Source organism: Triticum aestivum, chromosome 6B (genome assembly GCF_018294505.1).
Source record: "Triticum aestivum cultivar Chinese Spring chromosome 6B, IWGSC CS RefSeq v2.1, whole genome shotgun sequence".
Taxonomy (NCBI): Eukaryota; Viridiplantae; Streptophyta; class Magnoliopsida; order Poales; family Poaceae; genus Triticum; species Triticum aestivum.
In genome coordinates, this window is record NC_057810.1 from 295,028,228 (window position 1) to 295,100,316 (window position 72,089).

Sequence of the window (72,089 nt, forward strand, 5' to 3'; positions counted from 1 at the left end):
CAGCTTGTATGCTCTACCCATGGATTTTTACATAGGGATAGCCATACACATGAGTTTGGGGATATTTGACATGTATATTTTGTCAGACCTCCTCTAGGGAGTCATGTGGATATGAATAGCATGAGTAATGATTAGAGTTGGTATATATGAAAGGAAACTTTCGATGGTATAAGGTGATTTGTTTGGAGGCTAGATGGAACAATTGGCATCTCAAAAATCGTGCTTAAAGATAAGATGATAAATGTTCACTCCCACACTAGAATCCTTGAAACCCTTAAGCCCTACCAAGCCACAACATGTTCGGATCATGACCATCGGCTTTAGGTCTAGGTCGAGAAGACCCTGACCAATACTCAACTGTGACCACCACCGATACCCCAACCTATACCCTATGTACCCCGTGGGCAACTCTTCACGGAGTACTCAAACAAGCTGGTTGTCATCATTATTTGATGACATACTTGTCTACCCGAAGATGGAAGAAGAATCGTTCAGCTGGTTAAGGAACATCTGAGGACCACCATGTCAAGGAGGAAAAACTATATCAACCGCCATCGCCAAGAAGTGAACTTTCTCGTCGAAGACCAGGTGTATCTACAAGCCACTTCTCTCAAAGGAACCAAGCATTTCCATGTCCAAGGGAAGCTCACACCAAGATTTATCGCCCCTCTCCAAGATCACTGCAAGACGAGAAATAGACGGCTACCAGCTAGAGTTACCACCCGAGTTACCAACGATGCACAACATCTTCCATGCGTCACAACTCCGGAAGTGTTTCCAACTTCCTAACTAGCCCGACCTCTGCAAGAACATCGATTGTCAAGCCACCGACCTCCAGCCCAACCTGGCATATGCGAGAAACCCCTTAGCGACCTGGATCAAGTCGCGTCATGCACGAAGCCACACCATCAAGTACTTCAAGGATCAAAGGAGCACTGCTCGGAAGCAGGAACAGTATGAGGATGTGAAGACCACCCCACATGAAAGCTTTCGTATCCCTTTCTGCGCCTAGTTTGGAAATCTCGGGGACGAGATTCTTGTAAGGGGGGTAGGTCTGTCACACCCTGATTTTCATGGCACAACACTTAAAGTGATAAATAATGATAAAATGTGGTTTGACAAAAACTTTTGTGTGTTTTGGACTTTGCCTTGATTGGATTTTGTCTGTTCTTTGCAAGTGCTCTAAAAATCAAAATAAATCCTCCAACTCCTTGATCCAAAACCTTGCCCAATGATCATTCCATGTGTGTAGGACATAAAAACAATTTCTTGCAAAAATATTTGGCCAAAACATATTTTCTAAATTTAGTTTCCCAAAAACCCCTGAATTGAGGTTTGCACTACAAGTACTTGATTTGGGGTATGAAAAATCTTTCAAAGAATATTTTTGACTCCTATTAGGTAGAGGACTCCCAAAAACCACAAACATATAATTTTAAAAGTTATTTTCCTATTTTATTTAAAGGCTTTTTCTTTAGGCCAGAAATGGTCTTTAATATGTTAAAATTATTTTAATGTTTTAAAAATATTTGTGAAAATTTAGGGAAACTCAGTGGACATATATTGTCCATATATAAGAGTTTCAACACATGATCATGTTCAAAATATTGGTCAAATCCCTCAAAAACCCTTTCTGGATATTTCAAGCTTTCGAAATATTTACAAAGAAAATATTCTACAAAAAATCCAAGAAAATTCTATCATGTCACATATGACATGTTTGATGATCTTGACAAGTCTCATGTCATGGAGAATAGTATAACCCCATGAAACCCTCTCAAAACCATTTCTGCCCTTTTTCAAGTTTGAACAACTTTGCATTAGCACATTTGTCCAAATACTCTCAATCTTGGTACACATGCTACAATAGTCTAATAAATCATCTAGACCAAGTAGAACAAGTTGGAGAACAAGTTAACTTGATCAAAGTGCCCCAAAACCATTCCTGTCCAGAACCAAATTTGAACAACTCTACATTGGAAACTATCTCCTTTTGATCTCAACTTTTGTGGACATGTTCAGAATCTCAAATTATGACACTACACCAAGTGGTGCACCAAGGAGAAGAGTTTAGCTTAGCTAGATCTAATCAAGTCCATTTCTGTTGATTTCTAGGGTTTACAAAAGTTGCATTGGCAACTTTGCCCAAATGGACTCAACCTTGGTGGAACCTATTATTATCTCATGCCATTTGACCCTGTCAATCCTCATGACAAGAGGAGTTCATCTTCTTTCCCAAACCAGCAACAAACACCTTCTCCCATTTTACTAAAACCCCTGTTTTGACCACTTCCACTCTTCTCCATGGCCTCAACTTTTTACCACAGCCCCACCTAGAACTCTTCCACCTCCAGCAACTCTCCCATGGCCATTGCTCAATGATTAAGGGGTACAACACCCCCATTTTACTTCTCTGGACAGCCATGGCACCTCTCTCTATCATCTATGTTCTCTCACCAGAGCCTCTCCAGAGCATCCAAGGCTCTTTCCCCTTTCTTTACTACCCCCTAGCACTTCTGGACACAAGTTGCTGAGCCCACTTCCCATTTCTTTATGCCATGGCATGCCAAAGGCGTGCTCTAGAGCGTGCTACAGTGCCCCCACGCACTGTAGCTGCTCCCTGCCCGAGCCACCCGACCACCTCGGGCCTCCCCAGCGCGCCCGACGAGGTGCCTCGGCGTCCGCGACACGCCACGGCCTGGTCCCCCTCCTCTCTCTCCCTCCAGCTGCCTCCTCTCGCACGCGCACCGGCCGCCCGAGGGCTCCAATGGGCAGCCTCACACGCGCGATGCCTCTAACTCGTCCTCGCTCCCTCTTTTCTCTCCCTTGACCTGGACCACGCCCACGAGCACCTCAGACACGCCCCAAAGCCGTCGTTTGGCCCCTGGCGTTGCCCTGGGCCGTGGCCGTGAGCTCCGCCCATGGTGCTCCTAGTCGCGCCCATATGAGGCCGTTACGAGCCATCCTCTCCACTCCATTTGTCCCCTCTACCTCCTAGAAGCATCCTCGACCCAGCCAACACTCTCGCCGAGCCCTCCGTCGCTCACAATGGCTGGAGCCAAGCCGCGGGACTCCGCCTAAATTCGCGCCCACCACTCCTACTCCTCCCCTCTAGACCACACCAGAGAACCTCCACCATCACCGCGGACCCCTCCCGTGCTTCTCCCTCTCCTCCCCGTGGCTGTTCCCGCGAGTTCCATCACCACCGCTGGCCTCGCCCGCCGCGGCCGATGATGCTCTCGCGTCTAGCCACCCCTGCGGACGTAGCACACCTCGGAGGATGCGACACGCTCTCCTGAGCACATTGGTATGCCGGGCGTCGCCGTAGGTGGCCGGTACCGCCGGGGAGAACGCTGGCGCCCGCTCGACCTCGCCTCCCCTGCCTTGCTCTGTTCGAGCGGGAGGTAGGAGACGGCCTGAGCACCGGGCCCCGCTTGTCAGCGACCCGGCGGGCGGGCCCCGCCCGTTTAAGTGGAGACGGCTTCGGCCGGATCCGCTTTCCTCGCGCGTTACCGCACTTCGCGAACCTGCCTCCGACGTCGCCTCCTCCGCCCGTCTAGCCGAGCCACTGGGCCGGCCCACTGCTAAACTGCACCCAGTGCACTGGATAAGGGTAATACCCTTTCCCTTTCCTCTTTCTTTTTCTGTAAATTTGTAAAATCCACAAATAAATCAAATGAACTCCAGATTTGATGATTCAAATTTCCAGAGACTCCATAAATCAAGTTCTATTTCATAGGCCACAGTGGACATTTTTGTTGTCCTTGGTTTTCACTGAACCTTTTAGAAAGGTCATTTATCCACACAAGTTCACTCCAAAAACCCATATTATATTCATTTGAACTCCAAATCCAGTGAAACCAATTTCTAAATGTTTCTAAAATCATGCCTGATTTAATGGGTACTTTCACTCATTTTTATAAAGAGGCATTCTGTAGACAAATTACAGATCCATTAAATCCCTTGTTTCCATCATATTGAAATGTTCAGAAATATTCACTTATCCAATCCTAATGAAACCACTCTGGTTATTTTTCATATAACTAGAGAAGTCCTAGAAAAGTCAACTTCATATTTTTAGAGCACTTTTATTTTTGCCTGGTCGTGTTGCTTATTATGGTTGTTTTCGACGATAGTTGATGAAGTAGACGAAATGCTCGGAGTTGGACCAGAGATATTTGAAGACCTCGAAGACTTTGTTAAAATAGGCAAGCAGCCATTTGATCATGTCTAAGAAACCCTTTTTATGCATGTCATATGGCACTTTTATTACTTGCATCGAAGTCATGATAAAATGGTGACCACTTGAGGTGGTCTGCCTCCGTTTCTTTTCTCGTTGACACTTGCATGATGCATGACCCTACCTTTCTATGAGGGTTATGCCGGTGGGAGTAGATAGGATGCTAAAGTAGTCGCTACGCAAAAGGGGATGGGTATATGCATGGTGATGGAAGCAAGATTGTTTTCAAAAACTTTTCGAAAACCCCATCGGGTGCCACTTATGCCCGAGGGAGATAATGAGTTGGGTAACCACTTGATGATGAAGTGGTGTACTGAGGCAAGTGTGTGTGTTGTTTTCAAAACAGATTGGTTTAAGTTGCGACCGTTATTCCAACCTTACATGCGCAACCACTCTACCCTTATATGGGAAAGGGCATTATTGATTACCTAGGCCGATACTAGCTTGGAGCCCGCATTACTAGTGACGGGGGAGAGTTGGTGCTCTCTCTCGGGACGGGGTCATGCCAGGTAGGGCGGCCATGACTGTTTTTACAGGGCACCGGATACACCGTTGCATCCCCTCTCGGATGTTACGATCTCGAGTGAGTCTCGTATGATGTACATCGTGAGGATACGGAACAACGAATGGACTCCTTGTTAGTGTCGTCTAGGGAAAGATAGTGATCGGGTGCTTACCCCGGGTACTTGAGGTACCGCGGGTCGTGGATGACACGGAAGTTCCCCGGATCTTGTGGGTAAAGTGTGCGACCTCTGCAGAGTGTAAAACTATTCGAATAGCCATGTCCACGGTCAAGGACAGTTGGGTAAACGCTCTTGGGCTACATCCACTTGTTTACAACCAGTATGTGTGTGTGGGAAGAACTACTTGGGTCAAGTCAAAGGACTTGACATGACTGAGTTGGGTTGGAGCCCACTCCCTTTATGTTGATATCTGTAACCAATCCCTATGGTTACTTGAATTCATACGATGCATGATTTACCAGTTATTGAACATGTCATAGCACAACAAAAAGCTTTTCGCAAAAATTTACCTATGTCATGCATTGTTGTACCTTGAGCCAAAATATGGGCTGCTTGCGAGTACATTCAAAGTACTCATTGGCTTGCCATTGGTTATTTTATTCGCCAGGCATGAAAGAACAGGATATAATGAAGAGTACCTTGGTGATGAACATGCGAGCTAGGACGCTTCCCAGTCAGAATGCCTGTAGGGTTAAGGCAGATGGCATGGGTCCAAGTTGTTATTGAAGATTTCCGCTGCGATGATACACTCAAGACTTGACCATAATGGTCCTACTTGTGTAAAACGGTATGTATGGATGTAAGACTCTTGTTATTCAGCTTCTGTGTGTTCAGTGAGCATTGATCTCTGGGATCACTATACACGTGCATTCGGTGATCTCGACTTATGGGTCGGGGTCCCCACAATACACTAGATGCATTCTGGATAGCGCTCGATGTGTGGAGTAATAGTAGTAGATGCAGGCAGGAGTCGGTATACTAATCTTGGACATGATGACTATGTAATGATCATTGCCTGGATATCGTCATAATTATTTGAAGTTCTATCAATTTCCCGACAGTAATTTGTTCACCCACCGTTTGTTGTTTTTCTCGAGAGAAGCCACTAGTGAAACCTACGACCCCCAGGTCTTCTTTCTCATATATTTGCCTTGCGATCTACTTTTTCCTTGTGTTTAGTTTTAGATCTATTAAACCAAAAAATACAAAAATACCTTGCTGCAATTTATTTGTTCCGCGATCTATTTATCCCATCTACAAATTTACCTCACGTCCTTTGCCTATCTTGAGGCGCCGTACCCCGAAAGGGATTGACAACCCCTTTAACACGCCGGGTTGTGAGGTGTTGTTATTTGTGTGCAAGGGCTGTTTATGTTGTGTTGCTTGGTTCTCCTACTGGTTCGATAACCTTGGTTTCATATTTGAGGGAAATACCTACCACCGATGTGCTGCATCATCCCTTTCTCTTTGAGGAAATACCAACGTAGCTTCAAGCGACATCAGGGTCGGACGCCCGGTGGCTCGGGACGGTCCAAACGTCCGACGCGTGTCGGAAGTCCGCCGATTCTTCTCGGGACATGTGGTGCCGGACGACCGGTCGGCATTGGGCATCCGGTCGCTGGGACTCGTCAGATGTTCGGTGTCGCGTCGGTTGTTTGGCCGATGTAGGCTTAGTCTGCTACTGGTCGAGGCTGCATCGAACATCCGGTGGACGTCGATCGTCCGAGCGCTGTAGAGTGTCGGACGTCAAGTGGCACGTCGGACGTTCGGCTGTTGTAGGCTCCGCAACTCCGTCTTCTTCCGTCTTCTCTTCCATGCTTCCCTCGCAGATGGTGTAGGCGTTCCTTGGCGCCTGCACTCCTCCTCGTCATCCGTGAAGCTCCGGCAATATCTATGCTTGCACACAAGTGGAGTGTCAAGTAGTATGCCATCCTCGAAGGGCTCAAGTGAACACGTGTAAAGGAGAAGATTCACCTTTATGTATGAGAAGTAGAGGTCGCACGTGTCACTTGCCAAGCGGACTCTTGACATGGTGATGCCCGTAGGATGCTCCGCATCATCCCATCCCCCTTGGAAAAGATCCGACCTCAGATGGAAAACCAAATCACCATGGGAAAGAGATGGCGGTGGCGTGTCGAAGTGGTCGATCACCAAGCACTCATCATCTTCAAGCTCGCAATGGGCACTCTCCAATGTCACACTGTCTCATGATTCCTGCAAAAGGAGCAAGGACAACAAACACTTGGAAAAACAAATGTGGTTAGCATTAGTGCAAAACCAAGCATTCAAGAGGTGATTCACCAGACAAGTGTCGTCATCATGCAAAGCATATGGTTTGACAAATGATTGTGATATGGCATGTAAGCACATAAATTGAGCGCGAGCAAAGATGTCATGGGGACAAGCATGTAAATGTGAGGTAGTGATGCAAATATGTGTGACAAGAGAGGAAGCATCTACCTCAAGTTCATAGCAAGCATTCACAAATTGCTCAATGAAAGGTATATGGTAGGCATAAGAATCATTCACAACACCAAATAAAATGAAGTGTCTAAACACATGGGTCAAGTGCAAGACAATCCAAGCATAATGTGCATAGGGTGTAGTGAATATAGTCTGGAACTCAACACATTAGAAAGAGAAATTGTTCATCATGTGTGCGGCAATCAAGTCAAGCATGTGACAAGCGATGGGACATGGCATATGTGAAGAAATGATATTGGTGCAACCAACCATATGATCGTAGCAAGTAGTCCAAGAATTGTATGCAACACACAAGGTATATATGTCATGAAGCATGGAAATGTGGAAATCATGGGTGAAAGCAATATCTCGAACATGCTTGTAAATGGTGCAAGCAACACATGAAGTATGATCCACAATATCCAAGCTCAAGAAGGATGTCACCTTGAAAGCGTGTCCTTGTGCATTCTTCACATTGCCGAAGTGGTAGGGAATGTGGTGTAGAAGCGAGTCGTGGTAGAATATATGAGGCTCGCTCTCAAGATCTCGAATGGTAAACTCACGTGAAGTGGAAGTCGACACGAAGTCCAAGTATCCTATACATGCACACAACAAAACAAAGAACGTATGCGCATGGTAGATAAACACATCATCCATCATGATGGTTCTCTTCTCTTGCACATAACCATTAGGAGCACAACTGCATGAACAATATGATGCAACAATGTGTATATTCATGTCACTAGGCATATGGTGCAAAGAGGTAAGACAAGCATGCTTCACAAGAAATATGTCAAAATCTCCAAATATACGCGAGAATGCTATGGGGGCAATCTCATTAGTAAGACTAAAAGCATTATTGCACTCAACTCAATACATGTCAAATCATCTAGCATGAGAGAGGCAACACATGGAGAGATATGACAAGAAGCAATAACAGTCATGTGCAAATCATGTAGATGGTTGTCATCAACTGCATGAAATGAGCAAGTATGAATCATTGGTGATGCAACATAAGCAAGCATATCAATCAAGTCATGAAAACTAGTGGAGCAAAGATGCAACACACTAGAGTAAATCATGGCAATCATGTCATGTGAACAAATAATAGGCATAGACAATGCACATGACATATCGCAAGCACGAACACAAAGCAAGATCATAGTATCATCATAGGGGTGGGTGACAAATGGAACATGGCCACAACAAGAAATATCTCCACCAAGCTTGCAAATACACATACGAGTACTAGAATAAATCATCCTGTGTAATGCAAAGCATGTTGGAAATATGCCCTAGAGGCAATAATAAAAGCATTATTATTATATTTCCTTGTTCATGATAATTGTCTTTTATTCATGCTATAATTGTATTATCCGGAAATTGTAATACACGTGTGAATACATAGACCACAATACGTCCCTAGTAAGCCTCTAGTTGACTAGCTCGTTGGTCAACAGATAGTCATGGTTTCCTGACTATGGACATTAGATGTCATTGACAACGGGATCACGTTATTAGGAGAATGACGTGATGGACAAGACCCAATCCTAAGCATAGCACAAGATCGTGTAGTTCGTTTTGCTAGAGCTTTTTCAATGTCAAGTATCTCTTCCTTAGACCATGAGATCGTGTAACTCCCGGATACCGTAGGAGTGCTTTGGGTGTACCAAACGTCACAACGTAACTGGGTGACTATAAAGGTGCACTACAGGTATCTCCGAAAGTGTCTGTTGGGTTGACACGGATCGAGACTGGGATTTGTCACTCCGTATGACGGAGAGGTATCTCTGGGCCCACTCGGTAATGCATCATCATAATGAGCTCAAAGTGACCAAGTGTTTGGTCACGGGATCATGCATTACGGTACGAGTAAAGTGACTTGCCGGTAACGAGACTGAACGAGGTATTGGGATACCGATGATCGAGTCTCGGGCATGTAACGTACCGATTGACAAAGGGAATAGTATACGGGGTTGCTTGAATCCTCGACATCGTGGTTCATCCGATGACATCATCGAGGAGCATGTGGGAGCCAACATGGGTATCCAGATCCCGCTGTTGGTTATTGACCTGAGAGCCGTCTCAGTCATGTCTGCATGTCTCCCTAACCCGTAGGGTCTACACACTTAAGGTTCGGTGACGCTAGGGTTATTAGGAAGACTTGTATGTGAATACCGAATGTTGTTCGGAGTCCCGGATGAGATCCCGGACGTCACGAGGAGTTCCGGAATGGTCCGGAGGTAAAGATTTTTATATGGGAAGCTGTCATATGGACACCGGAAGGTTTCGGGGGCATATCGGTATTGTACCGGGGCCACCGGAAGGGTTCCGGGGGTCCACCGGGAGGGGCCACCCCTCCCGGGGGGCTACATGGGCTGCGTGGGGCAGGAGCCAGCACCTGGAGGGCTGGGCGCGCCCCCCTTGGGCCCATGCGCCTAGGGTTGGGGGGGAACCCTAGAGGGGGCGCCCCCCTTGCTTGGGGGGCAAGTCCCCCCTCCCTGGCCGCCGCCCCCCCTCTAGATCCCATCTAGAGGGGCCGACCCCCCCTGCCCCTTCCCCTATAAATAGAGGGGTGAGGGGAGGGCTGCACACACAAGCCAAGGCGCAGCCCCTCCCCTCCCCAACACCTCTCCTCCTCCGTACGTGCTTGGCGAAGCTCTGTCGGAGTACTGCTGCACCAACAACACCACGCCGTCGTGCTGCCGTTGGAGCTGTCTTCCTCAACCTCTCCTTCCTCCTTGCTAGATCAAGACGGAGGAGACATCGTCCGTACCGTACGTGTGTTGAACGCGGAGGTGCTGTCCGTTCACCACTTGGTCATCGGTGATCCGAATCACGACGAGTACAACTCCATCATCACCATCCCCTTGAACGCTCCCGCACTCGATCTACAAGTGGTATGTAGATGCAAACTCACTCCCTTGACTCGTTGCTTAGATGAACTCATAGATGGATCTTGGTGAAACCGTAGGAAAAAATTTAATTTTCTGCAATGTTCCCCAATAGTGGCATCAGAGCTAGGTCTATGCGTAGTTCTCTATTGCACGAGTAGAACACAATTTTGTTGTGGGCGTAGATCTTGTCAACTTGCTTGCCGCTACTAGTCTTATCTTGCTTCAGCGGTATTGTGGGATGAAGCGGCCCGGACCAACCTTACACGTACGCTTACGTGAGACCTGTTCCACCGACTAACATGCACTAGTTGCATAAGGTGGCTGGCGGGTGTCTGTCTCTCCCACTTTAGTTGAAGCGGATTCGATGAAAAGGGTCCGTATGAAGGGTAAATAGAAGTTGACAAGATCACGTTGTGGTTATTCGTAGGTAAGAAAACGTTCTTGCTAGAACCCAATTGCAGCCACGTAAAAGATGCAACAACAATTAGAGGACGTCTAACTTGTTTTTGCAGCAATTGTCTTGTGATGTGATATGGCCAGAAGTTGTGATGAATGATGAATGATATATTGTGATGTATGAGATCATGTTCTTGTAATAGGAATCACGACTTGCATGTCGATGAGTATGACAACCGGCAGGAGCCATAGGAGTTGTCTTTATTTTTGTATGACCTGCGTGTCATTGAAGAACGCCATGTAAATTACTTTACTTTGTTGCTAAACGCGTTAGCCATAGAAGTAGAAGTAGTCGTTGGCGTGACAACTTCATGAAGACACGATGATGGAGATCATGATGATGGAGATCATGATGATGGAGATCATAGTGTCATGCCGGTGACGAAGATGATCATGGAGCCCCGAAGATGGAGATCGAAGGAGCTATATGATATTGGCCATATCATGTCACTATTATATAATTGCATGTGATGTTTATTATGTTTATGCATCTTGTTTACTTAGAACGACGGTAGTAAATAAGATGATCCCTTACAAAAATTTCAAGAAGTGTTCTCCCCTAACTGTGCACCGTTGCTAAAGTTCATCATTTCGAAGCACCACGTGATGATCGGGTGTGATAGATCCTTACGTTCACATACAACGGGTGTAAGACAGTTTTACACATGCAAAAACACTTAGGGTTAACTTGACGAGCCTAGCATGTACAGACATGGCCTCGGAACACGGAGACCGAAAGGTCGAACACGAGTCATATGGAAGATACGATCAACATGAGAATGTTCACCGACCATGACTAGTCCGTCTCACGTGATGATCGGACACGGCCTAGTCGACTCGGATCGTGTAACACTTAGATGACTAGAGGGATGTCTAATCAGAGTGGGAGTTCATTATATTAATTTGATTAGATGAACTTAATTATCATGAACTTAGTATTAAACCTTTGCAAAATATGTCTTGTAGATCAAATGGCCAACGCTCATGTCAACATGAACTTCAACGCATTCCTAGAGAAAACCAAGCTGAAAGATGATGGCAGCAACTATACGGACTGGGTCCGGAACCTGAGGATCATCCTCATAGCTGCCAGGAAACAATATGTCCTAGAAGGACCGCTAGGTGACGCTCCTGACCCAGAGAACCAAGACATTATGAATGCTTGGCAGTCTCGTGCTGATGATTACTCCCTTGTTCAGTGCGGCATGCTTTACAGCTTAGAACCGGGGCTCCAAAAGCGTTTTGAGCAACACGGAGCATATGAGATGTTCGAGGAGCTGAAACTAGTTTTCCAAGCTCATGCCCGTGTCGAGAGATATGAAGTCTCCGACAAGTTCTATAGTTGCAAGATGGAGGAAAATAGTTCTGTCAGTGGGCACATACTCAAAATGTCTGGGTTGCACAACCGCCTGTCCCAGCTGGACATTAACCTCCCGGATGAGGCGGTCATTGACAGAATCCTTTAGTCGCTCCCACCAAGCTACAAGAGCTTTGTGATGAACTACAATATGCAGGGGATGGTGAAGACCATTCCTGAAGTATTCTCGATGCTGAAATCAGCAGAGGTTGAAACCAAGAAAGAACATCAAGTGTTGATGGTCAATAAGACCACTAAGTTCAAGAAGGGCAAGAGTAAGAAGAACTTCAAGAAGGACGGCAAAGATGTTGCCGCGCCCGGTAAGTCAGTTGCCGGGAAGAAGTCAAAGAATGGACCCAAGCCTGAAACTAAGTGCTTTTATTGCAAGGGGAAGGGTCACTGGAAGCGGAACTGCCCCAAATACTTAGCGGATAAGAAGGCCGGCAACACCAAAGGTATATTTGATATACATGTAATTGATGTGTACCTTACCAGTACTCGTAGTAACTCCTGGGTATTTGATACCGGTGCCGTTGCTCATATTTGTAACTCACAGCAGGAGCTGCGGAATAAGCGGAGACTGGCGAAGGACGAGGTGACGATGCGCGTCGGGAATGGTTCCAGAGTCGATGTGATCGCCGTCGGCACGCTACCTCTACATTTACCTACAGGATTAGTTTTGAACCTTAATAATTGTTATTTGGTGCCAAGTTTGAGCATGAACATTGTATCTGGATCTCGTTTGATACGAGATGGCTACTCATTTAAATCCGAGAATAATGGTTGTTCTATTTATATGAGAGATATGTTTTATGGTCATGCTCCGATGGTCAACGGTTTATTCTTAATGAATCTCGAACGTAATGTTACACATATTCATAGCGTGAATACCAAAAGATGTAAAGTTGATAACGATAGTCCCACATACTTGTGGCACTGCCGCCTTGGTCATATTGGTGTCAAGCGCATGAAGAAGCTCCATGCTGATGGACTTTTAGAGTCTCTCGATTATGAATCATTTGACACATGTGAACCATGCCTCATGGGCAAAATGACCAAGAATCCGTTCTCCGGAACAATGGAGCGAGCAACCAACTTGTTGGAAATCATACATACCAATGTGTGCGGTCCAATGAGTGTTGAGGCTCGCGAAGGATATTGTTATGTTCTCACTCTCACAGATGACTTGAGTAGATATGGGTATGTCTACTTGATGAAACACAAGTCTGAGACCTTTGAAAAGTTCAAGGAATTTCATAATGAAGTAGAGAATCAACGTGACCGAAAGATAAAATTCTTATGATCGGATCGTGGAGGAGAATATTTAAGTCACGAATTTGGTACACACTTAAGAAAATGTGGAATCGTTTCACAACTCACGCCGCCTAGAACACCTCAGCGAAACGGTGTGTCCGAACATCGTAATCGCACTCTATTGGATATGGTGCGATCTATGATGTCTCTTACCGATTTACCGCTATCATTTTGGGGATACGCTCTAGAGACAGCTACATTCACTTTAAATAGGGCACCGTCTAAATCCGTTGAGACGACACCGTATGAATTATGGTTTGGGAAGAAACCTAAGCTGTCGTTTCTAAAAGTTTGGGGATGCGATGCTTATGTCAAGAAACTTCAACCTGAAAAGCTCGAACCCAAGTCGGAAAAATGCGTCTTCATAGGATACCCTAAAGAAACCATTGGGTATACCTTCTACTTAAGATCCGAGGGCAAGATCTTTGTTGCCAAGAACGGATCCTTTCTGGAAAAAGAGTTTCTCTCGAAAGAAGTAAGTGGGAGGAAAGTAGAACTCGATGAAGTACTACCTCTTGAACGGGAAAGTAGTGCAGCTCAGGAAAATGTTCTTGTGATGCCTACACCAACTAAAGAGGAAAATAATGATGATGATCAAGGTACTTCGGATCAAGTTGCTGCTGAACTTCGTAGGTCCACAAGGACACGTTCCGCACCAGAGTGGTACGGCAATCCTGTCCTGGAAGTCATGTTGTTAGACAACGGTGAACCTTCAAACTATGAAGAAGCGATGGCGGGCCCAGATTCCAACAAATGGCTACAAGCCATGAAATCCGAGATAGAATCCATGTATGAAAACAAAGTATGGACTTTGACTGACTTGCCCGATGGTCGGCGAGCGATAGAAAACAAATGGATCTTTAAGAAGAAGACGGACGCGGATGGTAATGTCACCATCTATAAAGCTCGACTTGTCGCTAAAGGTTATCGGCAAGTTCAAGGGATTGACTACGATGAGACTTTCTCTCCCGTAGCGAAGCTTAAGTCCGTCCGAATCATGTTAGCAATTGCCGCATACTATGATTATGAGATATGGCAGATGGACGTCAAAACGGCATTCCTTAACGGGCATCTTAAGGAAGAACTGTATATGATGAAGCCGGAGGATTTTGTCGATCCTAAGAATGCTAACAAAGTATGCAAGCTCCAGCGATCCATTTATGGGCTGGTGCAAGCATCTCGGAGTTGGAACATTCGCTTTGATGAAATGATCAAAGCGTTTGGGTTTATGCAGACTTATGGAGAAGCCTGCGTTTATAAGAAAGTGAGTGGGAGCTCTGTAGCATTTCTCATATTATATGTAGACGACATACTTTTGATGGGAAATGATATAGAATTCTTGGACAGCATTAAGGCCTACTTGAATAAGTATTTTTCAATGAAGGACCTTGGAGAAGCTGCTTATATATTAGGCATCAAGATGTATAGAGATAGATCGAGACGCCTCATAGGTCTTTCACAGAGCACATACCTTGATAAGATTTTGAAGAAGTTCAAAATGGATCAGTCCAAGAAGGGGTTCTTGCCTGTATTGCAAGGTGTGAGATTGAGCTCGGCTCAATGCCCGACCACGGCAAAAGATAAAGAAGAGATGAGCGTCATCCCCTATGCCTCAGCCATAGGATCTATTATGTATGCCATGCTGTGTACCAGACCTGATGTAAACCTTGCCGTAAGTTTGGTAGGAAGGTACCAAAGTAATCCCGGCAAGGAACACTGGACAGCGGTCAAGAATATCCTAAAGTACCTGAAAAGGACGAAGGACATGTTTCTCGTTTATGGAGGTGACGAAGAGCTCGTCGTAAAGGGTTACGTCGACGCTAGCTTCGACACAGATCTGGATGACTCTAAGTCACAAACTAGATACGTGTATATGCTGAATGGTGGAGCAGTAAGCTGGTGCAGCTGCAAGCAGAGCGTCGTGGCGGGATCTACATGTGAAGCGGAGTACATGGCAGCCTCAGAGGCAGCGCATAAAGCAATTTGGGTGAAGGAGTTCATCACCGACCTAGGAGTCATACCCAATGCGTCGGGGCCGATCAAACTCTTCTATGACAACACTGGAGCTATTGCCCTTGCCAAGGAGCCCAGGTTTCACAAGAAGACCAGGCACATCAAGCGTTGTTTCAACTCCATCCGTGAAAATGTTCAAGATGGAGACATAGATATTTGCAAAGTACATACGGATCTGAATGTCGCAGATCCGTTGACTAAACCTCTCTCGCGAGCAAAACATGATCAACACCAGAACTCTATGGGTGTTCGATTCATCACAATGTAACTAGATTATTGACTCTAGTGCGAGTGGGAGACTGTTGGAAATATGCCCTAGAGGCAATAATAAAAGCATTATTATTATATTTCCTTGTTCATGATAATTGTCTTTTATTCATGCTATAATTGTATTATCCGGAAATCGTAATACACGTGTGAATACATAGACCACAATACGTCCCTAGTAAGCCTCTAGTTGACTAGCTCGTTGGTCAACAGATAGTCATGGTTTCCTGACTATGGACATTAGATGTCATTGACAACGGGATCACGTTATTAGGAGAATGACATGATGGACAAGACCCAATCCTAAGCATAGCACAAGATCGTGTAGTTCGTTTTGCTAGAGCTTTTTCAATGTTAAGTATCTCTTCCTTAGACCATGAGATCGTGTAACTCCCGGATACCGTAGGAGTGCTTTGGGTGTACCAAACGTCACAACGTAACTGGGTGACTATAAAGGTGCACTACAGGTATCTCCGAAAGTGTCTGTTGGGTTGACACGGATCGAGACTGGGATTTGTCACTCCGTATGACGGAGAGGTATCTCTGGGCCCACTCGGTAATGCATCATCATAATAAGCTCAAAGTGACCAAGTGTTTGGTCACGGGATCATGCATTACGGTATGAGTAAAGTGACTTGCCGGTAACGAGACTGAACGAGGTATTGGGATACCGATGATCGAGTCTCGGGCATGTAACGTACCGATTGACAAAGGAAATAGTATACAGGGTTGCTTGAATCCTCGACATCGTGGTTCATCCGAAGACATCATCGAGGAGCATGTGGGATCCAACATGGGTATCCAGATCCCGCTGTTGGTTATTGACCTGAGAGCCGTCTCAGTCATGTCTGCATGTCTCCCGAACCCGTAGGGTCTACACACTTAAGGTTCGGTGATGCTAGGGTTATTAGGAAGACTTGTATGTGAATACCGAATGTTGTTTGGAGTCCCGGATGAGATCCTGGACGTCACGAGGAGTTCCGGAATGGTCCGGAGGTAAAGATTTATATATGGGAAGCTGTCATATGGACACCGGAAGGTTTCGGGGGCATATCGGTATTGTACCGGGGCCACCGGAAGGGTTCCGGGGGTCCACCCCTCCCGGGGGGCTACATGGGCTACATGGGGCAGGAGCCAGCCCTTGGAGGGCTGGGCGCGCCCCCCTTGGGCCCATGCGCCTAGGGTTGGGGGGGGGGGAACCCTAGAGGGGGCGCCCCCTTGCTTGGGGGGCAAGTCCCCCCTCCCTGACCGCCGCCCCCCCTCTAGATCCCATCTAGAGGGGCCGGCCCCCCTTGCCCCTTCCCCTATAAATAGAGGGTGAGGGGAGGGCTGCACACACAAGCCAAGGCGCAGCCCCTCCGCTCCCCAACACCTCTCCTCCTCCGTACGTGCTTGGCGAAGCCCTGTCGGAGTACTGCTGCACCAACAACACCATGCCGTCGTGCTGCCGTTGGAGCTGTCTTCCTCAACCTCTCCTTCCTCCTTGCTGGATCACGACGGAGGAGACGTCGTCCGTACCGTACGTGTGTTGAACGCGGAGGTGCTGTTCGTTCAGCACTTGGTCATCGGTGATCCGAATCACGGCGAGTACGACTCCATCATCACCATCCCCTTGAACGCTTCCGCACTCGATCTACAAGTGGTATGTAGATGCAAACTCACTCCCTTGACTCGTTGCTTAGAAGAACTCATAGATGGATCTTGGTGAAACCGTAGGAAAAATTTTAATTTTCTGCAACGTTCCCCAACAAAGCATGGGTCACAAATGCATGGCAAAGGCATAGGAATAAGCATATCATGCAAGGTGAACATGGCAAGATGAGTATATAATATGTAATGGACAATAACCCATAGCCAAGTGAGGGCCATGTAGAAGAAATGCGCAAAGTTTTTGCGCAATGCAGATGGTGGTAAGGATAATCCACAGTATCCCAAGTCATCATTGCTCTCTAGAGCTCGTTTTGTCAACTCATGGGATTGTGAGATTGACAAGTATTCATGGGTACCTACACAAAATAGACACAAACCAAAGAAATTGCGCGTGTGGTAAATGTACATATCATCCATCATGATGTGTATGTGCATGTGTGAGTTAGCACAAGGTAAGCATCGCTCAAAGAAATTTGATGCATGATATAAGAACATGTCATCCATCATGAAAGAATAGTTATTATGTATGAGACAATGGGGACATAAATTGAGAATGCAAGTATATGACACATCAATAGCATATTTATTCACGGGGAGCATATGGTGCACTTAATTATTGGGATCATCAATGGATGGGATGGATCACAATCTACTAACATGTATGAGGGAACTATGGGAGTGTCCTCGTGAGCAATATTGGAAACATCATATGGAGAAGACGGACAACATCCAAAACAATGCATATCCGAAGCTAGGTGGTCATGGCATGGCATATGAGATAAATTATGCAAAGTGAGCATATCAATGTCATCACAAGAAAAACAAATACCAATAACCATGGGCTTGTCATCTATGCCATATGTGCAAATTGGGTTTATTTTAATGCCATATACATATTCACTATGAAGAGATTTCAAATAAGACATATGGTTGATCTCATGCATAGCATATGACAAGTCAAGCGGATTATCAAATATGATGTGACCTAAAGAATTGTCACAAGAAATCCTATGTAACATGGCATGACAACTAATAGACTCCACATGAGAATCATCATACTCATCATAAATGGGAAAATCATCGCATGGGGAAATAATACTAGCATGAAGCATGGTACTAGGTGGATCAACATCATGCAAGCAATCAATGTCAAGAATGTCCACTAATGGGACTAGAGCATCACCGACACCTATGTTACCGTTATCATTACACTCAAGTGGTGTAGGTGAGGTGGGAAATACCAAATGATGGTCATATTCATCTTGATGGAACCTTGTGTGTGTGGGGGGGTGCATCATATTCCACCATGGCCGTATATGGGGCTAGTGGTGAAGTCACTCTCACTCCCAAGATGGTGGCACAAGTCACTCAAGTCATCATACGTCGTCGTGGTCGAAGGGAAAATCCCATGCTCAACCATCTCGTCATCGTCGCCGTGGATGAAGGCCAAATATGGCACATCATCACTCTCGCCTCCTAAGATGGAAGCATCATCCTTGCTCGTCACCGTGTTAATCGCCTCCAAAGCTTGTTCCTTGAGGGTCTCCGTAGTCGTACTCGTCTCCGCACCTTCTTGAAAAAGAGTCGAAGTAGACTTGGCATCATTAATGCCACAAAGAGGGATGGCGGTGAAGTAGAACTTGGGAGCATCGTCTTGGATCTTGTCGGGCTTGGACATCTTGGTGGTGCTATCCTCATGCTCGTTCTCATGGAGCTTGGTCGTCGCGAAGTGAGCTTGGGGTGGATAAGCCTTGGTCTTCATGAGTTATTGTTCCGCCTTGAGAGCACCAATGTAGTTGTCGTCGAGGGACTTGTAGTTTTTGAGGAAGATAGTCTTGGAAATGTCGTTGTTCAATCCCATCATGAAATGGAACTTCATCAAAATGGGGTCGTCATTGCCGGCTCGTCGCAAGGCATTCTTCATCTCCTTGAAGTACGCGTCGATGGATTTGGATCCTTGGGTGGAGTTCTCCAATTGGCGTAGAAGTTGTTCCGTGTAGGTTGGAGGCATGAACTCTCACCGCATAGCTCTCTTTGTTTTGGGCCAACTCATGCCGTAGCTCTCCGAAGGCGTGTGAAGCCACCATGTGCACGAGTAGTCATGGAAGTTCCTTGTGGCGCACTTCACTTGATCTTCGGGGTGAACTTGATGTAGCTTGAGGTAGTCATCCATCAATCGCTCCCAGTCGAGATACTCCTCGGGTTCTAGAGTCCCATAGAAAGGAATCTCGTGGTCGGTGTCGAGGTCTTAGTAGCTCGTGGAAGTCGCGGACTTGAGCTTGGGGAGCTTCTCTGGAGCATAGCCTTGAGGTTCTTGTTGGCGAAGATGCCGAATATCTGTAGGAGAATATGCCTTGAAGTCGCTTGGCGAAGATGCCAAGGAAGATGGTGAAGCCATAAAGCGGTGGTTGGTGTTGAGTTCTTGACCTTCACATTCTTGTTGGTGATGGTGTCGATGCCGATGTGATCTTGCCCGAGATGGTAGCTCGAAAGGATGTGCTCTTGAGCGTCTTCTAGAAGATGAGGAAGATCGCTTGCAGGACTTGATGAGGGATTTGATCGCCTCCATTTGAGCTTGCATCTTGGCGTCAAAGTTGTTGTTCGTGGCATCGAACTCATCATTGTTGTAGACTGAAGGAGGTGTGCTTTGCCTATCCATCACAAGACTCGAGTAGAGGTGAGTAGGAAATAAGATAAACAATACCAAGTTACCTTTTCTTAAAGTTGAGGATGTATCCTGTTTCACTCAGTGTGAAATGAAAAAATAGTGGTACTGGTACCAGACTTGTTCACTCACACCCATCAAGTAAAGTTTATGGAGTAGCTTGGTGAGGATAGTGGCACAAAAATTTGATGCAAAATGTTAGCAAGACTCAACAATGTTGAAAGAGATTCAAAAATTCGCAAGTCAAATAAGTAGACCAATAGCAATGAATGGCACACGAAAACGCACACACGGATAGATAAATGGGGTCGTGCAACCAAGGAATGAGCATAAAATGTGGAATCCACGAAAAATGCTCGTGTTGCACAACTCAAGAGAGACGCTAACACGATTGCTCAATAGGCGGGTATGACACTTGTGCACAACCTATGATCTCTACTCCTAATGGAGCAGTTGGTAGTCTCCGCCGGTCAATTTTCGTCTCACCTTTGCTGGGTTTTTTTCATCCTAAAAAAATCTACGAAATTTCGTAGGTTAACCAGGACAACTATGACGACGCCTTAGCCTCCCTCGCACGAAAAAAACCATCCTCTCGATCCACCCCTCGTGCGACCGCTCTCTTCTCCTCTCCTCCCGATGCGGCGCTGCCCCCATCTCTTGCTCCGCCGCCGCCCGTCACCTCCTCGGCCTCCCCGCCGCCCCCTCCGCACGACGCCTCACCGACATCGATCTCGCCCCTAAGGACTCAACTCCGCCGGCCTCGCCATCCTCTCCATCACTGTGGTCACGGTCTCTGGCGCCGGCACGGACGTTGGCGGCGGTAAGGCGAGGGCTCGCGGCGAGGGAAGCACCGTGGAGCCACTCGATCCCGCGCCTCCACCGACCGCAGCCTCCTCTGTTCAATCCACCCCTCCACCATCCAACGCCTCTCTCTCCCTGGCCTCCCGATCCCAGCCGCCAGGAGGCACCCCACCCCGCGCGACGCTCGATCCGGTGTCGCGCCGATCTGGCGGCGGGTGCAGCGTCTTGCTCCGATGGCGACGACATCCTGCTGATCCAGGGAAAGGGAGAGACAGGGCGTAAGGGAGAGAGGAAAGAGAGGAAGAAAGGAGAAGGAGAAGGGGCACAAGGCGAGGAAGGCGGTCGCGGGCGGTGGCGGCTCTGGTGACCGGCCGGCGGGTAGGGAGACGAGCTCCTGTTGAGGCGGCGGGGCTCGGTGCGGGCTGGTTCCGCCGGATCGAGCCTTGGCTCTCCCAAGGCGGCGGTTGCGGGCTTGGATCAGGGTGGTCCTTCTCCCCCGCCCTCCCCCTCCATGGCCAATGGCACAAGGTGCGGCGACCTCTTCGGCCCCCTGCCATGGCTCCTGTCTCTCCCCCCCACCAGTGCCCTCCTTACCCCTTCCCCACTCCCGGCTGATCCCCAAGGCTGCACCCTCCCGCTTTCATTAGATCTGGTCCGGACAGGACCGAGTTCCCCCGATGGCCTTGATAGAGCTGTGCGAGGATGAGGAGACCATCACCTGCTCTAGCTGCGCAAGGCCACGCAGAGAGGCCGACCTCATCCTCCATCAAGGTTGCATGGCTCCCTCTCCTCTGCTTGATTCCCCCTTTTGAATTTTCTATGGTACTCCCTCCATTTCAAAATAGATGATCCAACTTTGTGTTAAAGTTAGTACAAAGTTGAGTCATCTATTTTGGAACGGAGGGAGTAGCAAGTAGTGTACTTGATCTACCTTCAGTTAGAGAAAAATATGACAATGTAATTTTGATCCAGGTCTTGACTCCAATCTTCGGACAGAACAATGTAATATATATATGCAGCTTGCAGTCTTTGTCACCCTGTGACAAATCTGGGTCCTATGCATACTAAATGTGCATCTTGGCCTGGCTCTTGGCACACGCACAATCCATCAGATGAACATAGCACTCTTGGAGTACTCATGTATTTCCTAGAGCAATATTACTTACATTTAGTTTCATGCCATCATGGAAATTCAGACGGGCGTTTCGCAGAGTGTTCAGAATAATACTTTGCAAGGGACAGCAGCATGATGTCAAGCAGCAGCAGCAGCAGCAGGTTCTGCAGCTTCGACGACCCTGGTGAGTCCACGGTCGTGCTCAACTCCTGCCAGGAGGGCGCGAAGGAGTTTCCCCTTGAACCCCATGACCTGATTCTCAGGTTCGTAATTTAGCCTATTTTTGGCTGTTGATCACTCCTTTGTTTCTTTGTACATGTTCTGATTAATGGTGCTTTGGAACAGTTCAACATGTAGTTTTTGATGGGATTTAGTAATTTTGGGTTGTTGAGCAAGATCGTGGAAGCTAAGGCTGTTGATTCATGTGCAATTAGTATCCTTTTTTTCTTTCTTAGATTTTTTGCGTTTTTTCTTAGATGTTTTTCTTTCTTAGATGACATATGTTTTAACCTCAGATGGCAATAAACAAGAAATTATAGCCGTTTGTTTTAGTGAAGAAGACCGTCTTGTACTATCTCCTTAGTGCTCCTCTTTTTTCATAATTTCATATTTCCTTTGCATCATAATAACTGAATGGTATATTTTTTTGCTCTAAATTCTAACCACAGAAAATATTGAGTTGCATCTTCTATGTTATATTCTTTCTTTTAGATTTATTCAAACGCTATCTGAAAAATATGCTAATATTCCACAAAATTGAATAGTTCTTTTGGGTAGTTATTCATGAAACAAGCTATTCTGTGGTAGCACACATGCACTTTATGCACTATGCATTTCCTATATGATTTCTTCATATGTGACACATGTGGTTAATAAGTTTGGAATGTGATTATCATTTCTTATTTACTTAGTTTTTTTCTTATGGCAATCAGATCGGATTGAAGGTGTATCTGTATTTTACTTGTGCAACATGAAGATTTCAGAAGTTGAAGCGAATGGAAAGATAGAAGAGGGTTTGAAAAATAGGGAGAACATCCAACAACGGGTAAGAATTATTTGTATATTGATATTGAGAAATTACATCTTTGTTTGATTGAGCATTTTTAGCTGGAGCTGCAGTGCAACCATGGTACTAGATGCTGGTTTGCCTCTTCTCTTCTAACTTAATAAGATCTGATGTGTTTGTGCTTAAATGATTCTTGATGATGAGCTGATATGATTAGTAGATATCTGAAACTAATGGATCATATATCAGGCGTCAAATCTGAATTTTCACGCGTGTGCACTAATGAATTTTCACGCATGTGCACTAATGGGTCATATATCAGGCTTGTCTGAATTGATTTGTGGATATGCTGCACTTCACGGTTTTACTTCTACCCACAGTAACATCTCTTGACTATTACATGATCAATGTATTCGTGAGGAATTGCAGGTTTTCTTTGCCTCAAAGGTGCACACATACTGTAGTTAGCCATTGATGGTTTTGTGGCTTCAGCCATGATACTAAAACGGTTCTCAATTTTGTGATTCATTGTAGTCAATGGGTACCACGTATTTGTTTCGATAGAAGGTGACATGTTTCTACTTCTTACACTACAATCGGCCCCGTAGATGGACATAAAGGATATTTGCCTGATGAAAATGTGCTTTTGAGTGCAGTGAATTTTGCCTGATATGTATTCTTGATGTATGGTGGATGGGAAAGAGCGATGCGGCCTTTCTGTTGATCCATCGCCAATTGCTCCTGATCTTTCCCTTCACATCAGCCCTCTGTCGCCGGTGGATGGCAAAGGAGAGGTGCGGCTGGGGCTCCATGAGGCGGCCGCAAAGAAGCAATGTGATGGTTTTGTTTGCCTATTGGTATCTCAGCGTGGGTTCTTGAGCCTGAACGGGTAATTATAAGTAGTAACTGATAAAATCAGATGGTCTCTTGCAAATTGCTTTTGGGGAGGCTGCATGGTGTTTCTTTGATGCCCTTTTCCGCTGTCATTAAAAGAATAGAAAGCCATACAAATGTATCCAAACGTTGTGTTTGTACTAAATTTAATTTTCATTTGTGCATATTTAAGATTAACCCTTACTGTTCTTTAAAATTCACTTCCTTTTGTATTCGATACAACATCTTCTATGAGCAGTACCCAACTCAGTACTGGAACTGATGAACATTAAGGATCTTACACTCCCTCATGTTAAGAGTCACCTACAGGCAAGTAACTATAACAAAGACTTCTTTCCTACTATTTTTTACCTGCATCTATTCATGTATATGCTAGCTCAAACATCTTTTTCGCCGTAGTGGTTTGTTATTAGTTGATACCAAGTACCTATTCTCCCTTTTTGCCTTTAATCTTCTGCTCTAGATACATTTGTATTAACTTTGAAAAAAACAAATGACATGAATTAGATTAAGCTAATCAACTTCTCATTATTCGTATTTTTTTACTTCTTTTCTTGCATGCAGATGTACATTACATTGAAGGGCACAGACAAATCATGAGTTGCACATAAAACTCGTGGTGCCTAGATCCTGCACACCTTGTTACCTTTGAAATTAATTTCATGGCTTGAGTTATCTAACATATAAAGCCTCCTAGAGTACCCGCTATCCTGAAGCCTTCGCGTCGCGCATGCGTTTTCCTTCGCACGATTTCACTGCGACAGCGATTTTTACGGTGCTGTCAAAGTCTTGGCCGTTCGTTGTTCGTGACTCCTTCGTTTCGCTTTTCTTGTATGATAGGTGGGCCTCAATTGCCCTCGGGCCCAGCATTCTGGTGTGGCCTGTGTGTGTGCTGGGTGAGAAAAGGAGGAGAATGGGGGTGGATCGTGGTGCGAGGTGAAAACTCAGCCACCAATCCCCCACGTCTCCGAGCAACCAATCCAGGCCCCGCTCCCCTCCCTCTCCACCGTGCCGCCTCCTCCCCTTCTGCCCTGCTCTCCACCACATCTCCTCTCCTCCCCTTTACTGTCCTCTCCGGCGGCGGCGCCAATCTGCGGGCAAAGGGAGACGGCGGGGGCGCCAATCTGTAGGCAAAGGGAGACGACGGCAGCGCTCGATTCAATCTGCGGAAGAGAGAAGATGGAGGGAGAGAGAGAAGGGGAAGAGAGGAGGGAGAAAGAGAGAGTAAAGAGGAGAGAGAGGTGAGGCGGCTGGCAGATAGGGTCACCGGAAGGAGCGCCCGCTTTTCTTTCCGGCGGTAGCGCCGACCTGCAGGCAAAGGGAGAAGATGAGAGGGAGAGAGAGAAGGAAGGAGAGGGGGGAGAAAGAGAGAGGAAAGAGGAGAGGGAGGTGTGGTGGAGGACGGGAGAGGGTCACCAGAAGGAGTGCCTTTCGAGGTCGTGCGCCGGCCGGAGCAGCAGGAGCAAGGATCTGGCGGCCTCTGCCTCCCCGTTGCACGCCAGCACCGCATCTCCTTCATATTTTATTTTCAGTTTTCACATGTTGAGCTATAGGTTGGCTTGATCTCTTGTGTTAGGGACGTGTGAGGTTGAACGACTGAAAATTGTTACAGAACTTTCCCTATGGCCGGTCTGTTTCACAATTGTCTTATCATAATGCTAAAGAAGTCTCTTTTTTGCAGGAAGCCTTCCGATCTGTGGAGAATATTCATGGCTTGGTGAACATGGTTAAGAGAACTCCAAAACCATCTGTCATTGTCTTATATTATGCCAAACTAACTGAAATATCCTGAATATCCGAGTCACTTGTATCATGCGTATGCATCGCTGAAGCTTTTCATCTTGCAAAAGAGCTACAATAAAAAATTAACTCAGAAGTGACCTTTTCAATTTCTCCCTCGTATCCAAGTGTGACAATAGAGAAATGGTATGCCTTCCAACTTTTCTCGAGTTAAGATAATTTTCCATAATATAATTATTTGCTTTCTGATAAATCTCCTCTTTACTTTTCAGGTTTCTAGAGCTCGCCGTGGATCCTTTTTTGGCTGCTGTGATTTTTTTAACATGCTGCCAAAATGTTCAATGTCTCTGTTATCACATGGATTTAGTCTTCCAATGCATTCTCGTCGAACAATGTAGGATGTGAGCTTCTTCGGCTTCTTCCAGCGGCCCGGCCATGACGTCCTCAAGCCGCCGACGCTCAGAGCGACATCAATGGCCCTCTCCCAAGCTGCACTGCTCCTGATCTTCATCGCCTCACACTGTTGTGCTCCGCACAGTTCAGCCTGACCATGATGTTCTCAAGCCGCCGATGGTCACAACACACGTGGCGACCCGCTCCCAAGCTGTGTTGCTTTTCCATCAGCGCTGACAAACTTAGTTTGTTTTTGAATGTGGGCATCAGGTCTCCGAGTCGTTTAAATCTGAACGCAAGACCAAGGTATCACATATTCTTGTAAAATGTCGATGGAAGAGTTCTTCCTTCAAGTAAGATTTTGATTGTTCCCTTTTGCCTAACAAAACATATATGCTGCTTCTAATTTGTAGGCTACTAGCCTGAGCATTGCGGAACAAAGCAGGAAAGCATTTGCTGAACTTAATAAAAGCAAGCATGGAATTTAAGTAGGTTCAGGTAATTTAAGTTAATTAGATTACACGCTTCTTCCTTGCTTATTGGAGAAGATGTTTGTATGCTTTCTCTCGTGTGCATGCTTGTGTGGTGTCATCATTTTTTAGTGCGCTGCAGTACCTATTTAGGTTAGTTCTTTGGGTGTCCTTTGTGCACGTGTGCTGCTTGCTGCTTCCTAGCTCGGGGGTCTAACAGTGACTGTGTTTAGGGTGTGGTGGACAAGGACGCCTCTGCCACAGCACCTGCATCTTCATCTCTGCCATGTACGTGCCCCTTGCCATGCATCTCCTTGCTAATTAGGGTGACCTCTTTTTGGGTACCGGCTAACTAATTTGATGCTTCTATTAAATGTTTGGGGGTTTCTTGAGGGGTGAAAATACTGGTAGTTAATTTATTGGCATCAGTTAGCACTGTTGGAGATTAGTTTATTGACTTAAGGTTCCAATCCATGAAGTTTACATTTTTGGTCTTTCCTTTTTATTGCTCATCACACACACTCATATATATTTGTGCCATGGTTAAAGTTTGTTAATATTATTTCACAGAAATAGTTAGCTATAGAGGTTTGTTATCAATTTGGTTATAGCTTATGGTGGAGACCAAGAACAAACGATTGTTTATGAAAGGTTTGATTGCAGGTATACCCAAATCAAGGTCTTTTATCTAATTGGTTGGATAACTACTTTTCAGGTGTCTTCTGATTACCACAGTAACACAATTTTCTTACTCATGCTTTGCGCTTAGTATATTTCTTCACTCTGAAAAGTTAACTTTTGTTGGTTGCACGTCAAGTAACAAAGGTAATACTTTTTTGTTGCTTCATTGGCATGGTTAGTTTTACATCATTTACTAAGTTGAAAGCAGTTGAGATGTATGCCTTAATATCTGTTGTTTTGTTGCGTGTTGCTATTCCTTGAGGCCACTCCAAGATGATCGTTATTTCTTATGCAGACAAATAATTGCTGTAACATGATTACATTTACTGATTGGCGTAGCTGTACTTTTGGATGGCAGTGTTCATAGCTTAGTGGCAGTGTTTTAGATGTCTTTTTTTCCTGTATCCTATTGGTGCCTTTGGAAATTAAGAATTACTTTCTTTTTAGGATTCTTGCCGGAGGAGACGAACTTTTATGGTGAGTTTTTTTGCCCTGTATGCCTCGCTTCAGATCAGGTTTACCTCTGTTTAGTGCCATTATTGTTGTTGAACAATTACTTTCTTTTTAGGATTCTTGCTGGAGGAGATGAACTTTTTTGGTGTGTTTTTTCCCCTGTATGCGTCGCTTCAGATCAGGTTTACCTCTGTTTAGTGTCATTATTGTTGTTGAACAATTGAAGATCTCTTAAATGCACATAACATTGCTAAACATGTAGGCTGATGCTGTTGTTATTATGGATGAGCTGTTGAAGGCCAAGGTTTTCCTTGTGAGAATGCCATAGGTACAAGAAAAGATTGCCTGAAAGGTCTTTATGGTTTATTCTGCAAGGTAAAAAGTGTGAAATATGAAACATATCACATTCACTCGGTCAGTTGCCCATTGTATTTTTTTGGCCTGTTTGTTACAATTTCTTGAGGCACATAGTGCTGTTTGTACAACCTGCAGGTTAGAGGCCTGCTGAGGCTAGCGTGAGGTCTGCTATGGCATCGATGATCTGGGTGTCATGACTGTGAGGACTGCTCGCGCCTCTCCGCTCACAAACCGTGTGACAGAGTAAATACTCTGGTCCACAACAATTAGACCTTCCTCCCTCTCAGCTATGGTATTGCAGCACAACAATCTCCTTCCACCTTCATTTGTTGGGCTAGAGCGTTAGAAGACATTCTAATTTTCTAGCTATATTTTGCAATGTTAGACTGGTCAAATGTGTTTGTATATGGTCGCAGTGGCGTGAGCTTTTTCATTACTTGATCTGTTTATTCAAACTCAATTTTTCTGTTGTTGTGGAGAGGAGGATCATCTGCTCTTTCATACATATTTATTACCTTCACTATGATCATGGTATCGATTAAACTATTTCTAAATAAGCTTCTCCATCAAACATGTCCTAATTATGTCTTTCAAGCTGGGGGTTGCTCACCCAACCTTTCATGGAAAAATGGCAATCTGTTCACTTTGTGATCATTTATTTATTTTAAGTTGCCTAGGAAAGTTGGACAGACATAAAACTTGGTCCAGGAACTCCTGGATATTGCAATGTGTACTCTGTTTTCATCTGAATTTATTAGTTGCTAGAGGTTGTACCTTTGACGTGGACCATAAATTGTCCATTTGAGCTGAACTTTCTCCAGAGGAGAAAGTCCCGATGCAAGCTGCCATGTTTCTTAGCTGTAATTTCTTTTACCATCGTCTGAAGAATTTCTTCCTACCTGTTTGCTAGGCCTGACCAGTATTCAAGCACCCTAGCCTTTTTTTCCCTTGGCAAGAAACCTTGGCAGGTGCTATGAGGTACAGAAGCTGGAGAGATAGTTCCGAAACTCCTTGAGGGCTTGGAGGGTTTAGGGTGTTTGAAAATGAGACCCAAATAAAATTCTTTTCCATGTCGTTGTTCTGCTGGAACTGTTATTCTTATTTCTCTCGTCAACAATGGATATTGTGCGTATTCTGTACTATCATGCTTTTTGGGAAATACTTTAAGGCCCTGTTTGGATTAGCGTTTCTGCTCGTTTTCTGGCCGGTATAAGATACGGACGTCCTCTGGTTCGTTTTCATTTCAGGCTGATCTTAACTGTTGACCTGTAACTTACACCTGTAGAATAAATACACGCGTATAAAATTACCCCCATTCCAAGCGGTGCCTAAAGATATCCTGTTCACTTATTTCTCACTAAATCCCATCTGTCCAGGTGCCACAAAGTGCCCAGGCAGCTGGAAGCACACATAAAACCATCGATGCTCCTTTCCGTAGGAGAAATAAGTGAACGGACAATCTTTTCATCTTTGTATAAATTCAGATGTGATTAGCCAAGTCCAGAAGATTTGGTCTACTTCTCACTAAATCCCATCTGTTCTTCAGATAATACTTTTTCTTTGAGTTCAGACGCGATTAGCCTTCATGATGCATGGATGCAAATTTGGACAGTTGGATTCTTGATGTGCACATAAATACATTGAGAAGATGGAACTAGAATTAAACTTCCGTCCAACTGCAGGTTAGTATATGCCTTATACTCCCTCCGTCCGGAAATACTTGTCATCAAAATGAATAAAAGGGGATGTATTTAGATGTATTTTAGTTCTAGATGCATCCTTTTTTATTCATTTTGATGACAAGTATTTTCGGACGGAGGGAGTATGTTCTATGGAATTCCGCTTTCTCATTAGAACAGCCAGAAGTGTAAAATTACTGAAGTTTGAATGTTAATCCAGCTTAATACTTGGGGCCTCTGATATAGTGATATATGCATCAAAATAATAGATTTTTATTATTGCAAATTGTTGGTGACTACTGATCATCCTTATTATTTTTTATTCATACGGTTCATGGGGCAATGAGTATGAGATCTGTTCGTGGGTGTCAGGTCAAGGTTAGAGTGGTTCTGCAACTATTTCCATCTGAAAAGATATACTTTGCAGCATCCTGTATGATACGTATATGCTCGGTTAGTACTATTCATATCTGTGTTACTGTGTTTATGTGCTTCCTCTATATATTTTGCCTCACCTCGGCTTCATCCTGTGTCTCCGGCGGTGCAGCAGAGGCGTCCGAGCTGTCGAGGTGAGCAGTGGTGGACAACTATATAGTGTGTCCTCTTCTTCCTCGACGATGCCTCCGTGCTTTCCCATGTCGCCTCACCAGCCACCACCAACAGCAGTGTATTGATCTATGGCGGGCAAGACCAAAGCACTGCAGCCGCCCGAGGGGCGCCCAAGGCCAAGCCTACACTAGCAGCGGCGATGACGGAGGCGGAGGCGAAGGAGCTCCCCAAGGCCATCGCGTGGCAGCTGGTCCAGGACAAGCTCGCCTGGGTTGCCGTGGCCGGCGCCGGCGAAGGAGGAGGGTGGAGGTGTGGTGGACAAGGACGCCATGGCCGCCTTCGCCACAGCCTGCCACCAATCCAGAATATCACTATATCTTCATCCCTGCCTCTCTGCCACTTCAGAATAATAGTTGACGTTTTCACCATAAATCTGTGTACTGCAGCATTTTTATAGATACTCTCTGTAAATAAAATCTTTTTTTCTTTAAGGGTTCATATATAACTCTGTTACAACATTGAACTAAATCCTGAATTCCTGATCCTTCCTTGTGTAGCCTTATCTCAGACATACGTAACTGAAAATAAAGCTATGCACAGAGAAAAGGTGTAGACTCGGTTGCTGGGCATGAACTCCGGCATAGACTACTTTAGTTTTCTTCCAGTAAAGGAGATGTCGAATGAGGTGTTCTTATAACTTCTAAGCTTATAAGGGAATATATGCACTACCATTGGAGTAGCAATTTTAGTTCTCAAATTGTAGTATTAAATTATATGTGCCAGGATTAGCATAGTGAAAAGTGATATGCCTCCTATATGACCGACTCATAGACTTATCTAAAAACTGGATCCTATGCTCTGCACCCTTCTTTTGCTTCGTGCCATTATTTACTGATAACTGTTCTCACTATCTATATTTAAACCTTCTCAGTGTAAGAGTGACAAGACACTCTCCTATCCATTCAATTGATTCCTTTTTTCTTATCAGTATTTTCAGGTCAACTACACTAAAAGCAAACTAAAAGATTCAGATTATAATACGCTCAAGGTCAGGCTTGCAAACAGTGATCTACACGCCAATTGTCGCATCATGCTAGGAACCGACAAGAGAGCCACCGTGACAACCAACTGGTCTGAGTTCCGCCGCCTTTCAAAAATCCATGAAGTAGACTTCTGTACCTTTCGTTTCAAGGTCACCACAAAGCAGCGCCTGGTTCTCATCGTGCATTGCCTTTAGATGAACCATCAACAACAACGGAAATCGTATCTAAATATCATCTAGCATTGTAAGGACTACTAATCAAGCTCTATAATAGGACTACCTTCCTCTGTTTTTCGACGATGCTATCTGTTGCTTTTGAACAACTATTACATATGCTTTTACCTATATAACCTCAGCTGCTGTTCCTCATCGATCTATTAATATGCATAATGCCATCCTTATCTATAATTATCTGTTATTGCTACTTTTTCTGTTTCAAACATCAAGTACTCACCAGCAACAACAAATATGCTAAGCAAGAAAGAGGCATGCACCTTCCACTCAAGGGATATAGCACTATCATTTAGCACAGAGTGTTCCAGGAGAAATAGTAATCATGAACAGAAACAATAACCAGTAGTAAGTACTCATTATTTTAATCTGTGACTGAGTTTTTCTATCACCACTCTTACAATACTTGGCTTGCCGTCGGCCTTTGCGCCATTGGCGCAACGGGTCATCTAGTTTTATTCAAGGTCATGTCACACACACTGATGAATTATTGGCATGGGATAATCTCTAGCTAGCGAGCACCTAGCCTGTTTGCTCCATAAAGCACGTCTGCACATATATTTTGTACTGTAAGCAATTCCTTTATTCGCCTTCAGAATCTAAATAGTATGGAAATCAGGAAAATTATATAGCTATTTGGGTGTATTCCCTTAGTATAGAAATATAAATCTTCATCGCATTTGTGCAGAAACATTACTGAACAGGTTGTTAGTATATTGAATCTTAAAGAAACTACATTAGATTTCCGTCTTCAAATAATGTTGTAAACCGACGTGTTTTCGTCTTTGAACTTATCAAGTTTCTGTGTATGCTTTTGTGCTATTTTGCTTGAACCTTAACACAAAATATCTTTCAATCGGGAAAAGATGACTCCTAATTGTTGTAGTTGTTCACTCGTTACGAAGGTTCTCTACCTGATGATAATCTTTTGTTTGTTTGTTCAATAGTATGCAGCAACACAGATTGTGCTAGGCGTGATGGAAGGTGATGCTCAGAGAAACTTGTCGAGATGCTCTACCTGATGATGATTTTATTGTTTTGTTTGTTCAACAGTATGTAGCGACACAGATTGTGCTAGGCATAATGGAAGGTGGTGCTCAGGTAACAAAACGGAAACATGCTTCTCTTTGAAACCGTGCCAAGGCAATTGCATTCTTGTTATTATTTGGTGTATACTATTTAAAATAGGAAGGAAAGCCAACACATACTTTTGTTTCCATTCTCAAATCGTACCAGTAAGAAGATTTATTTTGGATGAAGAAAAAACTCTGCCATGCTTGTGTTAATTTAAAAAGAATTTTGATAATGGCCTGTGCTAATCACTAATTTTTATATCTTTCTAAGAGGGGTCCCGCCGTTTACATTAAATGTTTTCTCTGGTGAAGCGACAACTATGTTTCCACGTTGAAATCAGGTAACACCAGGAGGGGTGAGTATTTAATGACGGTTCCACGTGTATGTGCCATTTAGGTTATATTTGAAATTTAGTGATATACCAATTTGCCTTGATTCCTATAGTTTCTTAATTGATTGGGCAATTTTGTTTTGAATGTAGTAGTTAACTATTTCAATGGGCAAATGAATACTTATGATTGCCTTCGGAGCTTATATTCATTTTCCTTCGAAACTTATATTTGTCTATTAAGAAATTAGTAGTACATGAAGCAACAATGGTAGTATTGGTCCGTAGAGTCCTACAATTTCTTTCAAGTGCAAAATATACTACAGTAGAAGCACAAAAAAAATTCACTCAAAAAAATTACATGTAATTTATTCAGTTCTACAACAGCCAAGGATGGGGCATCGCACCGACGACAGTGAACTGTAATGAGGGTGAGATGCCGATGTCTGCGCCGGCGCCAGAGACCGTGACCACAACTCGGGGGCGAGGTGGCGGTGTCATCGGCATTGCCAGTGTTGGCCCCTTGAGTTTTGGACCTGCCGAGCTCTGGTTCTGGAAGCTGCCAATCCCATCGAGCCCCTCCAGCAGCCTTCAGGTGAGAGCACAACTTCTGCTCCATTAACGCAGGCATCCAGGGGTTGGACCGCGTGGGCAGGAGCTCGGCTTGATTCACTTGCATATGTATTTTTTTTTCTTTGTGGGCAGGAGCTCAGCTTGAATCACTTGCATCCAGATGTTCATGCATGTTAATCCTCTATTGGATATGGTTTAGCTCATAATGTAGGCCATGAAGATAGGCTTCCTTTTTATGCTTATAAGCAACTAATTAATAAATGAATCTAGGCACGGTTCTACCATTTTTGCACAGTTCTGCAAACTGTCAAAATTATGTTCATTTTTGTGATTTCAGTTTGTATCTGGGTGCTTCTGGCTGTTTCTGGAGTTCAGGTTCAAGTCAACCATGGGGTGACTGATCCTTTATTTCTGCGAGGTTATTTGTGTCAGATGTTACTGTTGCTTTAATCTTTGAGATACTGTGCAAGTTGTTGAATTTCTTGATTTTGTTTTCTGCTTCTGAGTTTGAATTTCCCAGAAATGCGCCCCCGTGGTTGTTGCCAAACCGTGCTGTTGCTCGATCCATTGACGCGGTTACGGGTTAAATAGTCATGGATTTTATCATTGTAGTTCGACGCCCTGTAGCTTCACATGCCTCCCTTTTTCTGTTTGCAGTATACAGTTGAGGAGAATTTATAAGCGAGTGGATCATATGTACTCTTTTTATGATGCATCTCTGACCATGCAGTTTCTGGGCCTCACAGAGAAGGTCAAGAAGGAAGAGCTTGTCAAGTCTGCAATCGAGGTGCGGACAGGTTGCTCATTCAGTTCAGCAATTGTGTGGATATTTTTTTTGGAATCATATGCCAACACCTCAGTGTTTAACGTAGTGCTGGTTCAGGATTTTTCTGTCAGGCTCTGTTGGTGGACGCGAGAGACATCTGGATAGAAAGTTCGACTCTTCCTTACTAGAGCCATATGACCAAAAAGATGAGGCTCTTTCCAAGCATACAAGCATAAGGTCAAATTTATTTCTTAATATAATTTGGCCAGTCTGATGTCTATTTTCTGAAACTATATCGCCGTTGTAGATTACCTGATGAAAATTGCATTCTCTGTTGGGGACGATTCAGATATGTTAATATTGGGAGAGTGTCTCATATACTGCTCGAGGTCGGGAGGGTGCGGAGGCTGCTAGAGGAAGCATTGGAGGCCGAGCTCAGCAGCAATGATGAGCTGCTACTGGTGTTGGACCGGGTACGGTCTACGAAGGAACGGGAGTGGGGTGGCTGGTTGTATCCGCCAGATTTTTGTGGATGTGCTTAGCCAAGTTTTGAGAGCATATTCAGTATACCTTGGTTGCCCATATGATTGGTCATCTCTCAAACAATGGCACGGCCGCCACCTGAAAAGTGGCTATCCCTAGCTAGCTGAGGGATAACCTCATAACCAAAAATGCCCCCTTGTTGTGTATGGTGAAATTTTGTCCCATACTATACACTATAGAGCTAGAGAAAAGCAACCTAATAAGCTGAGATTGTCGAGAAAATGTGGTTGTCAAATAGCTGAACTGAATTGCTCGAAAAAGAGGCAACTACTCTTGTAGCTTTCCAAAATCTGGAAAACTAAAACAATTAAACAAGTACTGCTAATCCATTGTTTTTCTAATTCAAGCAGTAAGAGTAGGCCTTTAGGTACTCACCTGGACGTTTGACGTCATCTGCACTACATTGCACTTTATTTTTTGCATGATTTACATTTTGTTCCTACTTAATAAAATCAGCAACTCAGTTGATCTTGTTTCATGCGCTTGTAGTGAGTTATTCCTTCGAATATAATCAATTGTTTCAGTACTAAGCTATCACAGAACAGATATTTGGTGATGGCTTCCAAAATATTTTAGAGCACATATGGACAGAATACCTGATATCTCTCTACTTTTAGAAAAACAGTTGCATTACCGTAAAAGGCTTTCGCCCCGCTTTATATTATAAAGCAACCGCCCACATCAAGCATCCCCCAAGGTTCCACACATGTCCAAACACACACACACACACGCACGGAGGTTCCAAGCAGTTGCATTACGGAAACTTTTAATATCTCTCTACATTTGAGTTGTTCTTCCCTTTCTACAAATGATGCATGATCCTTGGGTTTAGATTGAGATGCTAGATGGGAAACTGGTGTTATTATCATCTGCTCAGGTTTTTTTGGGGGTATCATATGGTGTTATTTTAACATGTAGATCGATGTTGTTTGTGGTTACATCAAGGTATGTACCTGATACTCCCTCCGTCCCAAAATAAGTTTCTTAACTTTGTACCAAATTTAGTACAAAGTTGTACTAAGGTCGAGCCACTTATTTTAGGACGGAGGGAGTGTGTGGTTGTTTTTCTATTTCTGCAGATCCTATATTGTTGTGTGGTTATGTCTCCAAGTGTGTCGATCCCTGTCTACTGAAGTAAACTTATTTGTTTTCTGTGTGGATTTCTATAGGCTTACTGAAGTACAACTTTTTTTGGAAAATTAATTTCTGCTTGTTCGAACATGTTTGATGTACTTACACATCAAGAAGAGTGCATGAGACCTTTTACAAAGCCATTTGTATCCAGTATCCTATAGTAAAAATTCTACTGCATGCTGGTGGAGTTAAGAATTGGTGTTATCATTTGGAAGTGGCAGCAGATATTCATTCCAAAATATTTGGGTTTGGCCCTTGGCTTTTTTACTATTTATTTAATGATGAAGATATCAGATATTCTTGTTTTTAAATACATAGAGCAGGGAATGACAAAGAGATCCCAGTGGCTGAGAGATGTTTGGCAAAAAAAGAGTAAGAGAGAGACAAGATGGGATTCTTCACTAAACGGTGTTGTTTCTGCTTCTATTCGTTTTTACTGGTAAAGGAGAGAGGGAGGGAGGGAGCTCATCAATTGTCGTGAAGCCTTAAACTACTGATTGCTACTGACGAAAAAGATATTTCTTATGCTTGCACAAAAGTTGAAGCTACTGATCCACCTGTTTGATCTCAAAAATGCCCGGACATATGAGGGAGAAATGGGCTTCGATTTTGAAGATGACCTTAATCATTTATTTAATTTATTTATATGCATTGTAGCCCGTAGCATGGTGTAAGACCAATTTAACATGTAACTCTTGTAACTTTTTTAAGAGCACGTGGCAACGCACGGGCACTCTACTAGTATGCGTAATGTATCAACTTTCTATCCGAAGGATGCTATATGTGTACGATGTTCCAGTGTTTCTCACACGATGATCCAAGACGAACAAGTATGATACCATATGATATATTGTAATGCACTATGATATGATGCTATGGCTCTTGCTTACAAGCTCATTGTTCACTCTTTTTCTTTGCTTAAAAGCTTATTCTTTTTTTGATATGGCCACTTTTGCACAATGCACAAACCAAGATAGCAATAGTGTATATGCGGGAACAAACTTGTGACACAAGATATGATATGATAGCAAGATGATACCAATATGATATGGTATATATGCAATGGAAGGTGTAGATCAATGATCACTAATGTGCACAAGTAACATTGTCGGCAATACTCAATGGCTAGTCTCGATAGGCAAGTGACGTAAAATGGTCTAGGGGGTAATTATGCAATGACAAGGAGAATGTACAATGATGTTGTCGAGGTTACCGTCGAGGTAGTCGTTTGTAAGCAAGGACGAATGATGATGAAGTGGTCAATGTCGATGACGACCTCGTGGCGATGATGAGTGGCGGTGTTCTGTAAGTGCATCTAGTGCCCCTTAGTGATTTTGGTGTATTGAAGACTTATAGGTTAAGGGACTAATGCGTTTGTGAGTGTACACAGGTCTATAAGTCTATGAGGAGTTTGATATTTACAGAGAAAGTTGACCCCTAAAAATGAAGTTCTTCAACTGAAAACTTTGATATTCTGAAGACTTTCTGAAGACTTTGAAAATGAAGAAATTGGTGTGACCTTGAAGACTTGGTATTCATTTGTGGAACATGAAGCATGAAGACTTTTGTTTTTGTAGTTTTATTTTCTCTTTCTTGAGTCATAGGAAACACCGTACTGTTAAAGGGGGTCGAGGAAATACTAAGGAAAAATTTCCATGTGATGCTCAACTCAAAATCCTACACCTACCAATCCCTTCGAGTGAAGCCTTTGGAAATCTCATACAGTTCAGCCACTTTCTTTAGTGACAGAGACGAAGTTCTTCTGGTCGCTGATGAATTTGTTCTGACTGAGGAGTTAGGAATTCGTCAGTGCGAATTACCTACACAGTGAGGAACATGATAGCCCTGAGGAATTTGAGAGTCAAATTTCCGACCGTTGCTATGCTGCGCGCCAGCTGTCCCAAAATATCTTATCCACCTAACGGTCATATCATTGAGGGGCATTTATGTCTTATCATGTCGGGCTGCTCCCTAGGCTATAAATAGCCGCCCCCTACAACCACTAGTTGCTTGGCTGCTCCGAGAGAACTTGACACTTGTCATTTGAGAGCAACCCATCCTCCGAGGACTTTGAGCGAAAATCATCGAGTGAGGAAAACCCAAAACCAAACCCCTACAAACCCAAAGTGATTGAGCATCACTAAAGAAATTAATCCTGCGTGGATCTGATGCTTGTTACCTTTGAAGACTATGCTTCTTCCAGACGGTTAGGCGTCAAGGTCTAGAGCATCCAAGAGGAATTGTGGATCGCCGAGTGACCAAGTCTGTGAAGGTTTGGAAGTCACCTGAACACTTACCACGAGTGATTGGACGAGATCTGTGTGATCTTAGTTCAAGGAGAATACAGTGAGGACTAGATGTCCTGAGCTGCGTGCTCAGCGACTGGGTGTCCGGGACTGTGTGTCCTCGAGTTTAAATACTCAGCCGCTCCAACCAGACGTACAACTGAGACAGCAGTTGAAACTGGTCTACCAAATCATTGTCTTCACCAACCTAACTGGTTCTATTTCCTCAACCCTTTCATTTCCTGATTACTGTGTTGAGTGTTTGTTCATATATGTGTTTGAAGACTTTGACTGAAGACTTTCTCAATTTCCTCAGTTCAATTTCTTCAGTCTGTTTGTCTTCATCTTGTGTTATCCTGTGATTACGCTTTCTGTACTCTGTGCTAGTCTTCATTTCATCATGATGACCATGCTTGTATTCTGTTATGCTTACTTCTGAGTATCTATTCCGCTGCTAATAGTTCTTCGCTAAGGAATTTCCTCACCGGCAAAATCCTCAGTGAAGAATTCATAAAAATCGCCTATTCACCCCCCCTCTAGTCGACATAACGCACTTTCAATTGGTATCAGAGCAAGGTACTCCCTTGTTCTGTGTGATTTTGGTTTAACCGCCTGGAGTTTTAGTTATGTCGACCACAGGTATGATCAATGTCTCGGCTGGGTGTCCTACCTTTGATGGGACGGACTACCCCTACTGGAAAAACAAGATGCGAATGCATCTCGAGGCAATTAACAACGATCTCTGGTATGTTGTGGAAAATGGTGTTCCCTCTGTCTCACCCTCACTGAACGCTACCGATGTGAAGAGATTCAAGCAACTCAATTCTCAAGCGAAGAATATCATATGTGGCCACCTGAGTAAAGGACAGTATGGAAGAGTGAGTGCTTTGGAAACTGCTAAGCTTATCTGGGATAGGCTGTCCAAAGTGAATGAAGGAGTCTCAACTCAGCGTGACTCTCGAGTTGATGTTCTTCGGAATCTCTTCAACCGCTTCAAAAGACTCGACAATGAAAATGTCCAACAAACCTTTGATCGCCTCACTGACATCTCAAATGAGCTTCAAGCCCTCGGTGCCACTGACATCACTGACCATGAGGTGGTGAAGAAACTGTTGAGATCGCTTGATTCCTCATTTGATACTCTGGGTCTGATGATACAAGAATGGGTTGACTACAAGTCTCTTGATCCTGCCGATATCCTCGAAAGGCTAAATACTCACGAGTTCCAGCTTGCTGAAAAGAGAGATCTCTATGGTTCAAGCTATGGCAAACCACGTGCCCTGAAGGCCAAGGTTGTGTCTGAATCTGAATGTGAGGATTCTGGTAGTAGCCTTGGTGATCCTGAAGAATTGAGCCAGGAGCTAGCACTGCTCGTGAAGAAATTTTAGAAGTTCTCAAGACGTGGTCGCTTTAGAAAATCCTCAAGAAGCAGTGATTCATCATCAAGTGACTATAAGAGAAGGCTGTGCCACAAATGCAAGAAACCTGGTCATTATATTCAAGATTGTCCTCAGTGGGAAAAGGAATTGAAGAAGAAGAAATACAAGGATTACAGTTCTGATGATGCGAAGAAGAAGAAGAAATCGTCAAAATCTTCGTCATCAAAATCCTCGAAGTCTTCATCTCACAAGAAGAGCAGCTCCAAGAAGGCTCGGGCATTCATTGGCAAGGAAATGGACTCTGAAGCTGAATCTGAGGAACATGAGGAAGAGGAGGCGTCTGAAGAATCCGAATCTGGTGTGGCGAGTCTGGCCTTCGCTACTGCCTTCGTTAGCAAGTCCATCTTCAACACTGAAGAAACTGACCCCACCGACAACCCTGATGAAGATAATGATGACTACGCTCCCACCTATTGCTTCATGGCAAAAGGTGCAAAGGTACTCAAATACACCTCCTCTGAATCTAGTGAAAATGAATTTGATGAGAATCTCAAGCCCAACTACTCTAAACTTGCTAAGATTGCAGTAAAACAACAAAGGGCTTTTGAAAAGGTTCAAAACATGCTAGACAAAAGTGATGATATGTTGGGTGAAGAAATGGATCGCACTAAAGCCCTGACTAAAAATCTTCAGAGACTTCAGTCTAGGTTTGATAACCTTCAAAATCATCATAACACTCTCTTATCTGATCATGAGAAACTTTCTTATGAATTTCTTCAAAGAAAGCAAGATCTTGAGAAGCTAAGAGTGAGTTATGAAGATCTTTAGAAGGAGCACGATTCATTACTTGCTCAACAAATCAGCACTTCTCAGGAAGAATTTGTTCCTCCATGCTTAAAGTGCATTGAACGTGAATCTGCTAATTCTTCACCTGAATGTTCAAATGCGTCAACTGTTACAAACTCTTCACCTGCCTCTGCTATCACTAATTCCTCATCTGAGGACATTGCTAGTATCACTGACGATGCAAGGCTGAAGGAATTGTACATGACAAGCATGTACAAAAGCCTCAAAGGGCATCAGACTCTTTGTGATGTGCTTAAAAAGCAGATCCTCAACAGAAACCCTAGGAAAGAGGGTATCGCCTTTGAGAGGAAACTTAATGCTGATAGAACATATTGGAAGCCTGAGCAGTACCCCAAAACCTCATGGGTTGCTGCAAAGGGACCTCCAGTTGATCCATCCAACTTATCTGGCTTTACATGTGAATCTCCTCATTCTTCTGATGAGTCATTTGACTCCAACTATAAACTGTTCAAAAATCAGAATGGTGAAGTATTTACTAGATATGTTGGGACTAACTGCAGGAACGATCCCCCTATGAAGAAAATCTGGGTTCCCAAAAGTTATGTTGAAAGTCTTCAGGTAAATGTCCTCATGACACCACCTGTGAAGAACAGGAACCCCAGATCAAACTCTTCATATGGACCAAATTCTTCATATGAATCCAAGTCCTCACACGGACAAAATTCCTCACATGGATCAAATTCCTCAAATGGATCAAAGTCCTCATATGACTATCATCGTGCTAACAACTCTGTTTCGCAGGGTAGAGCTAAGGGCTATGAATATGCACATTATTCTTCAAAGCATTATGTTCATAAGTCCTCGAAGAATTTCTTTGCTTATTCATATGCTTACCCTAACCCCTCTTATGTGAAACGAAATGGTTTGGCTTCTATGCCACCATTCTCGTATGGTGCTCGCAGAGTGATGAACTCTTTGCCACCCCTTCAGATGTGGGTGGTGAAGAAAAAGAACTAATCTCTTTTGCAGGGTCAGGTCTCCAGACGTGTCTTAACGTCTAAAGAATTTGCTGGGGACCTGACAAAATTGCCTGAAAGGACGCAGGCGAATCATGATGAAATAAACTTTCACACGTCCTCCTACTGCTATATCTGCTTACTGCTTGATGAAATTCATCTAATGAACTTGATATCATATTCTTCATTGATGAAGCATATGAGATTGTAAGCTACACTAATTCATCTGCAGGATGATCAACCCAAAACCACTGAATGGGTCCTCGATAGTGGATGTACAAATCACATGACTGGTGACAAGAATCTTTTGATGGATGCTTCCTTATCACCGTCACATCTGAAGCATATCATCTTTGCTGACAAAGGCAAAAGTCAGGTATTGGGTCTTGGTAAGGTTGCGATCTCTAAGGATAAACACATGAACAAAGTCATGCTTGTTGAGTCCTTAGGATACAACCTCATGTCAGTCTCAATGCTTTGTGATCTTGATATGGTTGTTGTCTTTGGCAAGTATCGCTGTGTTGTGATTATGGAAGCTGACAATTCCAAAGTCTTCGAAGGCTTTAGGAGATGAGATTTGTATATTGTTGATTTCTCTACAGGACCACAACCAGCCATGTGTCTACTTGCAAAAGCTTCAGAAGGCTGGCTATGGCATCGACGACTTGGTCACGCAGGCATGAGGAATTTGCACACACTTGCGAAGAAGAAGCATGTCATTGGCATTGAGAATGTCAAATTCCTCAAGGATCACTTATGCGGAGCCTGTGAAGCTGGAAAAATGACCAAGGCCAACCATCCAGCGAAGACTATCATGACCACTACTCGTCCATTCGAATTGCTTCACATGGACCTCTTCGGACCTAATCATTACTCGGCAGTCACTAATGATGCATCTCTATATGGTTTGTCATTGTTGATAATTACTCTCGATATACATGGGTACACATTGTTACTTACAAACATGAAGTGCAGGAAGTCTTCAAACGTTTTTCCTCGAGGGCTTCAACCAACTTTGGTGTGAAGATCAAGCACATCAGAAGTGACAATGGAACTGAGTTCAAGAATTCCGGTCTTGATGCCTATCTTGATGAACTTGGTATTACTCATGAGTTATCTGCTCCCTATACTCCTCAGCAAAATGGCGTAGTGGAGCGCAAGAACAGAACTCTTGTTGAGATGGCTCGCACTATGCTTGATGAATACAAAATGCCTCATCGTTTTTGGATTGATGCAATTGATACTGCGTGCCACATCATCAACAGAGTATATCTTCACAAATTCTTCAAGAAGACGGCCTATGAACTCCTCACTGACAAGAAACCCAATGTGAGTTATTTCAAAGTCTTCGGTGCTAAATGTTGGATTAGAGATCCTCACCACAATTCTAAATTTGCACCGAAAGCACATGAAGGTTTTATGCTTGGTTACGGAAAGGACTCGCACACCTACAGAGTCTTCAACATTGTTCTTCACAAGATTGTTGACACTGTAGATGTGCGGTTCGATGAAACTAATGGCTCGCAACTGAGGATGTCATTCCTACTGAAGAATTTGCTGAAGAATTCATTCCAGTTCATGAAGAACATCGAGCTGATACACCTGAAGAAAATGCTGAGGAAAATGGTGCTGAAGAAAATGCTGATCAAACTCCTCAGCGACAACCAGCTCATCCTCGCGTTGCAAAAGAAGTGCAAGTGGAGAAGATCATCGATGACATTAGAGCACCAGGTCCTCTCACACGCTCAAAAGCTTCACATTTATCTAACTTTTGTGGGCACTATGCTTTTGTCTCTATCATAGAGCCCACTAAGGTAGATGAAGCATTTTTGGAGCCGGAGTGGATTCAGGCTATGCAAGAAGAATTACATCAGTTCGAGCTCAACAATGTCTGGGAACTGGTTAAACGTCCAGATCCTCGCAAGCATAATATCATTGGCACAAAGTGGATCTACCGCAACAAGCAAGATGAAAATGGCCTTGTGGTAAGGAATAAGGCATGACTGGTAGCTCAAGGCTACACACAGGTTGAAGGAATTGATTTCGATGAAACTTTTGCACCTGTTGCTAGACTTGAGGCTATTCGCATATTACTTGCTTATGCTAACCATCATGATATCATCTTATATCAAATGGATGTGAAAAGTGCATTCCTCAATGGTAAGCTTGAGGAAGAAGTATATGTTGCTTAACCCCGAGGTTTTGAAGATCCAAAGAATCCTGACAAAGTCTTCAGACTTAATAAGGCCCTCTATGGCCTCAAGCAAGCCCCTCGGGCGTGGTATGATACATTGAAGGAATTCTTCGTGAAGAATGGCTTCACACCCGGTTCACTCGACCCTACTCTCTTTACTAAATCTTATGATGGTGAACTGTTTGTGTGCCAAATATATGTTGATGATATTATCTTTGGCTGTACTGACCAACGTTATAGTGATGAATTTGCCTATATGATGAGTGAAGAATATCAAATGTCTATGATGGGAGAGTTTAAATTCTTCTTAGGTCTTCAAATTCGTCAACAGCGCAATGGCATATTCATATCTCAGGAGAAATACCTCAAAGATGTACTGAGGAAATTCGGCATGCAAGATTGCAAAGGCGTCAAAATTCCTATGCCCACAAAAGGCCATCTATGCACTGATGAAAATGGTATTGACTTCGATCACAAGGTATACCGCTCCATGATTGGTTCTTTATTGTACTTATGTGCATCTAGGCCAGATATAATGCTTAGTATTTGCATGTGTGCCCGATTTCAAGCTGCATCGAAGGAATCACACCATAAGGCTATGAAGCATATTCTTCGATATCTAGCTCACACACCAACACTAGGATTATGGTACCCCAAGGGCTCTGCTTTTGATCTCATTGGATATTCTGACTCTGACCATGCTGGTGATCGTGTGGACCGCAAGTCAACTTCTGGCACTTGTCATTTCCTCGGACGATCTTTGGTCTGTTGGTCCTCGAAGAAACAAAACTGCGTATCACTGTCCACTGCGGAAGCTGAATACATTGCTGCTAGCTCTTGCTGTGCTCAACTACTTTGGATGAAGCAAACACTCAAGGACTATGGCATCAACGTGAAGAATGTGCCTCTCCTCTGCGACAATGAGAGTGCCATCAAAATTGCTCACAACCCAGTTCAGCACTCGAAGACAAAGCACATTCAGATTCGTCATCATTTTCTTCGTGATCATGTGTTGAAGGGCGACATCTCCATCGAGCACGTGAAGACTGAAGAACAGCTAGCTGATATCTTCACTAAGCCCTTGGATGAGAAGAGATTTAGCAAGTTGCGGTGTGAGCTAAATATCTTAGAATCTTCAAATGTTCTTTGAAAAGGACACACATCCTAACACTTATGCAAAATTGATGACTTAGATGTGCAACACATGAAGAAACGTTTTTCTTCAATCAATGAAGAATAACACTCTAAGTGTGAAGAAATTAATGAAGAAATTGATTCTCAGAACCCTACGACAATTGTACGTGGTGTCTGAAGGGCAGATCGTCCCTACCCCGAACCCCTAGGAAAGGGTAGTATTCCTCTCTCACTTTGTTTGTGGACCGGGATTCCCCCTCCACCCGTTTGTCCGCGGGCTTATGTTCTACTACGGGCTAGACTTCCATGATCTGCCCCCCCAACTTCATCCTCAGCATCTCGGCGTTTATCGTCGTGTGCGAGGCCTTCGCATTACGCCCCACTTCAGCCTATGGCTGAAGACCTTCAACGTGAAGCCAAAGGTGGTGGGCGGTCAGCAAGCGGAGTGCGGGGGCGCCATGGTGGGCAAGATGCCCAATGTCACCTGGCAAGGCTCCTTTGTGGAGACCGTGAAGGGGTGGCAATCGGGGTGGTTCTACATCACCGAGCCGTGCGACACCAACTGGGCGGCGACCCCCGAATTTCGATCCGGCGTCCCCATGCGGCTCACCTCCTGGAAAGAGAAGGGCTTAACCTGGGGCTCAGCGGTGGAGCTGACCGGACTTCATACCTGTGTCCAAAATATGATAGGCAAGAAAATCAAGCTTGTCAACGTGGTCCAAGTCATGCTCCTCCACCGGATTCTTCCGTGTCAGAGACGGGCTTACAATCTGTGGGAGTTCGACCCGGCCGAACACCAGACGCTGCAAGAGCTCCTTGCCATGATGCACGAAGACGTCTGGAAGGTGCTATTCAAGGCCAACGAGGTCCCTCCATCCATAACCGAAGATTGCAGACTCAGCACGAAACGCCAAGCCCACCCGGTGAGTTTTTATATTTTGCAAGATGTGCTTTTAACCAGCGCATTCACAGGAGGAATCTAAGCCTCGATGCCGATTTAATCAGGACTGGGTAGCGAGAGCAGAGTGGATTGACTGTCCGGCCCCGCTACCTGAAGACCTAGAATCGTCTCTTCTAACGAAGATGCTGTTTCTGGAGCCCTATGAGGTGCCGTAGAAGAAGGCTAAGAAGAAGGCTGTAGGGACCAGGAAAGGTCTCTGTCACAAGGTGGCATCGGACATGACGTCTGTAGACACCAAAACGCACTCCTCCAACGAAGACGAGGAGGAGGAAGAGGAAATCTCTCCCTCCCCAACCGGGGGGGGGGGGGGGGAGAAGAGAAAGGCCGCCCCGCAGGGGGAGGCTGAGGTGTCCAAGAAGGGAAAGACCTTCCTTCTGGACCATTCCACCACCGCCACCTACAACGGCAAGGAGTGGGAGCCCAGGGACAAGCCCCTGGCGAAGTCATAAGTATCCGGCCACAATAGCATTTCTGGTATGTTTGTTTTATTGCTTATTATCATGCCAGACGTACACTTGCAGTCCGGCCAAATCCTACATCGAGGTATCCTCTTCGTAGGGGTCTCTGGGCCCGTCGGCGATGAACAACGATTCACTCCCGACAGTGTCCTCCACCAGGCCCGCAGACGGCACTGAGGTGTTGTCTCAGAGGATACCGGGCCAAGGGGAGACAGTTCTGGAGACGCCCCCAGGCGAAATCCCAGTCGCCGGGCACATGGGGGGGGGGGGGGAGACCCCCATGGACCCCGGTAACGGGGCCGCAACATGTTTGCCCCCCAGCCGGATACGGCTTCGGAACCCCCAGTGGTTCCGAATTCAGGCAGACAGCCTCTATCTAAGGGGGGCGAGCCGCCTATATCGATGACCTCTGTCCATCTAGAGGCATCGGACAACTTGCTGGAAGCGCTTCGCGGCGCTTCCATTGATGAAGAACATCGTACTCTTATGAGTACGGTGATTGAGAAGGTTTGTTCCGCCAAAAGCGGATTGATAGAAGCCTGCGCTAGCCTCCTAACAGGCTTTGAGGTAAGTAAAGTGATATATATATATATATATATTTGATTGTACCATACACGCAAGGTGTACATTGTATAGATAGTAGCCCCTGAGACTCTGGTTGCCATACGGACGAGGCGAGCAGAGGATCATATGATAGCGCTGATTTTGTGCGCAGGCGATTGCAGATCCGGCGGCTGACCGGACTGCTGAATTTGCCGAACTGAGGCAGCAACTTGATGTGGCGGATGCGGACATCACGCTTGTGAACAAGCATCTTGACGAGGCACAGGGTATGTTTATTTAAGTGGTCAGCAAATATTAATAAGAGCATGATGCTAGGATTTATAATATGCTTTGACTGCAGATGGAGCTGCCGCCGTGGAGACCCTTCGGGCAGAACTTGCCCGGGCCAAGGAGCAAGCCAGGAGAAGTGATGCGGCCGCGCTAAAGGCAGCCGAAGAATTAAAAGTCAAACAGGCTGCTGATCGCCAAAGTAAGGATAAAATAGCCAACATGGCTCTTGAGCTGCAAAATACCGCGAGCCGATATGAGCTTCTCGAAAGGGAAAACCAAACGAAGACAGATGACCTAAAGTAGGCCTTGCAAGCAGCAAAGGAAACTCGCTCTGAAATCAGATCAGCGCGGGAGGAGCTTCGGCAAGTTGGTGATATCGCGGCTGGGAAGGCCTTTTTATTGCGAACGAAGTTCGGCGATCCAAAGTATGCCCCTCTTGATCAATTGTGGAGTTCTTCAGATGCATACTTGGATTTAGCAAAGAGTGTTGCTGATGCGACGGAGTATTTCAAAGATCGAGAAGATCATGAGGCAGAATTTTTTTTTGGTCGTAGTTCAGTAATCCAAGGCGCCCGCTACTGTTGAATGAGCAAATGGCTGAATGGGCTGAGCTCCATAGGTTATCCGGGCTTGCCATGAAGGCCGTCGTGGACCACCTATGGCCAAAAGAACCAAGTCCGGATAGTTATTTTGATTTGGTGCAATGATTTATTCGTGTTGTGCCACACATCGACACTGTCAAGAGGTCGGCGTGCATAGAGGGTGCACGGATGGCCCTTGCCCGTGTTAAGACATATTGGGCAAAGATGGAGGCCACCAATATTGTAACCGGGGGTCCACCCGGGGGCCAGGACTCGCCCGAGCACTATTTTGAAGAAGTATTAGAAGGTGCCAGTTTAATAGAGGCTCAATGCTCAAAGAATACCATGTTCCAGTGACATGTATCTTGATTGTAAAAACAATGCTTTTGATAATAAAGGCTATATTTATACTTTTGCCCGTAAAGTATTGTAGTGCCTCCTGTGTGGCCGTTTATGTATATATGTATATAACCTGAAAGTTTGTAGTCGTCGGCTTCAGCCCCCTCGCATATAATGCGGGGCTGTTCGGCAAAGCGCGTAATCACACTTGATCAAACGTCTTGGTCCGTTAAGGAGGTGGTGGCACGCCAAACGAGGCAATCGGACTATATAGCTTTAACACTTTCACTTAGCCGTAGGAGTTTGACAGTGGGGCTACTATACAGCCCCTGGTATGTCCGTGTTCATCCGAATACGGTGCATGTACATACGTGACCGGGAAACTGGTCCTTCGTTAATGTGGAGGAATCGCGAAGATTCCGCTGAGTCATCGAGTGGTTGACCAGTCTCTCACTTTATCATGACAGTCAGTTTTCGGCTTTCTCTACTGAGGTGCTCATCCAGATGAACCAGGGCACAATAACAGTAGTTCTCCCGGTGCTACCTTAGCCGATAGAGCGGAACATAAGGTAGCAAAACACGGGACTGGGCAAACCCAACTATTGACCAAAGACATGATTCGGAGCTGATGCATATAAGGACAAACTCGCGACGCTGAACACTCCCGAAGGTATTCGGACTTTTCAACATATACTGGGATGAGTACCGCCCTCGATAATGATCCCTAAATTTCCAAGTACCTGCATTAATCTGGCGTGACGAAAGAGCGGCTGTGGTGAGGGCATAAATCCCAAAAACACATTAGTTGCTGCCCTTGTAACGTCAATTTTAGATCGGCGAATCATAAACTTGCCAATAACGCCAGTATCCCTCTTGGTTATTTTAAGTGCCATGAGGGTCTGAGGCAACAAGAGACAATAAAAAAGGTTTACACAGGGTCTTAATCTAAAAAGAAACCTTTGAACGGGGCACTACTGCACGTCTGCACCTTTGTCTCTGTTGTGCCGTATCCTGAAAGGGTGTGATGGTCATCTATAAAAAAAAGGAAAACCCCAGGTGAAAGAATCTGTTGTGACCGTGCGAAAAGTTGATTATTCTTAATGAACCATGAGAGTTCAATCTATTGAGTATTAATAGGGTCCAACCGAACTATGGACCCTTTGCATGCGGGCAGCCCCTAGCACCACTTGTGGGGGCCTAGCCATTAATCAAGCTCAGGTTTATCTGGGCTGTTTACAACTAGTGGTGCACCGGACACGTCTAGCCATGTTCGTGGTCTCGAAGACCAATCAGTTATTCGGGGTGGAGAGGCCGTTTAGTGATTCGGCTGCTAGAGCCGCCATGTAGTCTTCCGCACGAAGAGAACGCTCTGTGCCGCGTAGACCGAACATCTTAAGTTTGAGATAAGCGTAGTGCGGTACTGCGTTGAAACGAGCGAAGGCCGTTCTTCCGAGTAGAGCATGATAACCGCTTCGGAACGGAGCGGTGTCGAAGATTAGTTCTTCGCTTCAGAAGTTGTTGAGAGAACCGAATACGACCCCTAATGTTAGAGAGCCCGTGCAGCAGGCCTCTACGCCTGGTATTACTCCTTTAAAGGTAGTACTGCTTTGGCTGATTCTTGACGGGTCTATCCCCATCTTGCGGACAGTGTCCTGATATATCAGATTAAGACTACTGCCGTTGACCATGAGGACTCGGGTGAGATGGTACCCATCAAGCATTGGGTTGAGCACCAAGGCAGCTGAAACTCCATGCCGGATACTAGTCGGATGATCCCTGCGCTCGAAAGTGACCGGGCAGGCCGACCATGGGTTGGATTTGGGGACGACGGGCTCTACAGCGTATATGTCCCGGAGTGCGCGCTTGCGCTTCCTCTTTGGTATGTGGGTTGCGTAAATCATGTTCACTGTTTTGACCTCTGGTGGAAATTTTTTCTGTCCCCCAGTGTTCGGCTGGCGAGGTTCGTCCTCGTCTTCACTTGGCGGCTCCCTCCCCTTGTGTTCGGCGTTAGCTTGCCGGCCTGCTTGAAGACCCAGCATTCTCTGTTGGTGTGATTCGCAGGTTTCTCAGGGGTGCCATGAATCTGACAGGATCTGTCTAGAATTTTGTTTAGGCTGGACGGTACATCTCCACTATCTTTAAATGGCTTTTTCCGTTGACCGGGTCAAGAGCCCCTAAATTTGGCGTTTACCACTGTGTTGTCTTCATTGTTTTGACGCTTGTTTTTATTGCGTCACAACTTCCCATTGCCATCCCTGATTTCAGATGTGCCTGGGTTGCTGGTGCCGCTGAGGGCCAACCAACTGTCCTCTCCCGCACAAAAGCGGGTCATAAGAGTTGTTAAGGCTGCCATTGTCCTCGGCTTTTCCTGGCCGAGGTGTCTGGCAAGCCATTCGTCCCGGACGCTGTGTTTGAAAGCTGCTAGGGCTTCAGCATCCGGACAGTCGACGATTTGGTTCTTCTTGGTGAGAAATTTGTTCCAAAGCTTATGGGCTGATTCTCCGGGTTGTTGGATTATGTGACTTAAATCATCTGCATCCGGAGGTCGGACATAGGTCCCTTGAAAGTTAGCCCTGAAAGCATCCTCGAGTTCCTCCCAACTTCCAATTGAATTTTCGGGGAGGATTTTCAACCAGTGTCGAGCTGGTCCTTTCAACTTGAAGGGCAGGTATTTGATGGCGTGGAGATCGTCTCCACGAGCCATATGGATGTGAAGAATAAAGTCCTTAATCCATACTGCAGGGTCTGTCCTTCCGTCGTATGACTCGATGTTTACGGGTTTAAGCCCCTCTGGAAATTCATGATCCAGCACCTCATTGGTGAAGCACAGGGGGTGCGCAGCGCCCCTGTATTTGGATGTGTCGTGACATGTGTCCAACGGCTGTAGTGTTCGGTGTTGATTCCGAGCTGGTAGTCGATCAGTGTAGTCGGTTTGGTGGCCGTGATCCTGCGTAGGAGCACGCTTCCTAGATCCATAGATGGACCTGGCCATACCGGCTCTTTTGTCCAGGTGCTCACGTAGATCGTGTGCTGACTTGTGTGTGGCGTCATTAGCCGCTCTGTCTTGGCCATGGGGTGGTCGGTCCAGTAGATCGGCCGTATTGTTCTTCCGCGGAATGGGCGCGATAGCCTCGTCGTCGAAATCGGGCAGCAGCTTGCGTTTTGGGTAGCTCTTTGTGTGGCGATCACTGTTATATTTCGTCAGTGTCGAGCGCTTTGTTCCATCTGTGGTTGAGCGTATCCTGCGCGGCTTTAAGCCGTTGCTTCTGCTTCTTCAAGCTCCTCGCGGTGGCAATAAGCCTTCTATGGAGGTGCTCTTGTTCCAAATGCTTTTCCGGGATGATGTGTGCATCGTCGTCCGGACTGTTCTCCTCTCCGGAGATAGGTTTATAAGTTTTGTCCTCGGCATCGCTGTGATCGAGCAGTGGCCTTGGACTATGTTTGCCGTCCCCTAGCTCATCCTGCTCCATCGCTGGGTCCACGGGGTCGTTGTTATGTTTAGCCTCATCCAGGGTATTATTCTTTCTTGTGCCGGTATCGCTGTTTTTGCTATGGTGGGCTTTAGAGCGGCGCCGTTGACGTCGGTGTTTTGTTTGCTTCTCAAGGGGATTATCCTCCATTGCATCATCGCCATTGCTTTCTTTGGGTGTGTCCACCATATATATATCATATGATGAGGTGGCCTCCAGCGCCCTGGGGGCGGTGGTTCCCATTTTTCTCCGGCATCATCGTCCATACCGTTGATGTCTTCGGAGTCAAATTCAAGCATGCCGGTTGAGTCGTCAACAGTGGCTATTATGTGGGTGGTGGGTGGGTAACGAATTCCTTCATCGTCCGCTCCCCACTCGAGCCGGACATAGTTCGGCCAAGAGTCTCCTGACAAGGAGAGAGATTTTAATGAGTTTAGCACATCGCCCAAGGGCGAGTGCTGAAAGATATCCGCCGAGCTAAACTCCATGATTGGTGCCCAGTCAGATCCGATGGGCACGGATGCACGCGGTTCAGAGCCCATGGCCGGAGACAAGTCCGAGGGTCTGATGATACATGCCTCTTTGGAAGTGAGACATGTGTTCGGCTCCATCGCCACTGGGTGTGCGGCCTCCGTGGCGGGGTCCATCCACCCATCCTTGGCACGATCTGCTCTGGATTTAAAGCCAGGGCAGTTGCAGGTGCTCCTGAACACCGTCCGATGGCCGATCTAGGTCATGCTTGTCGCGACTGTAGGGTGTACCTGTCATGGGCTCGAATCTGTCGTAGATCAAGTCTCTAGGGATGTCGGCAGTGTAGTTTAGGCTTCCAAACCTGACCTGATGGCCAGGGGCGTAGCTATCGATCTGCTCCAGATGGCCAAACGAGTTGGCCCGCAGTGCGAAGCCGCCAAATACGAAGATCTCCCAGGGAGGAAAACCTCGCCCTGGACCGCATCATTGTAGATGATTGAAGGAGCCATGAAGCCTTACGGTGACGACATAGTGGAACTCTCAATGAAAGCACCAATGTCGGTGTCAAAACCGGCGGATCTCGGGTAGGGGGTCCCGAACTGTGCGTCTAAGGCTAATGGTAATAGGAGGCGGGGAACACAATGTTTACCCAGGTTCGGGCCCTCTCTATGGAGGTAATACCCTACTTCCTGCTTGATTGATCTTGATGATATGAGTATTACAAGAGTTGATCTACCATGAGATCGTATAGGCTAAACCCTAGAAGCTAGCCTATGATTATGATTGTTGTTGTCCTGCGGACTAAACCCTCCGGTTTATATAGACACCGGAGGAGGCTAGGGTTACAGAGAGTCGGTTATAGAGAAGGAAATCTACATATCTGAATTGCCAAGCTTGCCTTCCACGCAAAGGAGAGTCCCACCCGGACACAGGACGAAGTCTTCAGTCTTGTATCTTCGTAGTCCAACAGTCCGGCATAAGCATACAGTCCGGCTGTCCGACGACCCCCCTAATCCAGGACTCCCTTAGGGGGTAAAGTCAAAGTAACCATGTGTCCAAAACATCAAGGAGGAAATCCGAGGAATCACCCTCCATGGTTTCCTTCTTGATGTAACCATCAAGGTGAAATAGGAGGAATCACCCTCGAGCTTCACACTTGAGGTGTTGCACTATAGAGTCGTATCGGGAGTGGTGAAGGAGGAATCACCCTCGACAGACCATGATTGATTAGCTACACTACAGCGTTATCATTAGGAGTGCATCACGAGGTATCACCCTCGGCACTCGATAGTAGCCCTGCAGTGTCGTACAACTAAAGGGGGTGAGGTGGTGTATCGGGCTCTGGACGTCGATCACGTTGATCGAGTCACCGGTCATCAAGCCGGGGCAACTAGGACACGGTGAGGGGTCATTGATGGATCACTAACCAATCTAAACTAAGCAGTTTAGGATAATCATGTAAGGTAGAAAAGCAGGCTATGCATCAGAATAGGAGCAATCAAATACAGTAGCAAAATCTAATGCAAGCATGAGAGAGAATGAAATGGGTGATATAGGAATGATCAAGGGGTTTTGCTTGCCTATTTGCTGAAAAGGAAGAAGGGTCGTCGGTGACGTAGTCGATCACAGGGGCAGCGTCGGTCTTAGGGTCTACCGGAAAGAAGAGGGGAAGAAACAATATATATGTAGCAAACAAGTGCATCACTAAGCATGACATGGCGATATGTAGTGCTAGGCGTGACCTATCGCTTTACTACACGATACCGGTGAAGGGGGAAAACATCTGGGAATGTTTTCCCGAAGTTTGGTATTTTCCGGACAGAGGAATTGGAGGGGACAGTTCCATGTTCAGCATGCTAGGGGCATGTGACAAATGAACATATTGCATATTCAGATTCGTTGTATTTTTCTGAGCAACTTTCATGTATAAATTATTTTCATCCGAGTTACAGATTATTTTATATTAATTTTCAAAGTTTTAATCAATTTTTGAAATTACTATTATTTCTAGATTAAATGCAAAATTGCTAGGGGCACACATCACTGTGTACACATAAGTGTACACAGGCTGACATGTGGGCCAGGGGGGCCCAGTTGACTAGTCAAACTTTGACTGGTCAATGATGTCTACTACGCAACCTTCTTCTTGTAGACTCGTGTTGGGCCTCCAAGCACAAAGTTTTGTAGGACAGTAGCAATTTTCCCTCAAGTGGATGACCTAAGGTTTATCAATCCGTGGGATACATAGGATGAAGATGGTATCTCTCAAACAACCCTGCAACCAAATAAGAGAGAGTCTCTTGTGTCCCCAACACACCTAATACAATGGTAAATTTTATATGTGCACTAGTTCGGCGAAGAGATGGTGATACAAGTATAATATGGATAGTAGATATAGGTTTTTGTAATATGAAAATGTAAAAACAGCAAGGTAACTAGTAACAAAAGTGAGCAAAAATGGTATTGCAATGCTTGGAAACAAGGCCTAGGGTTCATACTTTCAGTAGCAAAGCCTCTCAACAATGATAACATAATTGGATCATATAACAATCTCTCAACGTGCAACAAAGATTCACTCCAAAGTTCCTACTGCAGAGTACATAAGATGAAATTGCTTGTGGGTTATGAAACCACCTCAAAGTTATTCTTTCCGATCAATCCATTGTGCTATTCCTATAAATGTCACAAACAACCCTAGAGTTCATACTAAAATAACACCATATGACACTTGTACAACTAGGTTCTATACAAACGGTTTTTAACCCCTTTCCGCAACGGTGTTTTGAATTGTCGCCAAGTGAGTGACTGCAATAGGGGGGTCCCTCCCACACGACCCAGAAACCGTTGGGGATAGGGAGCCTTGATGCATACAGTTTTCCCTACTAAACTGTTTCTGATATCTCGAATATCCGAAACGCTCCATCCTTGCAACTCGTTTGGGATCGCATTTCCATCATAGTCAGTATTCTATGGTGCTACGTTTACGATGTGCGGCCCATCACAAACAGTTCACAATTATAGAAGCAGACAATCACACACATTTACTCTTCCTCGACTGTATGCGATTCTATGTGCGAGCGCACATAGTTGTCGCTATAAAACTGTATGCGAAGCTTGAGTACACCCCACATGATTCATCCGTCGTACCCATGTCGGATGAAGACCTATCGCACGCGTTCTTCTATGACCAAACGTTTGCAACGCACAGAACATCACAAACAGTCCATAATTGCGAAGCGTGTGTGATAAGGTGACTATCGCAAACATTTAATAAGAAAGAACTGTGTGCGATGCTGTTGTTAATCGCACTTGTTTTTTCTTGGCTGATCGTGTGTGCAGTAGAGATTGATCGCACACATAGTGGATCCTAGGAACATTTATGGTGTCCAAGTCTGTCGCAGACATTTCGCTTTCGCAAACCGTGTGCAGTGTAATCCCTAATTTAAAAATCACATGTTTTGAATTTGAAAGTAGGCAATCACTTATTTCATATCCAACCATGTTTATTACAAATACAGGTTCAACCACGAATGCATAATTCGATGCACAGGTACATATACTGAAGAACCACATATGCACCAAGTAAATAATGATGAACTATAGTTCTAATAAAGACTTTAAAGAGAGAGACGAAATACATTCTGGTTGCTGGAGAAGGTGAAGCGGAATGCCCATATTGTGCCATACTCCATGCGTAATGCGTGCACGACTCTAGGCCAACCCCTTGTGGTGGCTGCCCATCCATCATTCACTGTCTTCAGGACTTCTCGATGCTCATTGTAGTGTGGATGAAATACTTTAACCTTCATTGCGTGTCCACTGTCGGTGTCAAAACCGGCGGATCTCGGGTAGGGGGTCCCAAACTATGCGTCTAAGGATCGAAGGTAACAGGAGGCAGGGGACACGATGTTTACCTAGGTTTGGGCCCTCTTAATGGAGGTAATACCCTACTTCCTGCTTGATTGACTTTGATGAGTATAGGGGTTACAAAAGTTGACCTACCTCGAGATCGTAATGGCTAAACCCTATATGTATATCCTATATGATTGTGATGATCTTTACGGACTAAACCCTCCAGTTTATATAGACACCGGAGGGGACTAGGGTTGTACAAAGTTGGTTTACAGAGGAAGGAAACTACATATCCGGATGCCAAGCTTGTCATCCACGCAAAGGAGGGTCCGATCTGGACACGGGGGAAGGCCCTCTATCTTGTATTTTCATGACTCATCAGCCCGACCCATATCACATTGGCCGGCTCCCCGAGGACCCCATAATCCAAGACTCCCTCAGTAGCCCCTGAACTTGCTTTCAATGACGACATTGTATCCGTCTTCATGTCTTCGGCTTTGCAAGGCGGGTTCTCCACTGTACTTCGTATAGCTCGGCCTTTTACTTTAAATACCATACCCTTCAGCTTCCTTGCCACCGTCGCCTCAGCCTCCATGTGTCAAATGAATACGAAGGGTCTAAGAATTTTTGCAAATAACCCCTCGTCCATATGAGGAAGGCGTCTATTTAAAGAGATCGATCTCAGATACCATTCCTCACCAGGCAAAAATCCTTAGATCTTGACATAGGAATTCATCCAAACATGGCTAGCGCCTCTAGCTGTTTCTCGCCCCCACTCGGTCCTCAAAAAGGAGATTGGGAGAGCTTTTCAATATCCCACACCCAGTTGACCAAGCTTCAGACGCAGGGATATCTCCCACCCGTGGATCTAGTCCCCGTTCAGGCGGGACTAACTTCTATCAACGGGGAAACCCTGACGGAGAACTTCCCTAATCCTACTAAAGGGGAATGGGTGTGCTTTGTTTCTTTCCTGCTGAGGGGCGTGGGATTTCCGATTCATCCTTTCCTCAGAGGTCTTCTAGAGTATCATGGCCTCCAACTGCACAATCTCACGCCGGGCTCCATCCTGCATATTGCAGGCTTCGTTGCTCTTTACGAGCCCTTCCTAGGCTGCGAGGCCCATTTTGATTTGTGGAGGAAATATTTCTGCCTCGTCCCCCGCTCCCAAGAGGGATCCATATTGGAGGTGGGCGGTGCGGAAGTATGGCGCATAGCCGGAACAGGATACCTGTCCGACACTCCGAAGAAGGCGGCCGAAGAGCGGCCCTCAGAATGGTTCTACATTGAAGATGTTGTTCTCCCTGACCCAATCCGACAAGGTCTTCCTGAATTTTCCACTGCTCCTTTAAAGAAGCGTGCCAGCTGGCGTCACCGAAGCTATGAAGAAGAAGACATTGTAGAGATTAAGAGGCTAGTGAGCAAGATCAGAATACTCGCCCGTTTCGGACTATCCATAGTTGAGGTAATGGCGATTTCAATAACGCGATGCGTCCAACCACTTCAATTCAGAAGGCTCTCCATGTGGCATTACAATGGGGAGGACGATGCGTCGCGCTGTGGGCGCAAGGGGCCGGTCAATTTTGCCGCTTTGGGCGCCATGTTGGCTGATGTTTACAAAGGGGAGAAGGAAGACTTAACTCGCCTTAAATGCCGAGAAGGTTTCTCCATGTATAACCCCATCTATTGGGTAAGTTTTCAATCATAGGCCTCACTCAATCTTTTTTCTTTAATTAAGCTTAGTCGAATTTTAATACGGCTACCCTTAACAGGAATGGAGAAAGGTCGTCGCAGGGATCTACAGCCCCGCTCCACAACCGGAGAACCATAATCGAGACCTAGATCCCGGATTTGAAGAGGATCCGGATATATTTATTGAATTAAAGGAAGGAGTCTTTCATCAAGCGAGCTATGATGGCACGTAGGTGGCCATTATAGCCGATTACCCCGGCCTTCTCCCTTCCTCCCATGTAAGTATCCAGGAGACACCTTCTCAAAGAGAGTTTTCCCCTTGCAACACACCTGTCGCACTATATCCTGCTCCCAAGGGGCGACACTCATCCCATTGTGCTGCGACAAAGGCGTCTTTTGTGAAGACGACACTCGCACGGGGTGCGTCTTTGAAAAGAAAGGCAAACAATGATACTGCCAGGCCCTCTCCTTTGTCAAAGAGGTATAATTCTTTAACACACACTCAATGGATAGATCAGACGGTGATGTTTTTTGCTGTGCCATATCGCAGGAGGAGTGTGCGCTGGACTGTATCTGGATACCTAGCCGGCCATGCGCAGACTAATTCGGCCCCGGGCCCTACCACAAGGATTGGAGGGGAGGCGAGAGCAATGCCGGATTGTCATCTCCTAGAGGATTCGGATAATGTATCCGTCACCAACTCCGAATTGGAGAGCACGATGAATCATCGGCAGCGGAGAGCGACTATGCGTGACCCAAATTTCACCAAAGAGGCATTCAATGCTTTCAGCTCAACGGATGCTTACATCCGAGCTGCTCGGGATGGACTTGCTGGAGCCACTCACCAACTTTCAAAGGATATGCGAGTAAGTATTTTTGGTGCAGATTCAATAAGCATATACTAGTAGCCCCCGAGTCTTGAAGCAGTTGTCCTAACTAATCTAAGGGTCATTACATTCGCAGGTACTCACGGATAGAAATAACACATTATCCAAGGAGCTAGAGGATTGTCGAGCTAAGCTAACTGTTGCCACCGCCGAGCTGGAAAATTTAAAGAAATCCAAGAAGGCACCTGATGGTAAGTAGAACAGCAGTCCGGAAATAAGATTCCATGGCTACAACAATGTTGCTTAATTATGCATCGTTTTGTTGGTAGGTTCAACATATCAGCCGGAGGATAAGCTAAGGGCTGCTCAAGCGGACAAACAACATGCCGAAGGGCAAGAAGCCGCTGGTCAATGTGTATTGACACAGACCATTAATGAGAAGAACAAACAATAGGATGCAAATTTCAAGCTAGCTGAAGAACTGAAGGATTTAAGAGCCCAACTATCGGATGCTTTGAAGGAGAACAGGAAGCTGAAAGGCATCATATTCAGTATGCTCTTTAACCTGACTTTCACATGGTCTCCTGTTTGAAATTTTTATAAGTTTGTTTCTGTAGGTGTGCCAACCGGATGTCCCGAGGGAGAAGTGTCTGGATTCCAAGGCGACCTGCTACAAGAGCTATCTAAAGTGCACGAGCGAGCTCAGAAAGCATTGAGGAATATGGCCAAGGCTTTATGGCCATCTGATGCACCTCCAAGAACTATGGAGGAGCTTGTGAATTTATTCAAGGGAGCTCAGCATGTCGGGAAGGCGCACGAGAGGCCTGGGCCATGGTGAAAAAGCGGTACACCAGACTTGATCCCAATCATATGGCCCTGGTCGGACCTCGGGGACCAGATGGACAAGAAATTCCAGTTAGCTTAGTGTACGTCCAAGTAAAAATAACCGCTAAGTTTTCTCAACAAGATTGTAAACTAGACAACCTGCTAGAGGGTCTAGAGGAGGAAGAAGTTTTGAGTCCAAGTAGCAATGTACTTTCTCAACAAACTTATCTCCGGCCAAATTGTAAAATGATTGTCATGGCAGACTTTCTGCTTCGACCTCCAGAACCCGAGGTTCGGAGTGTTTCCGGATATTGTACCATAGGTGAACACCAAGGTATGTTTGGAAACCAGGCAGTCTGGTCATAGTTTCTTAAACAGACAAGTTGTATTCAGGGAGTTATGTTATATTACATTTAATCGTAAGAAACATCTTCCAGAGAGAATAGTTCCGTTAAGGGTTCCTCTCCCTGGGCCAGCATGCATTTTTGTGCATGCATAAGCTGTGATGGTAAAAACCAAAGTACACGGTATAATTTGGGGGATCATATTGTTGTGAGGGCAGTTCGTCTGTTGTCCGCCGACCAATTATTCCCTCAAGAACGCTAGCTTTCGGCTTCACCCGTCTGAGGTACATGTCCGGATGACCTGGCTGTAACAATCGTAGAGGTGCTCCCTTTATACCCTAGCCGAACAAATGGGAATGTAGGGAAGCACAGGAGCCAGGCAACCCAGTTTGGCAAAACCTTAAGTCATAAAGGTGCATATAATGGCGAAGACAAGACACATATGAGTAGACAACACATATATACGGTGAGCTTGATGCTCGAAAAATAATGATGATATTAAGCTTCTTTGAAAAGAAGCCCCCAGAGCTTCTGTGAAAAGAAGCCCCCAAGTATTATGGGGTTTGTACATTTAATGATGTATGCCCCTCAAGTATGCGGTTTATCCGAACACTGGCTAGAAGTCGTATAAAAACGAAAAGAAGAAAGTGAGAAGGAGAAAAGAAGGGATGAAAAAAGGTATAAGTGTGAACTTAGGCGTAGAATCTTCGGAGCCGAGGAGCGTTCCATGGGTTTGGTTCCAGATGATTATCTAAAACGTTGGGAAGGCGACAGGCTCCTCCAGAATCTATAATGAAGGGACCCTCCCGTTTGGGCTTGAGCTTGTCCTTTTTCTTCTCTGGTAGGCATAGAACGAGTTCTCTGACATTATAAGTCTTTGCTCATAGTTCCCTGCTTTGATATCGCCGAGCTTGTTGTTGGTAAAATGCGGAATGGGCCTTCGCGATATCGCGCTCCTCCTCCAAGCCATCCAGATTGTTCTGCCAATCGAGCTTGGCCTCTCTCTCTTCATACATGCGCACTCGAGGTGAGTCATAAATAATGTCGCAAGGCAAAACTGCCTCTGTGCCGTACACCATGAAAAAGGTGTATATCCGGTCGTGCGATTGGGCGTGGTCCGCATCCCCCAGAGTACAGAATCAAGTTCTTCAACCCAGTGCTTGCCTAATTCTCGCAGAGATCACACTAGTTTTGGTTTGATGCCGCTCATTATCAAGCCGTTGGCCCGTTCGACATGACCGTTTGTCTGAGGGTGATATATGGAGGCGTAATCGAGCTTGATGCCCAAATTAGCGCACCAGGTTTTCACCTCATCGGCCGTAAAGTTAGAACCGTTGTCAGTAATGATACTATGCGGGACACCATAACGGTGTATGATACCGGATATGAAGTCTATAACCGGTCCGACTTCGGCCGTTTTGACTGGTTTGGCTTCTATCCACTTAGTGAACTTGTCGACCATAACCAGTAAATATTTCTTCTTATGGCTTCCCCCCTTTAAGGGGTCCGACCATGTCTAGCCCCCAGACCACAAAAGGCCAAGTAATGGGAATGGTTTGTAAGGCACTGGGCGGCATATGGCTTTGATTGGCGAAAAGCTGGCATCCAACACAGTGCTGTACAAGGTCCTGTGCGTCTGCTAGGGCCGTGGGCCAAAAGAAACCCGTACGGAAGGCCTTGCTTACAAGGGCCTGGGCTGCGGCATGATAGCCACCAAGACCGGCGTGTATTTCAGCCAAGAGATGCCGTTCCTCTTATTCGGAGATACATCTTTGAAGTACTCCAGTGGTACTTTTTTTGTATAGTTCCCCTTCATGAATTTTGTAAGCCTTCGAGCGTCAAACAATACGACGGGCCTCAGTCTGATTAGCAGGCAGCTCGTTCCTAGTAAGGTAGGCGAGGAAAGGTTCAGTCCACGGGGCAATTACAACCATGATTTCGTGGGCCGATGGTGTTATTTCGGTGCCCGAACCCTCGATGATATCGGAATTGTGTTCGGAATCTGGGCGTATGATCGGCTCCGGAACGGTGTTGCCGCTATCGTCCTGCCACACTACGGATGGCTTGAAGAGCCTCTCCACAAAGGTGTTAGGTGGGACGGGGTCGCGTTTGGCGCCCATGTGGGCGAGAATGTCCGCAGCTTGATTACTCTCTCGAGACACATGATGAAACTAGAGCCCCTCAAACCGAGCTGATATTTTGAGTACGGCATTGTGGTAAGCCGCCATCTTCGAATATTTTGCGTCGAAGTCTCTATTTATCTGAGATATTGTGAGGTTTGAATCCCCACGCACTTCGAGGCATTGTATGCCCATGGAGACGGCCATCCGGAGACCATGCAATAGGGCCTCATATTCGGCTGCATTGTTAGAGTCTGTATACAGTATTTGGATCACATAACGGACTGCGTCTCCTGTGGGGGATGTCAAGACGACACCAATCCCTAGTTCGGCTAGCATTTTAGAGCCATCAAAGTGCATCACCCAGTTGGAATACGTGCCGTACTCTTTACGGAGTTCGGCCTCTGTCCATTCGACGATGAAGTTAGCCAACACCTGAGATTTAATAGCTTGGTGTGGCTTGTAAATTATTTCAAATGGTAAGAGCTCAATGGCCCATTTGGCAATCTGGCCGGTGACGTCCCGGTTGTTTATAATATCATTAAGTGGTACTTCAGAAGCCACCGTGATCAAGCACTCTTGAAAGTAGTGCCGCAGCTTGTGGGATGCCTTGAAGACCGCATATGCTATCTTTTGATATTGCGGATATCGGGATTTGCCTGGTGTAAGGACCGTTGATATGTAATATATTGATTTTGAAGTGGGAATTTATGTCCCTCTTCATCTTGTTCTATGATGCACACCGCACTCACCAGCCGGTGGGTTGCCGATATGTAGTGTAACATCGGTCCTCCGACGTTTGGTGCGGCCAGGAGTGGGTTGCTTCCGTCCACACGAAGTGGTCGGTTCAGCGAAGCAGGTGATACAATCGCAATGCCTTTTCCCCTAGTCTGGAGATAAAATGGCTCAAAGCTGCCATGCATCCAGCTAGTTTTTGGACCTGCCTGAGGTCTGTTGGTGTTGCCCATTGTGACAGGGCTCGGATTTTGGATGGGTTTGCTTCGATTCCTCTATTGGAGACAATGAATCCAAGCAGTTTTCCGGCTGGAATGCCGAAAACGCATTTTTCCGGATTGAGCCGTATGTCATATGCTCGTAGGTTGTCGAATGTAAGGCGTAAGTCATCCACCAATGATTCGTCATGCTTGGTTTTGATGACTACGTCATCTACATATGCCTCCATAGTTTTGCCAATTTGCTTTTCCAAGCATGTTTGAATCATGCGTTGGTAGGTTGCGCCGACGTTCTTGAGACCGAAAGGCATAGTGTTAAAGTAGAAGGGCCCATATGGGGTGATGAATGCCATTGCGGCTTGGTCGGATTCCTTCATGTTAATTTGATGGTATCCGGAGTATGTATCGAGGAAGCACAGGGAATCGTGTCCTGCAGTCGCGTCAATAATATGATCAATGCGAGGTAGTAGGAAGGGGTCCTTAGGGCAAGCCTTATTAAGGTCTTTGAAATCGACACATAGGCGCCAGGATTTATCCTTCTTCGGTACCATGACCAGGTTTACTAGCCAGTCTGGATGTTTGATCTCTCTGATAAATCCGACTTCGAGTAGCTTGGTCAGCTCCTCCCCCATAGCCCGTCGTTTGGGTTTGGAAAATCGGCGTAGAGTTTGCTTGACTGGTTTGTATCCTTTAAGTATATTGAGACTATGCTTGGCCAGTCTTCATGAGATACCTGGCATATCCGAAGGGTGCCAGGCAAAAATGTCCCAGTTTTCACGCAGGAATGCGCGTAATGCAGTGTCGACCATCGGATCCAGCTATGCCCCAATGGAAGCTGTCTTCTTGGGGTCCGTTGGGTGGACTTGAAATTTGACTATTTCGTCTACTGGCTTGAAGGAAGTGGATTTGGGTCTCTTATCGAGGATTACGTCGTACCTATCCACTATGGAACGTAGGGTGGTTAGTTCTTCAGCCGCGAAGGCCATGGATACAGCCTCAAGGGCCAGAGATGCGGTTTTGTTTTCGGCGCGGAGTGTTATGTCCGGATCACCGGTGATAGTGATGACTCCATTGGGCCCGGGCATTTTGAGCTTCATATACCCGTAATGGGGTACGGCTGGGAAGCGTGTGAATGCGTCATGCCCCAGCAGGGCATGATACCCGCTGTTGAAAGGTGCCACATGGAAGAGTAACTCTTCGGACCTGGAGTTCTCCGGCGTGCCGAATACCATGTCGAGTTTGATTTTCCCTGAGCATCTTGCTTCCCAGCTAGGAATAATACCTCGAAAGGTTGTGTTACTTTGCTCAATGCGACTCTTGTCCAATTGCATTTTATTGAGCGTGTATTCATACATGAGGTTCAATCCGCTGCCGCCGTCCATTAGCACTTTAGTGAGCCGAAAGCCGTCCATGATTGGGTTGAGGACCAAATTGGCTGGTGCCCGGACTGAGCGGGATCTTGGTTCGTCATCGGCGTTGAAAGTGATTGCCGTATCGTTCCAAGGATTTACTGCTGCCACCTGGAAGACTTTGGCGAGGTCGCGGAGCACCCTTTTGCACCGATTATTTGATGAAAAGGTCTAGAAGTCCATGAATACTTTGAGATCGTTATCCTCCAAAGAGTAATTCTCTGGGGTGTTGTTGGTGAGGATACCCTCACCGCTCTTGGCCACTTGCCGCAATATCCAACATGCTCGGAGGCTATACGTCGGTTCGGTGTCCGGCGCCATGTGAATTTGACAGGGCTTGTCGAGCCATTCCTCGAGGACCATTCTATGCCCCGTGAAGGGCTTGATTTTCTTGTCCACGGGATGATGATTAGGTGCTCCGCGAGGATGCATCCTTTTTGCCCGTCTGGGAGGTGGCCCAAAGGCCTGTGGTTCCCAGGGGGCTGTCTGAGTTTTCTAGGTGCTTTCCATTGTGCAGTACTTCTATACTATGTGTGTTAAATCTGCAAAGTGCAGTATGCGACGGCGGTTGAGGGCGTTAAGAATTCCCTCATCCATACAATTGTTGCAAAATACCGAGATCGCGATGTTGTCACAACAATCTTTGATCTTGTTTTTAACAAGGAGGAACCTAGCCCAAAATTGGTGGACTGTTTCCTGAGGCTATTGCTGCATGTACATTATGTTGCATATGTTCAGATGACCGGAATTGCTTGGATAATATTGCTTGTGGTGAGTGGGTGAGATTGAATCTGAACCCTGACCCACTGTGAAGTCCGGATCTGAAAAATTTCTAAAGTTACAAGCTTAGGTTTCAGAGCATCTGGTGAGTTTTTAGCCTCAACACCCGACTCTATGTTCGTAGGACAAGATGTGTCCTCCCGAAGCTGGGTGTCCAGCTCTCCGAGCTCGGAAATCCGAACATACTTTGTTCTCAACGTAGGAGAAGAGTAATTGTCAGCTTGTTCCTCCACAATTGCCACTTGGTGGGTGATCGGCGGAGATCTAATTTCTCTCTGATCGGGTTTGAGCCCAATATGATCATAGTCGGTTGTGACCCCCAGGGCGGCGATGTGATCTAGCTGTTTGTTTAAAGCCGATACATCTGATGGATCCATCTTGTCGGAGTATTCGGGGCCGATGCGGAGACAATTTTTGGCGACAGGTCGAGCTGCCTTTGGCTTAATGGACGAACAAGCGCCCATGGTGAAGCTGCCAAGCTAGAGGGTTTGCCCTAAAGCTAGGGATCCTTCGGAAGTGATGCTGTCCTTGATGTTAAGACAATCCATCAACCCTTCTATCAACGGCACAGAGGAACTCTCAATGAAAGCACCAATGTCGGTGTCAAAACCGGCGGCTCGGGTAGGGGGTCCCAAACTGTGCGTCTAATGATCAAAGGTAACAGGAGGCAGGGGACACGATGTTTACCCAGGTTCGGGCCCTCTTAATGGAGGTAATACCCTACTTCCTGCTTGATTGACTTTGATGAGTATAGGGGTTACAAGAGTTGATCTACCTCGAGATCGTAATGGCTAAACCCTAGATATCTAGCCTATATGATTGTGATGACCTTTACGGACTAAACCCTCTAGTTTGTATAGACATCGGAGGGGACTAGGGTTGTACAAAGTCGGTTTACAGAGGAAGGAAACTACACATCCGGACGCCAAGCTTGTCATCCACGCTAAGGAGAGTCCCATCCGGACACGGGGGAAGGCCCTCTGTCTTGTATCTTCATGGCCCATCAGCCCGACCCATATCGCATAGGCCGGTTCCCCGAGGACCCCATAATCCAGGACCCGCTCATCCACCAATCATGTACTTTGCAAGGTAATGTTAAGGAACTGCTTCGGGAACCACTGTGAATGAAAAAGATTCAGACATTGTTATCTAACAACTCATTATGGGTAGTAAAAAGAGAAGGTTGCAGAGTTTGTACATACCATCCTACAACTCACTATTGTGTTGGATAGAGCATAAACAAACATTTTTCTTGCCACCATTCATATCTTTCTGCTAATATCCTTATTAGTTTCCTCACTTGATGCTAGTTCATGAATATCTCATTACCCCATACACAAAAATGGTTGATGTGTGGATCCTTGCCAAGGGCATATGTACCTACAAGCAACAAGTCAATATTAGAAGCTAACAAGTGTCCAGGTCTGGATCTATATGCACTACATTATGGAACGACGAGGGGAGTACAAGCCGAGGGATGAAACTAACGTCGGCAGAAAATGGTGGCCACTCCTGTTGTTGTCCTGCATAAGTAGTGGAAAGGTATGATAAGTACAACAACCTTAACATCAAACAAATATAGCAAAGGTAAACAACATCATCTCCAAATGATAGCTTGAATGTGTTGGTTCAGCACGCTGTTAAAGTAGATATAAAATGGAAGGCAATGTTACAGACAACAGGCTTAACAGCCATCAAATATTGCAATTCAAACTGGTATTGTTGAAAATGAATAGAACATAGGTAATGCTTAAATATCACACCAGATAAATGTGTAAAACTGAAATAAAGGGCATGTGTTAACTACACCAGGCATAATTGGAACCAAATATAGGCGTTCAAAATGGTATTGATGCAATCGAGCGGCACAGTTCCGACTTGCACATAATGAACATCACATTGTGAATGACTGGAATAAACAAGGCATAATTGATCAGTATAACAACCAAATATAGCCATTGAAAACTGGACAGAGTCTCACTTCAACCAACCTAACAAGCAAATACAGATAAACAAGGCATATGCTTGAGAACTGGACAAATGCTCACTCCAACCAACCTAACAAGAAAATGCAGATAAACAAGGCATCTGCTTGAAAACTGGACAAATGTTTACTGCAACCAACCTAAGAACCAAATACAGATAAACAAGGCATCTGCTTGATAACTGGACAAATGCTCACTACAACCAACCTAAGAACCAAATACATATAAACAAGGCATCTATTAAATAACTGAAGAAATGCTCACTGCAACCAACCTAACAACAAAATACAGATAAACAAGGCATCTACTCACTATAAACAACCAAATATAGCCATTCATGAAACTGAAGTGGACAATTCAAACTTAAATATCACATAGCCCTATTGAACAATACATTTTTGCATAACTGAAATAATTAAACATGGCACCGTTAAAACACCACACAACAAATGCTACTACAAAAAAGGGTACAGGTTGGCAAGTTAGAAAAGGTAAGATTTGCTGATATGATGTTGCCTCACATGTAATGGACGAGATCCTTCCTGTTGGAAGAGCACAGACCCATGGTGCACTCTCTGATGTCACAGATGGACTGTTTCACCTTGGAAGAACCTTTGTGGGTTCCCTCCTCGTGGTCGTGGTCGATGAGATCTGACTTGGCAATTGAGGATCCCAAACCGCCGCCGTAGAATGTGTCCTTCAGAAATGACAAAATGAGCTTGCTGGCATATAAGGATTGCAAATCCTTGACTGCATGGCGGAGGAGATCAGTGGCAGGGCCGCCAAAGAGATCGACGGCGGTTGAACAAGAGGGGCTGGGGATGGACCACTTAATCTGTGACATGGCCCACGTGAAGCCGTCGCTGTCGACGAGCTTGATGTCATAGCCAGCTTTCCCGAGATACATTAATACGCTAGCCCGCTGGCATGAAGCCTTTGGCATGGCAACATAGTCAACGTCTTCACCGGCTTCCGCGGCGAGGTGTTGCTCCGGGATCGACAGGTCAGGGCGAATGGCGGCCACCTCGCCAATGTCCGCCGAAGAGGCCATGATAAACCTCTTCTTGGCCGAACACTCGTCAGGCTCCCAGGGATACGTGGTCGAGCTTAGGCTACGACATTATGGATCGGGGGAAGTGGATCTGGCGGGGAGGGACACTACATGCCTCATCTAAAAACTCAGGGGTGTGGGGCGACGATATGGGAATCGCTGGGTAACCTGAACTTTATTATCTAAGCTAGGAGGAATGTGCAGAGCGGCAGGGGTTGGTGGCGGCGGGGAGCTAGGGTTCGAGGGGGGGAGGGGGGCGGGTGGGGGACTGTGGAGGGGGGGGGGTTGGTTTTTGAGGATACGCCACGGCTACTGAAAATTTTAGTAATGGTGGGTGGAGATTGTGGTGGACGAAGGTTCAAATGCCTCGGCTACTGCAATTTTACCAAAAGGTCGGTGCTAGAGGAGTGTGGGCGACGGTTGAAGTACGACGGCTACTAAAAATTGGGGAAATAAATTGATGCGGGGTGGGAGTACCCAAGATCGTGCACGGTTATGCGTGTATGATAATAAGGAAAAGTGCGGAATTGCTGATTTTTGCAACACTCAAGGCAGGTAGTTTGTTTTTAGATTTCTAGCTAGCTGGTCTATTGGACAAGGTTCGTCCTCATTTTTAGATGCAGACATGGGATTCAATCTAAATAAACTACCCGCCTTTAGCTTGCTCAGGTGGTGATTTTACAGCGCACTTGCATCGCACACGGTTAAGCCAATACCTCCACCTTTGCTCGCGCTTGCGCAAGTGGTGATTTTACAGCACACTTGCATCACACATGGTTAAGCTAGTACCTCCACGTTTGCTCATGCTTGCGCAGTCGGGTGATTATATAACACACTTGCATCGCACACGGTTGAGCTAGTACCTCCACCTTTGCTCGCGCTTACGCAGTCATGGTGATTCACAGCGCACTTGCATCGCACATGGTTAAGACATTATACCCGTGTCCGTTGAGTGTCATCAGAGTCTTTGCAGCAAAAAAACATTAGAGAGGGTCAGAAGAAAGCCACATCAGCATGTGGCCCAAATATATATGAGTGAAAAGGGTGGTCTATGACGTTCAAAATTCCAATGCACAACTTTGACCGCGCGAGCCCATGGTTGTGCGCGTCGTCGAAGATTGATGAGAGGGGCCAGAAGTCAAGAACCACCTAGAAGTGGCCAAATATATGTAGGAATATAGGGTGTGATGTTTAAAACTTTAAATACACAATGCACAACTTTGGTTGCACCCGCCTCGCAAACCCGAAAGCAGCCTTGGATATATCTATAATGACATAATGTCGTAGCTAGCTAGGGTGCTTGACTCACCTCCCACTTCATGTCAGTGGGGCGGATGCACCTAATGATACTTTGGTCATACATGCATGTCGCCATGACCTACCATAAGACGGGCCAGTGAATCTATCGTATGGTCAAAAGACAACTATTTTCCATAAACCGTTTGGGCCAATAGATTGAACCATTATAAAAAATCGCACAAGAGGGGCCACAAAACCAACACCTCTTGCATGTGTCCCAAAATGATGTACGCTGGACAGGGTGATGTGTGTTTTCAATATAGAATAATGTACAATTTAGATGTGGTGCCTGCCTCTCAATATAGACAACAACCATGAAAGCCAGGTAGTTAAGGACGAGATACGCAGGGTACAGTGTCGGTCGAACCCAGCAATCCAAGCATGTGGGAGGGAATCCTGACAACGCATGAGATCGAGATTTGGTTGAACGACATGTGACGGTGACCGACCCTAACACGAACTAGGAGGAATCCATTCATGTCCAACACATACCCCTCGTTATCGGTCAAAGGGATGATATATATACATTCGGGGAGCCCACCACTACAAAAAATACACTTATGTAATGATACGTGTTTGTCACAGTAGGTCGCATTTTTTGTCATGCATGTACATCCATGACGATTTTATGACAAAATCATGATAGTCATACCGGTGCTGTCATAGAAGTGTTCCATGACATTACCAAAATTATCATCACGGAAGTGTCCACTTCCATGAGGATAAATCGCGTGTCAAAGAAATGCTTTCATCAAGGGTGACCGACACGTGGCATCCACCGTAACGGGACACTGTTAAGCTATCGAGTCAGGTTTTGGATCCGACAACCCGTTAACAGCCCGGACCAATGGGAAATTTCCACGTGTAAAATTCTGATTGGCCGGAGGAAACACGTGTCAGCTCGTTAGTGGGTCAGATAGGCAACTATGATATGTCGACATGTGTGATGGCCCACCACTGGCCCATTTAGCTTACAAAGCCGGCCCGTTTGACTTGGTCAAATGTTCGCGGGCTGGCCCATGAAAAGCCTGTTAACGGTTTCTTCGCAAATAGCCCATTTTACGGCCCGGTAACTCACGGCCCGTTAGGGCCTAATGGAAATCGGCCCAACAACATCATGTGGGCCGTCGAATATAACACTAGCCCGTTTCACTTACGGCCCATGTATGCCCCACGACGTCTTTCGGCCCACATGAGGCCTTCGTATCTTTAGGCCCTTTAGAGGCCCACGGTGACTCTACCCCATAATGAACAGTAAATTTCTTTGTACCCGTTAACGGCCCATGATTCGCATGGGACGTTTCCAGCCTGTGTTAGCTTTCGGCCTACTAACGGACCATACGTTCTCGAGCTCCTTTCCGGCCCTCGATTACTTTTGGCCTCTTAATGGCATGTTCCACTAATGGGCCAAATTCGGCCCATGGCAAGAGTCGTCCCGTTTCTAGCCTGTTAACCCATTGCGCCATTTCCAGCACGTCCTATATTCTGGCCCATTAACAACCCGTTATGCCTGTGACAAAATTAAGCCTTTGCTGTCCTCCGACCTGTTAACGACCCGTTACCATGCTGGGCCGATACCAATTACGTGTTGGGGACGTAGTAATTTCAAAAAATTTCCTACGCACATGCAAGATCATGGTGATGGCATAGCAACGAGAGGGGAGAGTGTTGTCCACGTACCCTCGTAGACCATAAGCGGAAGCGTTATGACAACGTGGTTGATGTAGTCGTACGTCTTCATGATTCGACCGATCCAAGCACCGAACGTATGACACCTATGTGTTCAGCACACGTTTAGCTCGATGACGTTCCCCGGGCTCCAATCCAGCAAAGCGTCGGGGATGAGTTCCGTCAGCACGACGGCGTGGTGACGATGATGATGTTCTACCGGCGCAAGGCTTCGCCTAAACTTCGCAACGATATGACCGAGATGGAATATGGTGGAGGGGGGCACCGCACACGGCTAAGGAGCGATCCGTAGATCAACTTGTGTGTCATGGGGTGCCCCCTTGCCCCCATATATAAAGGAGCAAGGGGGGAGGAGGCCGGCCCTAAGAGGGGGCGCGCCAAGTGTGGAGTCCTACTAGGACTCCCTAGTCCTAGTAGGATTCCACCTCCCTTGTTGGAGTAGGAGAAGGGGAAAGAGGGGGAGAGGAAGAAGGAAAGGGGGGCTGCGCCCCTTGTCCAATTCGGACCAGAGGGGGGGCGCAGGACTCCTTCCTTTTGGCCTCTCTCCTCTATTCCCGTATGGACCAATAAGGCCCATATACTCCCCGGCGAATTCCCGTAACTCTCCGGTACTCCGAAAAATACTTGAATCACTCGGAACCTTTCCGAACTCCGAATATAGTCGTCCAATATATCGATCTTTACGTCTCGACCATTTCGAGACTCCTCCTCATGTCCCCGATCTCATCCGGGACTCCGAACTCCTTCGTTACATCAAAACTCATAAACTCATAATATAACTGTCATCAAAACCTTAAGCGTGCGGACCCTACGGGTTCGAGAACTATGTAGACATGACCTAGAACTGTTTCCGGTCAATAACCAATAGTGGAACCTGGATGTTCATATTGGCTCCTACATATTCTACGAAGATCTTTATCGGTCAAACCGCATAACAACATACGTTGTTCCCTTTGTCATCGGTATGTTACTTGCCCGAGATTCGATCGTCGGTATCCAATACCTAGTTCAATCTCGTTACTGACAAGTCTCTTTACTCGTTCTGTAATACATCATCCCACAACTAACTCATTAGTTGCAATGCTTGCAAGGCTTAAGTGATGTGTATTACCGAGAGGGCCCAGAGATACCTCTCCGACAATCGGAGTGACAAAACCTAATCTCGAAATACGCCAACCCAACATGTTCCTTCGGAGACACCTATAGAGCACCTTTATAATCACCCAGTTACGTTGTGACGTTTGGTAGCACACAAAGTGTTCCTCTGGTAAACGGGAGTTGCATAATCTCATAGTCACAGGAACATGTATAAGTCATGAAGAAAGCAGTAGCAACATACTAAATGATCGTGTGCTAAGCTAACGGAATGGGTCAAGTCAATCACATCATTCTCCTAATGATGTGATCCCGTTAATCAAATGACAACTCTTTTGTCCATGGCTAGGAAACTTAACCATCTTTGATTCACGAGCTAGTCAAGTAGAGGCATACTAGTGACACTATGTTTGTCTATGTATTCACACATGTATTATGTTTCCGGTTAATACAATTCTAGCATGAATAAGAAAAATTTATCATGAAATAAGGAAATAAATAATAACTTTATTATTGCCTCTAGGGCATATTTCCTTCAGTCTCCCACTTGCACCAGAGTCAATAATCT

The 72,089-nt window shown here is 45.6% G+C and overlaps 1 protein-coding gene across 50 annotated transcripts; it reads left to right on the forward strand.

Annotated features, from left to right (window-relative positions):
• The first annotated feature begins 20,404 nt into the window (after window positions 1-20,404).
• LOC123136990 (uncharacterized) lies at window positions 20,405-36,032 on the forward strand. Of its 50 annotated transcripts, none has more exons than XR_006467610.1 (19): window positions 20,405-21,418; window positions 21,620-22,024; window positions 22,694-22,806; window positions 23,424-23,656; window positions 23,900-25,587; window positions 25,674-26,100; window positions 26,208-26,292; window positions 26,498-26,552; window positions 26,928-26,979; window positions 27,393-27,422; window positions 27,514-27,580; window positions 27,661-27,773; window positions 27,891-29,437; window positions 29,807-29,887; window positions 29,982-31,269; window positions 32,204-33,253; window positions 33,889-34,018; window positions 34,115-34,234; window positions 34,347-36,032. XR_006467610.1 is itself a non-coding variant. In XM_044556516.1 (7 exons), exons 3-7 carry the CDS (start codon window positions 32,244-32,246, stop codon window positions 34,537-34,539), a joined length of 687 nt encoding a protein of 228 aa, XP_044412451.1. In that variant the 5' UTR covers window positions 29,559-29,887; window positions 29,982-31,269; window positions 32,204-32,243; the 3' UTR covers window positions 34,540-36,032. The 50 variants fall into 50 exon arrangements, 2 of the variants coding, with proteins under 2 accessions (XP_044412451.1, XP_044412452.1); XR_006467613.1 differs by having other exon boundaries at window positions 23,531-23,656; XR_006467579.1 differs by having other exon boundaries at window positions 20,406-21,418; window positions 22,694-25,587; window positions 32,204-32,357; window positions 32,601-32,685; window positions 33,035-33,253.
• Window positions 36,033-72,089: the final 36,057 nt, after the last annotated feature.

Bases quoted from the DNA above. Each gene is read 5' to 3' on its own strand.
- LOC123136990 (XM_044556516.1), top strand. From the start codon at position 32,244: ATGCTCAGAGAAACTTGTCGAGATGCTCTACCTGATGATGATTTTATT. The intron at 32,358-33,034 runs GTAACAAAACGG...TAATTTATTCAG, and splicing joins TAATGGAAGGTGGTGCTCAG to TTCTACAACAGCCAAGGATG. The intron at 33,254-33,977 runs GTGAGAGCACAA...TGGGCCTCACAG, and splicing joins GCCCCTCCAGCAGCCTTCAG to AGAAGGTCAAGAAGGAAGAG.